The sequence below is a fragment of the Nicotiana attenuata genome, unplaced genomic scaffold, assembly GCF_001879085.1.
Source record: "Nicotiana attenuata strain UT unplaced genomic scaffold, NIATTr2, whole genome shotgun sequence".
Lineage (NCBI taxonomy): Eukaryota > Viridiplantae > Streptophyta > Magnoliopsida > Solanales > Solanaceae > Nicotiana > Nicotiana attenuata.
Window position 1 is genome coordinate 159,173 of NW_017671850.1, and position 66,022 is coordinate 225,194.

The 66,022-nt window shown below is 39.1% G+C and overlaps 1 protein-coding gene across 1 annotated transcript; it reads left to right on the forward strand.

Annotated features, from left to right (window-relative positions):
- Positions 1-36,857: 36,857 nt before the first annotated feature.
- On the forward strand, positions 36,858-38,132 carry LOC109210546 (zinc finger protein ZAT5-like). The gene has a single exon (XM_019373973.1). It carries the CDS (start codon positions 37,091-37,093, stop codon positions 37,979-37,981), a length of 891 nt encoding a protein of 296 aa, XP_019229518.1. The 5' UTR covers positions 36,858-37,090; the 3' UTR covers positions 37,982-38,132.
- Positions 38,133-66,022: the final 27,890 nt, after the last annotated feature.

Consider the following 66,022-nt stretch of genomic DNA (forward strand, 5'->3'; position numbering starts at 1 on the left):
ATTTTATCATGATGAAGACCCAAATCTTTTATCATATTTTTTGCCTTGTGAAAAGACTCAGGTAACTTAGCAAATGGAAATGCCTCTTTTATCAAGTCTAACAAGTCAGAAAATACCACATTACTCAACCCATGAATGCATTTAAACAAGAACAACCGAACGGTGAAACCAGTTTAGAGAAACTTTCACACCCTGGATACAACTCTTGTTTTCCTTCCTCCACTAATTTAAAAAATCTCTTTGCATATTCAGATGGTCCCTCTCTCACTCCTTCATGGCTCAAGTCGCCTTCTATATTTCTAAAAGTATCATGAAGCAGACCATCAATATCGTCATGCATATCGGAACCATCATCATCATTGGTTGGATGTGGACAAACCTCTCGAAGAAAACCCGTCTCCGTGAAAAACCCATTTGGTGTATCCATATGTAAACCCATAAGCAACTAAGTGATCCTCCACCACATTTCTATATGCTAATAACAATTAAAGCACTCTTTACAGGGGCATAATATTTCATTTCCATGGGAAGATCGTTTAAACGCTTTATCAAGAAAATCATTTACTCCACGAATATAATCATCGGTGGATCTTTGAAGACCCATCCAACTTTTATCTCCATTACTCATTGAATATCATATGAGACACATAATGTCACGACCCCAACCCCGGTCGTGATGACGCCCAACACACTGCTAGGCAAGCCCGACCAAGTTAATAACCTTAACCATTTTTACACAGTTCATGAATTAATCAACATGGATAAGTTACTAAGTCATAATAATGAAATTCTGAAATAGAGTTAAAACATGCGGAAATTCCAAATATCAATACTACTACACAGCCCGAAGAATTCAGTGTCACACGTCTGAGCCTCTAATACATGGGTATCAACCTACTACATATCATTCTCTAGAAAATACGGAAATAAAGCAATAAGATAGAAGGAAGATCAGGACTGCGGACGTCAAATGCAGCTACCTTGATACTCCCGGATATGCTACTCGTCAGAGAAGTCCTCACACAGCCTCAGATGTACCTGGATATGCACGCAAGGTGCAGGGAGTAATGTGAGTACTCCGACCAAGTGAGTAATAAACATAAATAAAGGCTGAGAATAAGAAATCCTGAATAGGCACAAAGTAATTCTACAAATACAGCAATTTAAACCAAGTAGTATAAAGTCAGTAAACCAATAAAACAATTATGGAAATACTACAACAGATAAGTAGTAAATGACAGTCAAATATGAAATGCAACACATAGTCCGGTACTCTCTAGTACCCGTTGCGGCGTGCAGCCCGCTCCAGTTATTTATCCTCAACGGCGTTCACTAGGGGTGTGCAGACTCCGGGAGGGGCCCCTTACGGCCCAATCGCAATAATAAGTCATCTCGTGGCATTAACTAGGCTCTCGGCCTCATATCAATATCAATATCATACCGCTGCGGCGTGCAGCCCGATCCTATGCTCAGTCTAAAATCACATATGCCCCTCGGGCACAATCATATAGAAATATTCAGCCCAAACTTCATTAAAAATATTAATTAAGTTTCAAGTTTAAGAAAAAGTGGCTGAGTTTGCAAAACAGTATTAAATACCACGACTGAGTTCAATCATATGTAAAAATGGTAAAAAACCAGTAATAACAATCCCTCAAGGATTCAATCAATTGGCACGAAGCCCAAATATAGCAATCAGCTCAATTAAAATGATAATAAGTGAATTTCAGTCAAATACGCAGTATATTCATCTACCGGGACGGACCAGGTCACAATCCCCAACGGTGCTCTACCCCACGCTCGCTACCCGGCGTGTAAGTCACCTCAATATAGCACTACGATGTGCAAATACGGGGTTTCAAACCCTCAGAACATCATTTACATCTATTACTCACCTCAAGCCAACCAAAATCCTAGCTCGCTATGCCCTTGCCTCTCAAATCGACCTCCTCGTGCGTCGAATCTGATCAAAACCACAACGAATACGTCACACTATGCCAATGGAACAATACCCAATCGAAAATAATCGAAAAATAGCAAAAATCTCAAAATTAGCAAAACCCGAGCCCCGGGCCCACTTCTCAAAAATCAGAAAATTTAACATCAACGGACTCCTTATCTCGCCACGAGTCTATACATATAAAGATTACCAAAATCGGAGTCCAAATGACCCTTCAAATCCCCATTTTAACTCTCTTAAGTTCCAAGCCCTAACCTCCATTCTAACTCCTTAATTCCTTAGTTTTTTTCAGTCTAAATTCATGTAATAACACCTTAGAATTGTGTTTTAGACTCAGAAATCCTAACCTCAAAGAAGTCCCTTGATTTCTCTCTTCCAACTCGCCCAAATTCTCCAAGTCCGAAGTGAAAATATGAAAACCGTTGAAATTTCGCGAAGATGAAATTTAATAACATTGCTCAGTCATTTCCGCATCTGCGGCTCCATGGTCGCATCTGCGGCTCCCGCTTTTGTGGTCAACAGGCCGCTTCTGTGGAAATAACCGCTTCTGCGGTCGAGCTCCTGCATATGCGGCTTCCTCTTCTGCGGACCAAGCTCCGCATTTGCGGATCCCATTAGATATCCAAATCCCGCATCTACGGTCATTTTGTTGGATCTGTGACTCCGCAGATGCGGTCACAAAATCCGCACCTGCAGTCCCTGCCGCTTCTGCGGCTCTCCCCCTCGCTTCTGCGGTCCCATTTCCGCAGAAGCGAAAATACCAGAAACAGCTGCAATTTTTATGTTTCACAAACCAAAACTTCCCGTTAACCATCCGAAATCACCCCGAGGCCCCCGAGAACTCAACCAAAAATACCAACACCTCTTATAACATCATTCAAACTTGTTCCAATCATTAAAACACCTCAAACAACACTAAAACCATCATTTCTCATCGAATGCAAGCCTAAGTTCTTTTAAAACTTCCGAAATACGCATTCGATCAAAAACCCAACCAAATCACCTCCGAATGACCTGAAATTTTGCACACACATCCCAAATCACATAACGAAGCTACAGCAACTCTAGGAATTCCATTCCGACCCTCGGATCAAAATCTCACCTATCAACCGGAATTCGCCAAAATACTAACTTCGCCAATTCAAGCCTAATTCTACACCGGACCTCCAAAATCACTTCCGGTCACACTCCTAAGTCACAAATCATCCCCCGAAGCTAATCAAAAGACCGGAATTCACATCCGAGCCCTCTAGCACATAAGTTAATGTCCGGTTGACTTTTCCAAAACAAACCTTCCTTAAAGAGTCTAAGTGTCATTTCCTTCTAAAACCAATCCAAATCTACTCGTTCACACAAGACTCTTATAATGAAGCATAAAGAAGCATAAAATGGGGAAAACGAGGCGGTAACTCACGTGACGACGGGTTGAGTCGTCACATCCTCCCCAACTTAAACAAACGCTCGTCCTCGAGCGGGTCAAGAAACATACCTGAAGCCTCAAATAGGTGAGGATATCTGCTCCGCATCTCCCGCTCGGTCTCCCAGGTAGCCTCCTCCACGGGCCGACCTCTCCATTGCACCTTCATCGAAGCAACATCCTTTGACCTCAACTTCCGACTCTGACGATCCAAAATGGCTGCTGGCTCTACATCATAAGTCAAATCACCCTCCAACTAAACTGTACTGAAATCCAAGACATGGGACGGGTATCCAATTTACTTCCGGAGCACAGAAACATGAAAAACTGGATGCACGCTCGACAAGCTAGGTGGCAAGGCAAGCTCATAAGCCACCTCCCCAATCCTCCTAAGTACCTCAAAAGGCCCAATGAATCGCGGACTCAATTTCCCTTTCTTTCCGAATCTCATAACACCCTTTGTGGGTGAAACCTTCAGCAAGACCTTCTCACCAATCATATACGATACATCTCGGACCTTCCTGTCCGCATAACTCTTCTGCCTCGACTGCGCTGTACAGAGTCTCTCCTGAATCACCTTCACTTTCTCCAATGCATCCTGAACCAAATCTGTCCCTAGCAATCTAGCCTCCCCGAGCTCGAACCAACCAACTGGAGATCTACACCGTCTCCCATACAAGGCCTCATACGGTGCCATCTGAATGCTGGACTGATAGCTGTTGTTGCAGGCAAACTCCGCAAGCGGTAGAAACCGATCCCATGACCCTCCAAAATCAATAACCCAGGCACGTAGCATATCCTCCAATATCTGAATGGTGCGCTCGGACTGCCCGTCCGTCTGAGGGTGAAAGGTTGTGCTCAACTGCACCTGAGTACCCAACTCTTGCGTCTGCCAAAACTGAGAGGTAAACTGAGTGCCCCGATCTGATATGATGGAAACTGGGACACCATGCAACCGAACAATCTCCCGAATATAAATCTCTGCCAGCCGCTCTGAAGAATAAGTAGTAAAAACCGGAATGAAGTGCGTGGACTTGGTCAGCCTGTCTACAATTACCCAAATAGCATCAAACTTCTTCAAAGTCCGTGGGAGTCCGGTAACAAAATCCATAGTGATCCTCTCCCACTTCCACTCAGGAATAACCATCTGCTGATGCAAGCCACCCCGTCTCTGATGCTCATATTTCACCTGCTGACAATTAAGACACCGGGCTACATACTCCACAATATCTATCTTCATCCTCCACCACCAATAGTGCTACCTAAGATCCTGATACATCTTCGCGGCACCCAGATGAATGGAATACCGCGAGCTATGGGCCTCCTCCAATATCAACTCCCGAAGCCCATCCACATTGGGCACGCAAATCCGGCCCTGTATCCTCAACACACCATCATCTCCAATGGTCACATCCCTAGCATCGTCATGCTAAACCCTGTCCTTAAGGACAAGCAAATGCGGATCATCATACCGACACTCTCTGATGCAGTCGTACAAGGAAGACCGAGAAACCACAGAAGCCATCACCCGACTAGGCTCTAAAATATTTAGTCTCACAAATCGATTGGCCAAGGCCTGAACATCAACTGCAAATGGCCTCTCCTCAACCGGAATGTATGCCAAGCTCCCCATACTTACCGCCTTTCGGCTCAAAGCATCGGCCACTACATTGGCCTTCCCCGGGTGATACAGAATGGTGATGTCATAATCCTTAAGTAACTCTAGCCATCTCCACTGCCTCAAATTAAGATCCTTTTGCTTCAACAAATGCTGAAGACTGCGATGATCAGTGAATACCTCACAAGATACGCCATACAAGTAATGGCTCCAAATCTTCAATGCATGAACTATAGCAGCTAACTCCAAATCATGAACGGGATAGTTCTGCTCATGGGGCTTCAACTGATGAGAAGCATAAGCAATAACTCTACCCTCCTGCATCAAAACACAACCGATCCCAACTCGCGAAGCATCGCAATATACCGTATAAGAACCTGAAGCTGATGGCAAAACCAATACTGGAGCTGTGGTCAAAGCTGTATTGAGCGTCTTAAAGCTCTCCTCACAGTCGTTTGACCATACAAATGAAACACCCTTCTGAGTCAACTTGGTCAAGGGCGATGCAATAGAGGAAAAACCCTGAACAAACCGGCGGTAATAACCTGCCAACCCAAGGAAACTACGAATCTCTGTGGCTGAGGAAGGTCTAGGTCAACTCTGCACTGCCTCTATCTTCTTCGGGTCAACCTGAATATCCTCGCTGGACACCACATGTCCCAAGAAAGCCATTGAACCGAGCAGAACTCACACTTGGAGAACTTTGCATAAAGCCTCTCCTCCCTCAATCTCTGCAATACGACTCGCAAATGCTACACGTGCTCCTCCTGACTACGCGAGTATACCAGAATATCATCAATGAACACTATGACAAATGAATCCAGATAAGGCCGAAATACACTGTTCATCAGATGCATGAACGCTGCTGGGGCATTGGTCAGCCCGAAAGACATGATAAGAAACTCATAGTGACCATATCTAGTCCTGAAAGCAGTCTTATGAACATCTGAATCCCTGATCTTCAACTGGTGATAACCCGAACGAAGATCAATCTTGGAAAACACCCTCGCTCCCTGAAGCTTGTCAAACAAATCATCTATGCGAGGCAGGGGATACTTGTTCTTCACTGTTACTTTGTTCAATTGCCTATAATCGATAAACATTCTCATTGTGCCATCCTTCTTTTTCACAAACACAACTGGCGCACCCCACGGTGACACACTAGGCCGAATGAACCCCTTGTCCAGGAGCTCCTGAAGCTGCTCCTTCAATTCTTTCAACTCCGCTGATGCCATACGATATGGCAGAATAGAAATGGGCTGAGTGCCCGGCACCAGGTCAATACCGAAATCAATATCCTTGTACGGTGGCATGCTCGACAGGTCTGCAGGAAAAACATCGGGAAAATCCCTCACAACTGGAACGGAATCAATGCTAGGAGTCTCAGCTCCAACATCCCTCAAAAACGCCAAATAGGAAAGACAACCCTTCTCAACCATACGCTGGGCCTTTAAGAAATAAATAACTCTACTAGGAACATAATCAGTCACACCACGCCACTCGATCCACGGTACACCCGGCATAGCCAAAGTGACTGTCTTAGCATGACAGTCTAGAATAGCATGACACGGAGATAACCAATCCATGCCTAAAATAACGTCAAAGTCCACCATGCTCAATAGCATTAGATCAACTCGGGTCTCCAGACCCCTAATAATCACCATACACGATCGGTATACACGGTCCACAACAATAGTATCGCCCACCGGGGTAGACACATGAATAGGTAAAGATAGAGATTCCCGGGACATACCCAAATAACGGGCAAAATATGAAGACACATATGAATAGGTGGAACCGGGATCAAATAATACTGAGGGGTCTCTATGGCAGACTGAAACAATACCTGTAATGACGGTGTCTAAAGCAATGGCATCTGTCCTGCCCGGCATAGCATAGAAACGAGCCTGGCCACCGCGTGATCGACCCTCACCTCTAGGACGACCCCTGGCTGCCTGATCTCCACTCCTAGCTGGCTGGGCGGGTGGTAAAGTAACTGGAGCAGAAGTCGAGGGCTGACCCCTCTGCTGATGTCGTCTGCCACGAAGTCAAGGGCATTGCCTCCTCAAGTGACCAAACTCTCCGCACTCATAACAGCTGCCCGGTGCTGGAGATGGGGTCTGAAGGGAACCCCTTGCACCAGAGTGACTAGAAGATGCACTCGGTGCAGAAGAACCCCGAGCTGATGGGGCATGAGATGAACTCTGAGCTGGGAGGGCGCTGAGTGAAGACTGACCCTGCTGGGGCCAATGATGACCACGGCCTGAAGATCCCCCATGATACTCTGGACAGGCCAACTGAGCAAGCTTGAAAGAACGACCTCTACACTGCTGGAACTGGCCCCTCGAAGGAGCACCACTGTAACTTCCCGATCCACGAGGCCTCTTGGCCTCCCTCTCCTCTCGCTCTCTTCGGCTAACTGACTCGATCTCACGAGCGATATCCACCACCTCCTCAAACGTAGCACCCAGTACTCTCTTTCTAGTTATCAGAATACAGAGATGGTAGTTAAGGCCATCCACAAATCTCCTTATCCTCTCACGATCTGACGGAACCATCCAAGTAGCACGATAGGCCAACTATGAAAATCTCATCTCGTACTGAGTCACTGTCATATCCCCCTGTGTCAACCACTCAAACTGCGTACGCAACTCCTCTCTGCGGGACTGAAGTACATATTTCTCCAGAAAAAGAGCGGAGAACTGCTGCCAAGTCAGAGGTGCTGCACCGACAGGCCTACGCCTCTCAAAGTCCTCCGACCAAGTAAGAGCAGCCCCCGTGAACTGAAAGGTATTAAATACCACACCACTCGACTCAAGGATCCCTGTCGTACGGAGCATACGCTGATATCTGTCAAGAAAACCCTGGGCATCCTCGCCCTCAGCACCACTGAATGTCGGAGGCTGGAGCCTACCAAACCTCTCGAGATGGCGCTGCTCATCGTCTGGCAGAGCTGGAACCATGAAGCCCTGAGCTGGTGCAACTCGCTGAGCTAGAGGTGCCTCTGGTCGTCTGTCTCCCCGTGTACNAACTTTGTATAAAAATATACATATATATAGGTGTAATAATAAATTTAAAATAGCTACTCCTATAGTCGGTTTGGTTCGATTTTTTTTCGGTTTTTTTCTGATTAAAACCAAAACCAAACCAAATTTGATCGGTTTTTAAAATTCAAAACCAAAACCAAACCAAACCAAAAAGTATCGATTTTTTTGGTCGGTTTGTTTGGTTTTCGGTTTGGTTCGATTTTTCGGGTTTTTATGAACACCCCTAATACTTCTGCATAATTTAGTAAGATGCACTATGAATACTAACACACACAAAAAAATAAAAAATTGAATATAGTAGTAAGCAAGTGTACTTTTTTTTTTTAATTAAAAAAACTTGATACATATGGTGCAACAATAAAGTTATGTGACTTATTGATCATGAGTTCGAGCTGTGGAAACAACTACTAATACTTGCATTCGGATAGGCTGTCTACATCACACCCCTTATGGTACGTCCCTTCTATGAATTTCATGTGTAAATTCATAATACATTGTATACAAGATTGCTTTTTTTTTAAACTGTATATATTGGAGCTATTGGAGTAGGGGTTACCTGAAGTTGGGCCAGTTGTGTATTTATTTGTAACCGGGACAGGCCCACTATTCTTTTGACTCATTAATATACTAGCTAGCAGCCCAAGTGGCCAATAGATAGATAAATATATTGAATATTGTACAGATCTAGAACATTCTGATTTTAATAGAAAGAAAATGAGATTTTCTGTGCTGAAGCTTTTTCTCCTAGCTCGTGTATAATCCTAGTCACATTTTGTCAATTCTTTGTGATTCTTCAATGTTATCATGGTATCAGAGCCCGAGTTCTGAGAGATCTCGGCATTCCCTTCCGATCGAGTGTACCCTCAAGCGGTTTTGATGAAGTTTTCTGTTCGCATGTATTTCTGATTTCGGAGTCATTTAAGTTTTTCGATGAATTTCAAGCTTCTTCTTTCTGGTTCTCATCTCATTCGTCGAGTTAAGAGGATACACTGCAGCGATTGCTCAATTTTGAGGTTGTGGATCATTCTCAGATCTAGGGTTTCTAAAAATACAATTTTTGCGGGGTTCGAGCTTCATCTTCGTATCCTGATTGCGTAACTTCTGATTTTCTTTCAAGGGCGTATCTTTCGGTAGCGAAGAGTTCCGCTAATATTGTTCCACCTTTTATTAGTTGCATGCCATTCTGATTGCCTAAGTTTGACTGATATAGTTGATGATTCGAGACATAGTACTTCATCACTCATTTGTTAGTCTATTGTGTTGTTGTTGTTCATAAAAATGGGTAGTACTAGTACTAGTGAGTCTTAATTCACTCCTCGTGCCTCTAGTCCTTTGTTCCTTCATCTTTCTGATGTTCCCAGGGCCTCTCTAGTTAGTGTTCCATTCTCTGGTAGTGGTTTTGGGGGTTGGAAAAGGAGTATGACTGTGTCTCTATCAGCGAGAAATAAAATAGCTTTTGACGATGGCACTTGTCCAAGACCTGCTGCAAATTCACCTGAATGTAAGCAATGGGATAGAGTTAATAATATGGTAATATCATGGTTAACAAGTTTTCTCTCACCTGAGATTGCTGAGAGTGTGCAGTACTCTGAGACTACTGAAAGCATTTGAACCAGCTAAATAACAGATATAGGACAGTAAATAGGACTAAAATCTTTGAAATTAAGAAAGAATTGGCTTCTATTTGTCAAGGCTCTCTTGACATAGCCTCGTATTTCAGCAAGTTAAAGAAACTCTGGGATGAGCTTGGAATAATGTCTTCCAATCATGCAAAGACATGTACTTGTGTTGTGCTGCAAAGGCTGGTCTGCAGGTAGAAGAGGAAGAAAATAGGGTCCACCAGTTTCTTATGGGGCTAAACGAAACATATGTCAATGTTAGGAGCAATATTTTACTCATGAATCCACAACCTTCTCTCAATAATGTCTACAATATTCTTCTGCAAGATGAACAACAAAGACAAGTCACTCCTACTACTCAGTTCTGTCCTGATATGGCCTCATTCAACGTAAACACTAACAACAAATTTCCTCATCATTCTAATTTCTAGAGGCAATACACCCAGAAGGTTAACTTTTACCAGTCCAACCAGAGAATGTCTTTTGAACAGAATAAAGGGTCTCCTTTTGTTAAGGTGTGTGAGGGAAAGTGGTAGGGTGTAAGATTCCATTGGCAGAGAAAAATTCACAAGCAAATGAGGAATAACCAAGCTCTAGAGCATTATCACTTCTATAGTCTGTACAGAAAGATTAAATTGTGTTTTGACCATTTCAATAAATGCCTTAAGTAAAGGAAAAACATTACTCTTAGCATGTATTAGATGAGTCCAAGTTGCTCTACTATAATCATCCACAATTGTTAAGAAGTATCTGGCACCAGTATAAATTTGTGTGTGATAGGGACCCGAAGTATCAACATGGACAAGTTGAAAAAAAAAGTTGAGTGAGAAGTACTATTAGGAAAGGGTAATCTAGTTTGCCTGGCTAGGGGACAAATAGGACAAACAAAGGATTGCTTAGAAGATAGCTGAGAAGAAATACTAGGTATAATTTTTATTTTTGCAAAGGGGATATGGCCCATCCTATGGTGCCAAAGTACATCAAGATTATTCACAGTATTCACAGAATTCATGGAAGAGACAGTAGAAGTAGCATTGCTAATAGTAGAAGGAATATTGCTATTTACCACTTGTGCATCATTATTCAAGGGGGAGATAGAATGTGGATTGCTAACAGTAAAAGAAACATTGCTATTTACAACTTGTGCATCATTATTCAAGGGAGAGACAGAATGTGGAACTGTGGTTTGCACAAGCTTATTCAAATATGAAACAGAAATGCAGTTTAATTTTGGCAAAACATTGTTGATTCTGGAACTAGAAGAATCAGGATTAGTAAGTGGAAGAAGCTTGTATGACTCATGGTGCACTCTACCAAGTTCCAGAAGCTTCTTCCTAGAAGGGTCCTGTATAAAGCAGGAATATGATGTGAACAAGACAAAGGTGTTAAATTGTTGAATCAATTGTATACAGAAATCATATTGCATTGAAAAGTGGGAATGAAAAGGACACCATGCAGTGTGAAAGAAGGAAACAAAGTGAGTGATCCAGTGCATATGACTTTCACCTTGTATCCATTAGGTAGGGAGACTAAGTAGGGTATGGGAAGTGGCTTAATGTCAAAAAGAAGATCTTTGCTAGATGTCAGTGGTCAGTTGCTCCCGAATCTACCATCCAAACACACCTAGCAAGTCTAGACAACATGCATGCAGTAAAACTCTCACAAGAAGAAACAAGTAGATTGGATACACTACCAGTAATATTAGGAGAGGCCTCAAGGTTGGGTGAAGAATTGGACTCTAATCCAGAACTCTGCAAAAGCATCATCAATTGAGTGCATTGTTCCTTAGTCAGCCCAAGTATAGGAGAATTTTGCCCACCAGAACAGATGATGAAGCATTGTCAGGATGCCCAGAAATGTGCCCAGAAAGAGGAGACTCAATATTGATAGCAACACCAAACTTTCAACCCTTTGTAAATTTGAAATTCTATGGGAATCTATCCAGCTTATAGCATTTGTCAATAGTATGACAACTTTTCTTATGGTGTAGTTGAGAGGAAGCACAAACATCTTCTGAAAACCTCTAGAGCTCTTCTATTCCAATCTAAACTTCCTACTAAATTTTTTTTTACGGGGGGGGGGGGGGCTGCTTTTGACTGCTACTTAACTTATAAATAGATTCCCATCACCTGTTCTATCAAACAAGACTCCATTTGAAATCTTATATGGTACATGTCCTTCTTACAAACATTTAAAACCAATTGGTTGTCTTCGCTATGCCACAGTCCCTAAATGCCGTAGGGATAAGTGATAAGTGGGGTTTTTGACTACTTATTTGCCCTCTTTTACTTGCGTTTTAGCTCAAAAATGCTTAAAGTTATTCCCAAGAACTAATGTAATGTGCTTTTGTATAGTAATACTGGAAAACGAGCCAAAGAAGTTAAAATCAACTCATAAAGGAGTCAAAAGTGAACAAGAACCAAAACAGCGCAAAAAGGCCTACACTGTGGACCGCACAATTCTTGTGCGGCCGCAGACAAGGAGATTCAGAGAGTTGGATTTTTTGAAGGCTGAAGGCATGCGGACCGCACCATAATTGTGCGGCCGTAGAAGAACCAGTGCAGCCCCACTCAAAATTATGCGGTCCACAGAAGACAAAGATCAGAGAGACGGGAATTCTAGAGTCAAGCTGGAATGCGGACCGCACTATAATTGTGCGGCCGCAGAAGCTCATTGTGCGGACCGCACACATAATTATGCGGCCGTACAACCTTCGCAGGGGCATTTTTATCAGATATTTTCAGCTTAGCATAAATAGAACATTTTGCCATTTTTAGGTTAAGATTTAGTTTTGGGAGAGAAACTGAGCCGTTTTTCTTTGTTGTTTTGAGTAATTTTGTACTAGATTAACTTCTAAACATTAGATTTTCTTTCCCCAATCAAATATTACGCATTCTATCTTCATTTCTTCTTGTATTTCTTTATTTTTCATGAGTAGCGAAATTTCTAGCTAGGGTTGTGGCCCAACCCTAGTGTGGGTACATAATAGGTGTTTGATTTAGGGCTTGTTTGTGATTGGGTTAGTGATATTTAGCCAAGTTCATGCTTGAATTCAAGAATTAATGGTTGCAAACATTGATTCATGCCTATTTGACTTAGTCTCTACTTGAGAAAGAGAGACTAAGTCTAGGAACACTTGGCTGACAAGAAATTGGGGTGAACTCAAGAAATTGATAGCCCCAATTAAAGGGTCAAATCTAGAGATGGTAAGACCCGAATTGAGCATATATTACTTGTTTTGTGCACTACTCATTTGGACTTGAGAAAGCCAAATTGGGCAAAATCACTCAAACTACCAAGAGGTATAGAGTGGGTAATTGCGTGTGATTATTATATTACAACCCCGACTAATCAAACTTGCCCTAGAATTTACAACGCGTTGGGTAAACACCTAGGTAGAAGTCACGACCCTAGATCTTTTACCATTTGAAAAAAAAAACCAAAAATATTGTCATCTAGTTTGATATTTGCAATTGATAGCTTAAAGTAGAAGTAAAAACAACAAACAAGAATGTGAAAGTGTAATTTGAGGCACATCATACAATTGCACTAGATATATACCTAATCCCAATTCTAACTCCTTGAGGATTCGACCCCGACTTGCGTTGGGTTTTATTATTGCTTCGACCGCCTCATGTCACGACCCAAAATCCACTAAGGGTCGTGATGGCGTCGGACAACGCTGTCAGGAAAGCCAACCATAAATACTTAATTAAATTCTCGTTTAAATAATTGTGAAAACTATGATTTTCCTTCAATTTGGCTAGTAAAAGATAATCTTTACAAAATAAATAAAAGAATGTTTAGAAGTTAATACAGAATACCCCATAATCATCCCAGAACCCGGTGTCACAAGTGCATGAGCAGTTTCTAGGGAATAATGTAATACAACAACTGTCCGGAATACAAATTGGAAAGAAAAGAAAATACAGTACAATACTCTGAAGGAGACTCTGCTGGCTGCGGGTCGTCTCGAGAGGTGCAGCTCACTTAAGTGTGTGTATCAACCATGCCGCTGCGCCCACCTAGGCCACTAAACATACATGTGTCTGTGCAACAAAAATGCACAGCAAGTATAGTATGAGTACAAAAACAACGTGTACCCAGTAGGTATCCCGTCTAACCTCGAAGAAGTAGAGACGAGAGGTCGACTTCGACACTTACTAGTGGTCCAATAATAGTATATTAATAATGCGAATAATCATGGATTTATTAAAAACGACAGTAAACTCAAGTAAGTCAAGAAACAAGTAAACATTCCTTTTTATATTTAGAAGTCTCCAAATTCATAATCCATTATTTATCAATTTATCTCAGACCAGGGAGGCAATATCAATTTGTAAATCTCAAGCAAGCATTACAAGCATGCGCAAATCATGCCGAGGTCGTACGACCCGATCCAATAAATATTTAAACTGTACACTGCCTGAGGGTCGAATGGCGCGAACCATAGATGCATCTATTACCCCGCTCGCGAATCATACATGCGACGCGGTCAAATATAAATAAACAATCACCCTGCTCTCGAATCATACATGCGACGCAGGTACACATAGAAACACCATTCAAACAGTCAGTCAAGACTTCATCAAGGAAACAATTATTCAAGGAGGTGTAAATTTCTCTTTTACAAGTCAAGAAGATGAAGTTTAATTCTTTTAGAAAGTCATTTGCCACTTTGGTATGATTTAAGCAATTTAAACTATCAATAAGGTTACTATTATCACAAGTAAAACATGATTTTGGGTCCTAGACTACCCGTACATAAGCATGATAGTAGCTACGCACGGACTCTCGTCACCTCGTGCGTACGTAGCCCCCACAAATAGGAGCACATAACCAATTAACTCACCTATGGGGACAATTCCCTCTTAGAAGGTTAGAAAGGAGACTCACCTCGCTCCGAAGTTCCATAACCGTTATTCCATGCCCTTCCGAAAACTCAAATCGATGCACATTGCTCCAAAACTAGCCAATAATTATGTAAACTCATTAATATATGATCAATTACTCGTCATAATCCAATTTATAACAATTCCTAACCCCGATCGAAAAGTTGACAAAATTAACGTCGGACCCACGTGCCTGGATTCCGAAATTTTTCGAAGATAAAGTCTACCCATAACCTCACGAACTCAAATATATAATTTACTCCCAATTTCGTGCCCAAATCGTGGTCAAATTCCAAGAATACCAAATTTCTAGGTTTTTCTTCAAAACCCCAATTTTCACTAATTTCCCATGATTTTCCATGTTAAAATCTAGATATAATCCAAGTAATTAACTTGCAATAGGTGGAAATCACTTACCTTGACATGGATGATGAAAATGGAGCTCCAAAATCGCTCCTAGGTCGGCTCCCATGGAGGAAATGAGATGAAATGAGCCAAACCCATTTCTTTACACATACACACTGCCCAGACGACTCCTCTTCGTGTTCGCGAGACATCCGTCGCGTTCGTGAAGAAGAAAATTCCCAAAAACCTTTTTTTCAAACTCTTCTCAGATAGCCTCTAGAATAATAGCTATAACGTTTTGTACGAAACTCCAAATGACAAATGGTTTAATGTTTTAAAAACTAGACACAAGGATCTTCAACTTTCATGTCTTGAAAATTTCCCAATTCCTTATAGATTTTGAGATATAAGTTGCCAAAGTCAGCCCTGTGCAACACAAGTTTCTTCTTCATCTTCCCGGACAGCCTGTAGTGTACCAGCCATAACTTTTCGTACACAAATCCAAATGATAAATGGTTTACCTTTCTGAAAACTAGACACAAAGGGCTACAACTTTCGTTTTTGAATCATCTCCAAATTCCTTGTAGATTGTGATATATGAGCCTCCGAAGTAAGACCTGTGTAACAGAGATTTCCTTCTTCTCGAACGCGAGGATCCCCTCGCGAACGCGAAGAACAGAGTCCCTGAAGCCAAATCCTTCTCCGCGAATGCTAGAGTATCCTCGCGAACGCGAAGAATAACACCAGACACCAGCAACACCTGTTGCAAAACAGCCCGAAATGATCCGAAACCACCTCGAAACACCCCCGAGGCCCCTGGGGCCCTGTCCAATCACACAAACCAGTCGCATAACATAACACTGACCTGTTCGAGGCCTCAAATCACATCAAACATCATCGAAATCATGAATCGCACCCCAATTCAAGTTTGATGAACTTTAGAACTTCAAACTTCTACATTCGATGTCGAAACCTATCAAATCGCGTCCGATTGATCTCAAATTTTGCACGCATGTCACATTCGACATTACGGACCTACTCCAACTATCGGAATTGGATTCCAACCCCGATATCAAAAAGTCCACTTCCGGTCAAACTCCTCAAAAACCTTCAAATTTCTATCTTTAGCCAAATGACTCCAAATGGCCTACGGACTTCCGAATTCACTTCCGATCGCGCTCCCAACACCAGAATCACCATACGGAGCTATTCCCAGACTCTGAATCCCAAACGAACATTGATAACACTGAAATGCACTTCAACCCAAACTTATGAAATTCTTCCAAAAATGCTAACTTCCACAATAGGTGCCGAAACGTTCCCGGGTTTTCCAAAACCCGATCCGGACATACGCCCAAGTCCGAAATCATCATACAAACCTGCTGGAACCTTCGAATCCCGATTCTGAGGTCGTTTACTCAAAAATCCAGTCTTAGTCAATTTTTTCAACTTAAAGCTTCCGAAATGAGAATTCTCTTTCTAAATCAACTCCGAACTTCCCGAAATTCAATTCCGACCGTGCGTACAAGTCACAATACCTGAAGTGAAGCTGCTCATGGCCTCAAACTGCTGAACGACGCGCTAGAGCTCAAAACGACCGGTCGGGTCGTTACACCTCACTACCTATATTTGTGGTGTGAGTTTGGGCGACGTCAATTTTTGGCGTTGTTGCCGGGAGTTAAACGGATTTAGCTATATATCTAGGTTTTTATGTGCTTTGTCTTCTTTTCTTTCCGAGTCACTAACTTTGTTTTTGAATTGCTTTTAGGGACGAAAATGGCTCTCAACAATGAGCCCATTGGGAATTTTCTAATGGGTAGGATGTGGATGATGACCAAGTTGAGGAGGTTCCTCTTGAACCTCAAGCAAATAGACGAGGCCGCCCGCCTCAAGATAATGTTCCCGTCCCTCCCCCACGTCCACCAAGAGCGCCAGCCCACCGATAGTTACCTAACGAGGCTTATGCAAGTGCTATAGTCCCTCCCCGCATTAGGGCGGGCAACTTCCAAATCACCAACATGATTCTTACACTACTAAAGCAACGGGGATTCTTCACCGGGACTCCAAGTCAAAATGCCTACAAGCATCTCAAGGGGTTTGTCGATACTTGTTGGGGGAGCAAGCAAACAAATGTCTCTGAGGACGCGGTAAGGTTGAGGCTATTTCCCTTTTCTCTACGGGAAAGTCATTGGACTGGTTAGAGAGATTGCCCAATCATTCCATCCACACTTGATGAGTTAGCGGAGAAATTCATTTCCAAATTCTTCTCTCCGGGGCATATGACGACACTACGGGGTGAGATTCTTGCATTCAAGAAATAGCCGAATGAGCCATTGCACGAGATTTGGGAAAGATATAGTACCATGGTTAAAGAGTGCCCGAATAATGATATGACTGAGGCCATGATCCAACAAACCTTTTACAGGGGGATCAACACAATAAATCAATGTATGGTAAATCAACTCGCCAGAGGGAACTTCATGAACACGCCTTATGCGGAAGCTTGTGAAATTCTTGATGAGATGGCAGATACCTTATCGGCATGGCAAAGTAGAGACAATGTTTTGCAAGGTGACCTTAATGTTATTCACCTACACAAGGAGCTACATGATCGTGGGCAAGCTATTGGCGAGTTGAAAACCACAATGAACCAATTGGCCAAAGCTCAGCTTCAACAAGTTCAAGGGCCGAAACAAGTGAATGCGATGGAAGGTGTGAATATGATGGTGAACAAGAGACGGCAACAAAGTCAACAAATGCAAAGCCGTCCGGAACAATTCATGCAAGATGACAGTGTTTATGATCAAGGTGATTCGTTCAATGAGCAAGATGAAGAAGTTCAATATGTCAACAATTATCAAGGCCAAAAAAACAAATCTCAAGGACAAAATCAACAACAATGGAGGTCGCAAGGAAATCAAGGCAATTGGAACAACCAAGGCCACCAAGGCAGTTGGAATGGTGACAACAATAATCAAAGCAATTGGAATAATCAAGGTAACCAAGTCAATTGGGGAGGTAATCATCAAGGAAATTGGGGTGGCAACAATCAAAGCAATTGGGGAGGTAATAACCAAGGAGGGTGGAACAACAACAACAACCGGGGATCTGGTTTTCAAAGGCCCCCGATGTTCCAACAACCGAGCAATCCACCTCCCTATCCTTCTCAAGGTCCAAGCTCTTCTAACAATGAGATGGGGAGAATTGAGAATATGTTTAAACAGATGATGGAGAAAAATGCCGACTCCGATGCTCAATTAGCCTCTCACAACACTTCTATTCGCAATTTGGAGGTTCAATTAGGCCAAATCTCACAAGCTTTGTACACTCGTCCTAGAGGGGCACTACCTAGTGATACGATGGTGAACCCAAAGGGTGGGAATAATATGGGACATGCTATGGCCGTGACTACTAGAAGTGGAAAAGGTGGAGATGCAACCACCTCAAATCAAAGAAGGATTGTGGATGAAGATGTTGTGGTTCAAGAAGATGAAATCCCAAGCAATATGGTTCAAGCTAATGAAGAAGTGAGAATCGATATTGATGAAAGTGTGGAGGAGACACAAGAAGAAGTGAACCCGTCTAGAGAACACGTGATTGACATGCCGGAACCGGTAGTGCCAAAGGCTAAGGCACCAATGCCAAGGCCTCCTCCTCCAAACCCTCAAAGGCTTGCAAAGCAAAATAGTGAGAACCAATTCAAAAAGATTATTGACATGATGAAAAGTTTGTCTATCAATGTACCATTGGTTGAGGCCTTAGAGCAAATGCCGGGATATGCAAAGTTCATGAAGGACTTGGTCACCAAGAAGAGATCGATGAATTTTGAAACGATCAAGATGACACATCAAGTGAGTGCTATTGTGCACTCAATGGCTCCGAAATTGGAAGATCCGGGCGCCTTTACAATCCCTTGCACTATTGGGAGCGCCGATTTTGCCTAAGCTTTATGTGATCTTAGGGCGAGTATCAACTTGATGCCCTACTCGGTGTTCGAAACTTTGGGGATTGGGCAACCAAGGCCCACTTCCATGAGGTTTCAAATGGCGAATTGTACTATGAAGAGGCCATTGGGTATTATTGATGATGTGTTGGTTCGTGTTGACAAGTTCATCCTCCCGTCGGACTTTGTGATTCTTGATTGTGAAGTGGACTATGAGGTGCCTATTATTTTGGGTAGACCTTTCCTTGCTACGGGGAAGGCTCTTGTTGATGTGGAAGCTGGTGAGCTCACTTTTCCGGTGGGTGATGAAAAGGTGGTCTTCATGTGTGCAAATCTATGAGGCAACCGAATAGCAATGAAGTTTGTTCGTTCGTGGATTTGGTGACGGATGTGATTGTTGATGATGCTAGTGCCAAAATGAATGTTGAGGATAATTTGGAAGCCGTTTTGCTCAATATTGACGATGATGAGGAGAAAGAAGGCTATGTGGAGTGTGTGAATGCATTGCAAGGAATGAGATCGTATACTTATGAACCCCGCAAGCTATCTTTGGATCTTGAAAATTGGAAGACTCCTCCAACAAAGCCCTCAATCGAGGAGCCTCCCACTTTGGAGTTAAAGCCATTGCCTCCGCATCTCAGGTATGAATTCCTTGGCCCTTATTCTACCTTACTGGTTATTCTTTCTTCTTGTTTAACTAACATGTAGGTAGAGTCCATATTGGAGGTACTACAAAGGAGAAAAAGAGCAATGGGATGGACTTTGGCAGATATCCGCGGCATAAGCCCCGCCTTTTGCATGCATAAGATTATTTTGGAGGAGGGTGCCAAACCCTCCGTTGAACATCAAAGGAGGATAAATGAAGCAATGCAAGAGGTGGTCAAGAAGGAGATCATAAAGTGGTTGAATGCTGGGGTTGTGTACTCCATTTTTGATAGTTCATGGACTTCTCCGGTGCAATGTATCCCAAATAAAGGGGGCATGACCGTGGTTACCAATGACAAGAACGAGTTGATTCCTACAAGGACGGTGACGGTTGGAGGGTGTGTATAGACTACCACAATCTCAACAAAGTTACAAGAAAAGATCATTTCCCACTTCCCTTCCTCGATCAAATGCTTGATAGGTTGGCCGGACGTGCTTTGTATTGTTTTCTCGATGGGTATTCCGGTTTACAGTCAAATTCTCATTGCTCCGGAGGATCAAGAAAAGATTACCTTCAGTTGTCCCTATGGTACTTTTGCATTCTCATGGATGCCATTTGGTTTATGTAATGCACCGACGACTTTTCAACGGTGTATGATGGTCATTTCAGTGACATGGTGGAGGATATTCTTGAGGTCTTCATGGATGATTTCTCCATGGTTGGAAACTCTTTTGATGATTGCTTGAACAATTTGGATAGGGTTTTTTCTAGATGTAAGGAGACTAATTTAGTGTTGAATTGGGAGAAATGACACTTCATGGTCGAGGAAGGCATTGTCCTCGGCCACAAAATTTCAAAGCATGGTATTAAGGTCGACAAGGCCAAAATTGAGGTGATCTCCAAACTCCCTCCCCTACACCCATAAAGGGAGTGAGGAGCTTCTTGGGTCATGCGGGTTTCTATCGCCGATTCATCAAGGAGTTTTCCAAGGTGGTAAGCCCTTTGTGTAAACTTTTGGAGAAGGATGCCGAGTTCCATTTCAATGAAGATTGTATGAAGGCATTCGAATTGCTTATGTTCAAGTTGGCTACTACTCCTATTATTACCGCACCGAATTGGAGCTTGCCTTTTGAGCTCATGTGTGATGCTAGTGATGTTGCGGTTGGAATGGTGTTGTGGCAAAGAATCAACAAAATCTTCCATCCGGTCTTATATGCTAGCAAGACCATGAATGATGCCCAAGTCAACTACACAGTGACCAAAAAGGAGCTACTTGCTATTGTTTTTCCTATGGAGAAGTTCCGACCGTATTTGATGGGTACTAAGGTGATTGTCACATCGACCATGCGACACTTCGGTATTTGATGAGCAAGAAAGATTCTAAGGCAAGGTTGATGCGGTGGGTGCTTCTATTGCAAGAGTTTGATCTAGAGATTCAAGACCGCAAGGGTAGTGAAAATCAAGTGGCGGACCACTTGTCCCGATTGGAGGAGGAGTGGAGGCCACATGACGGCCTTGAGATCAATGATTCATTTCTCGACGAGCAACTCCTAGCCGTTTCAATGATCGGGATGCCATGGTTTTCCGATTTAGACAACTATCTTGTGAGCGGCATTGTACCGAATGAGTTCTCTTCAACCCAAAGGAAGAAGCTCAAACGGGATTGCCTTGACTATAATTGGGATGAGCCATATCTCTTTCAGATATGTACCGATGGTGTGATCCGGCGATATGTGCCAGAGGAAGAACAAATGGGAATTCTTGAGGTTGCCACTCTTCACCGTATGGTGGTCACCAAGGTGGAGCAAGAACGACGACAAAAGTTTTGAGTTGTGGATTCTATTGGCCTACGCTCTACAAGGACGCTAGTGAGCTTTTCAAGCATTGTGATGAATGCCAAAGGGCCGGTGGGATCTCAAAGAAGAATGAAATGCCTCTCACCACCATTTTGGAGATAGACATCTTCAATATGTGGGGTATTAATTTCATGGGTCCGTTTGTTAGCTCTTGTGGGAACACCTACATTTTAGTCGCGGTTGATTATGTGTCCAGGTGGGTCGAGGCCGTTGCTTTTCCCAAAAATGAAGCGAGGAGTGTGGTAAAATTCTTGAAGAAAAGAATCTTTACAAGGTTTGGTACACCAAGGGGCATTATTAGTGATGGGGGTTCGCATTTTTGCAACAAGGCTTTTGATACCTTACTCACAAAGTATGGTGTCACTCACAAATTATCGACCCCCTACATCCTCAAGCAAGCGGGCAAGTTGAAGTCTTCAACCGGGAGATCAAGAGTATTTTGTCAAAGGCAGTCAATGCCAACCGGACGGATTGGTCAAGAAAACTTGATGATGCTCTTTGGGCTTATAGAACGGCCTACAAAACACCGATCGGGATGTCTCCATACCGGTTAGTGTTCGAGAAGGCGTGCCATCTTCCGGTAGAACTTGAGCATAAGGCCATGTGGGCTTTGAAAAAGTTGAACTTTGAGTGGGATGTCACCGCAAACCTAAGGGTTTCACAATTGAATGAGCTTGATGAATTCTGGTATCATGCCTACACAAGTTCGTCCCTCTACAAGGAGAAGATGAAGTACCTCCACGATAAGTACATCCACAACAAGAGTTTAAAGAAGGTGCTCTTGTGCTATTGTTCAATTCCCGGTTATGGATGTTTCCGAGCAAGTTGAAATCGAAATGAAGTGGGCCATTTAAAGTGGTGAATGTAACCCCCTTTGGTGCTATAGATTAGAAAAATAAGAATGAATGGGCACCGAGTTAAACACTATCTTGGCAAGTTTGATGATTGACACATCGTGGCGGTTCTTCATTTCAAGTGATTGGTAATCGGCGTCGTGCCGTGATGTTAAATCAGGCGCTTATTGGGAGGCAAACCATGTGTCTTTTTCTTTTTCTTGTTTTTCTTCTTTAGATTAGATAGGATTTGTTTTGTGCTAACTAGTTTTGAAGTGTATGCAGTAATGGGTGTGCATTGCAGGGACTGTACAAGAAAAATTGGTTAAGTGTTGCAAAAGTGCGGACCGCACCAGAATTATGCGGAGTGCACAATCACTCTGCGGCCGCACAATTATGTGTGCGATCGCACAACTGGGAGATGAAAAATGCATGATCTCTGAAGTTTAACCTGTCAAATTTCCTTAATGATTTGCGGCCGCACACAAAGTTGTGCGGTTCGCACAAATTCTACGGCCGCACTCATTTTTGTGCGGTCCGCAGCAATTCTCCAGGGAACAGTTAAGGAGTGCGGACCGCACTCAAAATTGTGCGGCCGCACTCAGGAAGGTCTAGGTCCGACGGGTCAACCTATAAATAGGGTTTTTCTCAACTTTTTACACTTTACATCCTCTGAACCTTCTAGCCCTAAGCAAACATAGTGCATCCCCCACTAATTCTCAAACATCAAGAATTCCATCTCTGTAGATTCTCACCTACATCCTTCATTACTGGTATGTTCATTACATCGTTAGATTCTTCATCTTTTCTTTGTTTTATTCTTTTGCCTAGGGTTAATTTCATGCCTAAAAATGTCGATAGTTAGTCATTTTTTCTTAGAATTATGTGGGTAGCATCTTAAATGTTAAGTGGGGCCCGACAAATTAGATAATCATGCTTAATTGCTAGAACCATGCCTAATTTTTGAAAAATATGTTTGAATCGTAAGGCAGTGCCCGTAAAATTGAAATTGTGCGGTCGCACTCATTTTTGTGCGGTCTGCACTTTGAGCTTTGCGGTCACACACACTTTTCTGCGGTCCGCAGCTCTCTGAGTTAGGGCATGTGTGTGAATGAATTGTGCGTCTGCACTCAAAATTGTGTGGTCCGCACTGGACTTGTGCGGCCGCACTCACTTTTGTGCGGTCCGCACTTGGCAGTTTGCGGCCGCACTCATTTTTGAGCGGTCCGCACTGCCTCTTCTGAGACTGTTTTTCTGCAACTTTCAATCATGCTTATATATACATTATGAGCTTCAATTCTAACTAATTTCTATTACTTATGTGTTGCAAACAATGGTTCGCTCACGTGGTAAAGGAGATACATCAAAAAGGAGGGCAGAATCCTCCCGAGGCCGAGGCCGAGGCAAGAGTAACCTACCACTTGCCATTCAGAGAACCATAGGCAAGAAACCAACCACAAGCAGAGTTTCTGAACCCTCTGAGACCAGTGAGTATGTCCCATCTGGGGAAGCTTCTGAGGGTAACTCTGTGCAAGCACAGCCGGAAGCCCAATCACAACAAGTCCCGGGTAGATTCCACCTAGTAGATGAGTCATCTTCTGAAGGCTCGGAAGAGGGTAGCCAAGACTCTGATCCCTCTTCCTCACATGCTCCAACTGCTCCAATTAATTTGGATGATGATGATGATGTCCCAGAAGATGGGAGAGGGGGTGATACTACAATGGGAGGTTTAGAGAGGTCAAGGAGGCCAGAGCTATGGGAAGACAGATTTGTCAGTGCCAATGCCTTTGCAAAATTTAGAGAATGGTGGCCGCTAAGGTCGCTCACTCTTGAGCGACAATTCTTGATGAAGGATTTGAACAAGCACAACCCCAATGTCCTTAGACAATTCCAGGGCGAAAAGGATTAAAATGGTTCACCCACAGCGTCCTAGATGCAAATGAGCACCTGGTCAAGGAATTCTATGCAAATGTAGCTCATATCAAAAAGGGTACCAAGGTGACAAAAGTGCAAAATCTGAAAATCCGCTTTGACTCCTGTGCACTGAACTAATTTGTGGGGTTTGAAGAATTAGAAGCAGTGCAAAACTTGGAAAAGCTAGCTATGGGTGATGCAGCTCGTCCGTGGCTAGCTGAGATTCTGTGAATCTGAGGGTCAACACCTCTGTAGCTCACAGCAGTGGTTCCAATAGTCCGAGCCGAGGCATTATGATACCGAAGTAAAGGCAAAGAAGCCTTTCTCATGGTACCACCTTCAGGGAGCTGACAAACAGAAATTCAAGGGTAAGGCTACTACCTCCGCTGGCTAGTCTGAGGAGCCAGTGGTAGTGGTTATTGAATCGGATGCTGAGCCTTCAACATCTGCATTACCTCCCACACCAGCCGGCCCTTCCACCAGGATAGTGGACATGCCACCATCTTCCTCTGCCAGACTATCAGTGCCATTATTAGTGAGAGCCTCATCTACAGATCCTCAGACTGTGTTGCGAGTCTCCCATACATTAGCGAGTCTCAACAATTGGATGCAGGCAGCTACTACAAAACTGACTGACATATCTAGTGCTGTTGCAGCACAGTGCTCCGCCCCAGCATCCCCAGCAAAGCCACAGGTATCTCCGTCAGTGGAGGAAACATTGAAGAAGATTCTGGACAACCAGAAGACTATTATGGAGACACTAGTGAAGAATGGGAAGGTCATTAAGGATTTGGGCAAACAGGTCAAGAAGATGCGGAGGTCTCAAGCATCAAAGATGTCGGTGGAGAAGCTGAGCAAAGAGATTGAAAAGATTGCATCTGCTGGAGATCTACCATTGGATTTACTTATGGAGGGAGACCCAGCAGCATAGACAGCACAAACAGCAGTACCCGAGGCACCAGAGGCAGCAGCCGGCCAGTCTGAGGAGCCGGTTGCGACTGCCCACACTACTGAGGAGATGATCCAGATGCTCAGCAACCCAGTTGTCCCTCAGCCAGGAGATGATGAGATTCAGCTAGAGGAGACCGAGGGTGATGTGGATGCCATGGAGACTGAGACCACATAGGGAGTTTTCTTCACTCTCTACCCTTCCCTGTTCTTATTTTAGCATTGGGGACAATGCTTATTTTCATTTGGGGGGTGGTCTATTTTGATTGATTGACATTGACATTTGGCATGTAATAACTATTATACTATTTTTCCTTTATCTTTATTTTCTCTTTGGTACGTATATATTCTCCCCATTTGATGTATATATTCATTTCCCTTATGTATATATTCACTTTACTTCGTTATGTATATATTCATTTTACTTCGGTTTGTATATTCATGGCTTCTTTACTTTGTCTTTCTTAGTAGTCTATCTTCTTATTTGCTTTAGTAGCTTCTTTTTGATTTGTTAGCTTCTTTTTTCGTTTAAGTGAACAATAAGCTTTTGGTTTTCTTAATGCCACAGTTCTTTCCAAAGGTGGATTTTGTGTGAACGGTGGCTCTTCCCAACGATGGATGATGTGACAACCTTCTTAAGGGACTGAGTCCTCTTTTATGTTTAGGAAAATATAGTAGTATGAATAAAAGGGTCTCAAGCATGCTTCACTTGGTACCAACACATTTACCTCCGACCTTATGGTTAAAAACAAAGTTGTTGGCACAAAATAGCTCTAGTTGTGACCTTTTGACTCTTGTGTTGACTTAAACAGTCATCGAGTGGTTCAGTCGAGCCATGTGTGATTCTCAATCTTAATAAGGGTTGTTTTGGGCCCTCGACTCCGTTCTCTTTAGCAATCCAGCAGCATGAGAGGTGAGGTATTGAATTGCAAGTCCACGTGCTAATAGTCTAGAACTTGCCCCGAATATTTTTCTAGGCGAAATTCTAAGTGTAGCTTGGCTTGAGAAATGAATGTAGCCTCTCCTTGACCCGATTTGAAGTTTGAAGTCATCCATAGCCTACCAATGTGATATCCCTAGTCAACCCATTTGAGCCTAAGCCCTTTTCCATTCAATAACCACGTTACAAGCCTTTATCCGTTTTTTAATGACCTTCTCTTGGCAGCCAATCTTTCCTTAGCATTCTTGAGAAACAATTGACAAAAAATATAAGTTTGGGGGAGAGACGAGGAGTTTGAAAGTGATAAAAGGTACAAAGAAGAGAAAGAAATAAAGGAAAGGGAAGGCAAAGAAAAGAAAGAAAGAACAAAAAATGCCAAAAAGAAAGTGAATTAGATAAAAAAGTTGAAGGGATTCAAAAAAAACAATGATGAAAGACATGGAGTAAAGAGAAAAGGAGAAAAATGAATGTCATGACCAATAAAGAGTGACGTTACGTCTCTCTAGTTCCCCCGAGGAAAAAGAAATTGACTCAAAGAGTGGTCAAAATATGAGCCAAAATGAGAAATGGAGTTCTTAAGAAAAGATGAACCCATTCTATTTCATCAAGACCTACCTTGATCCAAAAAGCCTTCATTACATCCCGCAAAAGTCCTATATGATTTCAGGTTGAGTGAGCTTGCATTAGTGATGATTTACATAAGGGGCAAACTTATGGTACTTAGAGCTGGACTTGTGACATTCTTTTGAGAGAGATGAGCGAACTTTTCACAATCTTTGATTCGAGTGTTACATTCTAAAGTGAGATTTGATAATGGAGAGTACAGGAGGAGGATTTGGGATCCACAATGACCTACGTGAAAGAGCGAGCTTCCTTGATGAATAGAGTCAACTGTTGATGCTCTAATGTCACATTAGAACTATTGTAATCAAAAAGTCAAATCATTGCATTGTTGATAATTCATATGTGTTATGGATAATTGTTGGTCCCAATTGATGTGTTATTGATTCACTTTAGGCTAGCTGAAATATCCCTTTTTCTGGTAGAGGTGGGAACTGCCTTAATTGCTTGAGGACAAGCAAAAGCTTAAGTTTGGAGGAGTTGATAAGTGAGGTTTTTGACTGCTTATTTGCCCTCTTTTACTTGCGTTTTAGCTCAAAAATGCTTCAAGTTATTCCCAAGAACTAATGAAATGTGCTTTTGTATAGTAATATTGGAAAACGAGCCAAAGAAGTCAAAATCAACTCATAAAGGAGTCAAAAGTGAACAAGAACCAAAACAGCGCAAAAAGGCCTACAATGTGGACCGCACAATTCTTGTGCGGCCGCAGACAAGGAGATTCAGAGAGTTGGATTTTTTGAAGACTGAAAGCATGCGGACCGCACCATACTTGTGCGGCCGCAGAAGAACAAGTGTAGCTGCACTCAAAATTATGCTGTCCGCGGAAGACAAAGATCAGAGAGATGGGAATTCTAAAGTCAAGCTGGAATACGGTTCGCACTATAATTGTGCGGACCGCAGAAGCTCATTGTGCGGACCGCACACACAATTATGCGGCCGCACAACCTTCGCAGGGGCATTTTTGTCAGATATTTTTAGCTTAGTATAAATAGAACTTTTTGTCATTTTTAGATTGTTTTAGTTTTGGGAGAGCACCTGAGCCGTTTTTCTTTGCTGTTTTGAGTAATTTTGTACTAGATTAACTTCTAAACATTAGATTTTCTTTCTACAATCAATTATTATGCATTCTATCTTAATTTCTTCTTGTATTTCTTCATTTTTCATGAGTAGCTAAATTTCTAGCTAGGGTTGTGGCCCAACCCTAGTGTGGGTACTTAATGGGTGTTTGATTTAGGGCTTGTTTGTGATTGGGTTAGTGATATTTAGCCAGTTCATGCTTGAATTCAAGAATTAATGGTTGCAAGCATTGATTCATGCCTATTTGACTTAGTCTCTACTTGAGAAAGAGAGACTATGTCTAGGAACACTTGGCTAACAAGAAATTGGGGTAAACTCAAGAAATTGATAGCCCCAATTAAAGGGTCAAATCTAGAGATAGTAAGACCTGACTTGAGCATATATCACTTATTTTGTGCAATACCCATTTGGACTTGAGAAAGCCAGATTGGGCAAAATCACTCAAACTACCAAGGGTATAGAGTGGGTAATTGCGTGTGATTGTTATATTACAACCCCGGCTAATCAAACTTGCCCTAGAGTTTACAACCCGTTAGGTAACCACCTAGGTGGAAGTCACGACCCTAGATCTTTTACCATTTGAAAAACAATCAAAACCAAAAATATTTTCATCTAGTTTCATATTCGCAATTGATATCTTAAAGTAGAATTAAAAACAACAAACAAGAATGTGGAAGTGTAATTTGAGGCACATCATACAATTACACTAATTATATACCTAATCCCAATTCTAAATCCCTGAGGATTCGACCCCGACTTGCGTTGGATTTTATTATTGCTTCGACCGCCTCACTACCTATATTTGTGGTGTGAGTTTGGGCGACATCAATAAACTCCAGCCACGAGCTATGCCATGTCTTTTTGTTGGATATCCTTTTGGGAAAAAGGTTATAAACTATATAGTTTCCAAACCAAGTCTGTGCTTGTTTCTAGAGATGTTATTTTCCATGAGTGTGTCTTCCCTTTTCATCTTTCTTCTTCTCCTTATTCTCTTTCATCTCCCATTTCCACTGCTCCTCCTCTTTTTGATTCTCTATCTGATCCTGTTGCTCCTGACTGCTCTACTCCTTCTTCAGCAGGTTCTCCTTCTTCTTTTCCTTCCACTTCTACTTCCCAGTCCTCTCATACTCTACCATCTATTCATTTTCCCTCACCTTCTCCTACATCTCCTGCCCTTGTTCCTTCTGTTGCTACTCCCCTTCCTCCTCTCAGAAAGTCCACTAGACCTCATAACCTTCCCTCTTACCTTCAAGACTTTGTGGTTAAACTTACCTCTTATTTCTGCTCCTCTACTTCCTCCACTTCTACTCCTGCAGTTGAACCTCACTCCTATATTCAGGCAGCTGCTAGCCCAGCTTGGCAAGAGGCCATGAGGAAGGAGTTTGAGGCTTTGGAGGCGAATCACACCTGGGACATTGTTGAGTTACCTAAGGGTAAGAAACCAATTAGGTGGAAGTGGGTTTACAAGATCAAATACAAGGCTGATGGGTCTGTGGGAAGGTACAAGGAACGGTTAGTAGTAAGGGGTGACACTTAGGTGGAAGGTATTGATTTCCATGAAACCTTCTCACATGTGGTGAAGATGTGTACTGTTAGATGTTTAATTGCATTTGTTGTCAAGTGTAATTGGTCTTTATTTCAATTAGATGTTAACAACGCATTTTTGCATGCGGACTTGGACGAAGAGGTCTTCATGAAGCTTCCCCCAGATCTTGCTATTTCTTCACCATCTTCTGATTCTTCTCCCAATTTGGTCTGCCAACTTAAGAAGTCTTTATATGGTTTGAGATAGGCTTCACGACAGTGGTATGCCAAGCTGTCTCAGGCCCTTTGCTCTAGAGGTTACACACATTCTCTAAATGACTATTCTCTCTTTATTACAAAAATTACACTTTCTACTGTCTTTCTTGCTGTATATGTGGATGATATCATTCTCACTGGGGATGATTTGGATGAAATAACTGCCTTGAAATGTTTTTTGGATGTTGAATTCAAAATCAAGGACTTGGGCCTCCTGAATTATTTCCTTGGTATTGAGGTTTTTTTATCATCCTTCAGGGGTTGTGTTACATCAAAGAAAGTTCATTTCTGACTTGTTAAGTGAGTTTAATTGTTCTGATGTTTTTCCAGTTCTTTGCCCTCTTGATTTGTCTACTAAATTGTAGTCTGATGTTGGGGATCTTCTCCCTAGGCCTGATTCTTACAGAAGTCTTATTGGAAAACTTAACTTCCTTACCCATACTAGGCCGGACTTGTGTTTTGCGGTCCAACACCTTAGTTAGTTTCCTAAAACTCCTAGAGTTCCTCATATGGCTGATGCGTTGCTTGCCTTACGGTACCTGAAGGGTACTGCACATGCTGGGGTGTTTCTGAATAATACTCCTGACCTCTCTTTGGTTGGCTATTGTGATAGCGATTGGGCTGCCTGCCCCGACTCTCGTCGTTCAATCACTGGTTTTTGCATTACTCTGTGTGGTAGCCTTGTGAGCTGAAAATAAAAATAAAACAGCATGTCGTTTCATTGTCCTCGGCTGAGGTTGAGTATAAGGCCATGAGCAAAGTCGTGGCAGAATTATCTTGGTTGACCAGGTTATTTTCTGATTTGGGTTTGCCACTGAAGGAGCCTATTCCAGTCTTTTGCGACAGCCAGGCAGCTATTCATACAGCTCGCAATCCTGTCTTTCACGAACGTACAAAGCATATTGAAGTTGATTGCCATTTTATTCGCACCAAGTTAGCTGATGGGCTCATTTCATTAAGTCATGTCTCCACTACTTCTCAGCTTGCTGATGTGTTTACTAAGTGTCTTCCAGGTGCTCAACATCACTCTTTGATCGGCAAGTTGGGTGTGTGCCCACCCTCCTACTTGGGGGGGGGGGGGGGTATTGGAGCTATTGGAGTTGGGGTTACCAGGAGAAATTCAAAAATAGCCAGATTTACAAGTGGTCATTCAAAAATAGCCACAGTTTCAAAAGTAATCAAAATTTAGCCACTTTTCATGTAAAGATAAATCTGAACGAAAACACTTTTCAAAATCCGGAAAAATACTCCAGTATAATATATTGGAATTCTAGTATAATATACTGGAGTTCCACTATAATATACCGGTCCAGCATAATATACTGGATATTGGAGCACCGGTGCTCCAATCTCCAGTATATTATGCTGGAACTTTCCGCGTGTTGGAGTTCCAGCATAATATGCTGGAAGTTCATACACAGGTGCTCCGATCTCCAGTATATTATGCTGGAACTTTTTGTGTTGCAGCAAAATAGTGGCTATTTTTCAATAACTTTGCAAACGCTAGCAATTTTTGAATGACCAGTCCGAAAACTGGCTAACCCGTGTTATTTTTACGGGGTTACCTAAAGTTAGGCCAGTTGTATATTTATTTGTAACTGGGCCAGGCCCATTATTCTTTTGACTCTTTAATATACTAGCTAACGGCCCAAATGGCCAATAAATAGATAGATATATTGAATATTGTACAGATCTAGAACATTCTGATTTTAATAGAAAGAAAATGAGCTTTTCTCTGCTGAAGCTCTCTCTCTTAGCTCGTGTGTAATCGTAGTCACATTTTGTCAATTTTTTGTGATTTTTCAAAGTTATCAGTATACATATGGTTTGAGCTGAAGACGTTATATTGCGTTCGTTGTCAATATAGTAAATCAACTTTCAAAATACTATCCAAAATTGAAGAAACAATAATGTAGTGAAGCTGTAGATGAACGTGAACCCTGGATCTCCTCATCAGGAAATGATAGGATCCTTGTTTCAAGGCATTCATTGTGCCAAATTCTAAGAAAAAATGGGTCCTCCAAATTAAATGAGGTGAGAAAAAGACAGAAAACAAAACATTCCTCGTTGAAATTTGGGCACCTAAAACCTTTCTCTTAACTGTACAAATTAAGAATATGTACACCAACAAATATGGTGGCGGAGCGATAAGTACTCTTTCATCTTTAATCAAAGGTCTCATATTTGAGCTCTGTGTATGGAGTCGACATTGTTAGGGGATCGCTTTACTCACAATGTAAAACTTCCCAGAACGAATTCGGATTTTAGTGGATCCCCAGTGCAAATACCGAACACCGGGTGAGGAAAAAGAGAAAGAATATGTGCAAGGATATCCACATGCAAGTTGACAAATGTTTTGCGGGCAAAAGTAAATAAGATAAGGAAAAGATTATTAGCTAATTAAAGCGGAGCTTCCACTGGCATAAATTGGTTGTTATTGACGCAATTAACTCACATACTTAACCCTTAATCACATGCACATTATCCAATTCCAAAGCAAAATATAGATTATATTACTCCCTCCGGTCCAAAATAAGTGATTTTTTAGCTGTTTTTACACAGATTAAGAAATTCCCCTTTTAACATTAATTAACAATAAAATTGACCAAATTAACCTTACTATCTCTTCACATAAATACTCCTAACACATACTCCAACACTATTTACTCCAAGGGCAATGTAGGAAAAAAATAATTAATACATTCGTGAAATCTGAAAAAATCACTTATTTTGGACTACAAAAAAAAAGCTAAAAAATCACTTATTTTGGACCGGAGAGAGTAATCTCTTATAGTGCGAACAATATTGTTTGCACTAATCACTTTGCTTAACTTCATTAAATGAACTTATTTCTGTCGCAATTTTTTATGCGGTTACAACCGTCCAAGTATAATGATTTAAGATATATAAACTGAAATTGTAAATATTTTTACACAATCGACACAATTTCGAAGCATATTAATTATAATCTTTACTAGGTTATATATTACTCCCTCCGGTCCAAAATAAGTGATTTTTTGGATGTTTTCACACAGATTAAGAAATCCACCTTTTAGCATTAATTAGAAATAGAATTGACCATATTAACCTTTACTATCTCAGATAAACACTCCTAACACATATTCCAACACTATTTACTCCAAGGACAATGTAGGAAAAAAATAATTAATTCAGTCTTGAAATCTGGAAAAATCACTTATTTTGGACCACAAGAAAAAGGCCAAAAAATCACTTATTTTGGACCGGAGGGAGTAATATTTAGCATAGAGATTTATCTATAATTGTCTAACTATATAAATATTTTTTTTATCCTACTCAATGGCTCAAAGAGTAAGTAGAAGCTAGAATTATAGGGTGAATACGTATATTGACACTCAATTACTATTTGCAATAGAGTTTAAAGTTATAAATGCCGAAAGTGTAAAACCTATTCACTATCAATATAATTTTAGTAAGTTATTACTCTATTCATGTTACTTATTGTTTGTAGGTCAACTTAACTTAAAAATACAAAAATAATCTCTTTGCAATATGACTGGGGATTGATTAGAGAACATAAAATAGTCTTTCTATTTTGGTTTTTTTTTTTGGGTGGGTGGCTGGGGGGTGGGGGGGTGGGGGGAGAGAGGCAGATGTCAGTTTTTAAACCAAATCTATATCTATATATTATTAAAAGGAGAGGAAAAAGCCCTCTCCTTAAGCCAAGTGACAGCCTAAAAAAAATGTCACATGCATAATTGGTTACTAATTAGTATTTAGTTTATTAAATTAGTTATTGGTTACTTTTTTTTGAATTTAAATACATATTAAAAACGAAAATCAATAAATACAATAATAAACTACCATATATATATATAATATATTAATTGGTTACTTTATTTGATTAATAAATATAGATATCTTATAATTAAATATAATTAAAAAAATGAAAATTAATAATATAAAAATAACTAACTCATTCAAATTGGGTGGGAGTAGTTTCAAGTTTGAGTTTTTAAATTATTTTAAAATAAAATGAAATTAAAAAAAAAATAATGAATTACCAATTCAAATTGGGGAGTAGTTTCAAATTGGAGTTTTAAAATTATTTTCAAATAAAAAACGAAAAATCTATATATAATATATATATATATATTATATATATATATATACATACATATAAAAAACGAAAATAATAAAATAAAATAAAAAACTACCATATATAATATATATATATATATACTTTATTTGGATCAATAAATATAGATTATGATTAATAAAATAAAATAAAAAACTACCATATAATATATATATATATATATATATATATATATTAATATATATATATATATATATATATATATATGGTAATTGATTACTTTATTTGGATTAATAAATATAGATATCGTATAATTAAATATGATAAAAAAACAATGAAAAATGTATATAAAAAATAACTACCCATTCAAATTGGGTGGGAGTAGTTTCAAGTTTGAGTTTTTAAATTATTTTAAAATAAAAAGCAAAAAAAAAAATTACCAATAAAAAAAACGAAAAAAAGAGAAGAAAAACTACCCATTCAAATCGGGAAGTAGTTTCAAGTTGGAGTTTTAAAATAAAAAAAATTTAAAAAAAACGAAAAAAGAGAAGAAAAACTACCCATTCAAACTGGGAAGTAGTTTCAAGTTGGAGTTTTAAAAATAAAAAACGAAATTAAAAAAAATAATGAATTACCAATTCAAATTGGGGAGTAGTTTCAAAATTGGAGTATTAAAATTATTTTGAAATGAGAAAACGAAAAATCTATTATATATAAATATACATATGAAAAACGAAAAAATAAAATAAAATAAAAAACTACCATATAATATATATATATATATATATATATATATATATATATATATATATATATATATATATATATATATATATATATATATATATATACATATATAGTAATTGATTACTTCATTTGGATTAATAAATATAGATATCGTATAATTAAATATGATTAAAAAACAATGAAAAATAAATATATAAAAAATAACTACCCATTCAAATTGGGTGGGAGTAGTTTCAAGTTTGAGTTTTTAAATTATTTTAAAATAAAAAGCAAAAAAAAAATTACCAATAAAAAAACGAAAAAAAGAGAAGAAAAACTACCCATTCAAATCGGGAAGTAGTTTCAAGTTGGAGTTTTAAAATAATTTTAAAATAAAAAACAAAATTAAATAAAATAATGAATTACTAATTCATATTGGGGAGTAGTTTCAAATTGGAGTTTTAAAATTATTCTAAAATAAAAAAATGAAAAATCTGTTTATATAAATAATATATAATATAATATAATATAATATATGTATAATATATAACATATAATATATATAATAGGAGAGTCAAAGAAATCTATATCTATATAGTATATATATATATATATATATATATATATATATATATATATATATATATATATATATATATATATATATATATATATATATAATAGGAGAGGCAAAGAAATGTTATAATGACAAGTGTCATAATTTCTATTAACAATATAATTATACTAAATATTGGATAATATAATAAATAAAAATACATACCGAAAAAATTATTTGATGACTATATAAGTCCCTTTAATTTAATGGAGATTTTATTTATTAAAATTTAGACAATATCTATTCTATTTATTTAGAATAGGATAATCAAATAATTGTGATAATTTCAAATGTAACATCGAAAAATTAATAAAGTGAAAAATATTTTTTTAAAATTGACGCGCATCGCGCGGGTACGAATACTAGTCTAATGAAAAGATTTAGTTCATATTACTTAGTAATGATTAACGTACTATTTGATCTCAAAATTATTTTTATTAGGATAAAGAAAATGAAATAATGTGAATCCGAAATGAATACGACGTACACGTTGTAAAGGGAACATGTCATTATTCCATACTTTACCAAACCTAATCATTGGATAAAACATAAGATTGTAATGGCAAATAAAATTAATTAGGAGAATTTCAGAAAGCCGGCGTGATTTTTGGGTCATAATCCAATTATTAAATTAAAGTGATGAACCTAGTTTTAGTAGTAGCACAAAAGTGGGGTGGGTCAGTCAACTGCACATGGATTTTGCTTCATTCATTAACATCACTACGTACGTACCCCAATCCAACCAAGTCCACTCTCCACTAGTTATTTGCTCAACAAATTTCCTCACTCCATTATTAATTCCAACTAATTTACTTCATCCATAATGGCAAAACTATTTTTATTTTAATGCATTACTTGTCACGTTTCACTTTTCAAAAATCAATTTGCACTAGAATTCCTTAACATTTTAAAATTAAAATTAAAATATTTGAAAATTATACGAAGATTACTATGATTTGTAATTTTTCTCATATTAATATGGTGAAAAAATACATGTTAAAACATTGGTTAAAATTTATGTAATTTGACTCTCGAAAAGCGAAACGTGACAAGCAAAAGTGAACGAAGGAATATCATTTTAGAGTTATATCTTCAATTTTTGTAGTACATTAGGAGGTGGGAGAGGGGGGAAAGGGATGCTATGCCACTAATAGGGTTGAACCAGGGGCGGAGCTAGAAGCCTGGCTACGGCTTCAGCCAAACTTAGTAGCTTGTGCTCAAACAATGTATTGATTTAAAAGTAATTCATTAAATACATACAAATATTAAATTTAGAACCCAATTATTAGCCCTTGAGATACCATTTTAAAATTCAGAACCATAAAGTTAAAGTCTTGGCTCCATCCTGATTCGAACCATCCACCAAGCGAGCCAACACTCAGCCTAATATCTTTAATATATTTTTACATGACAAACTTGTCATCTCGAACAATTTATGGTTCAATTCTCATCAAACTCTTTCATATTCTTTTCTCTTACGTACTTCGACCTTTAGACACTCAAAATAGATAAAAAAGAATCAAAAATAGTGAAAAATAATGTGTACCATAAGTATGCCCAATCATACTAGTACTTAAGAAATTGGCAAATGACTTTAAGCAAGTTCTTAATGACAAATGAAAGGTTGCAAATTATTACTTAGTAATGATTATACATAAAAAATGCTTCATATGATGAAGCTAACCAAAAGGGAATGAAAAGAGGAATTTCTTTTTTCTATTTTATTGTATGTTTTATTTTAATTTATTGTAGGGGGGAAAATATGTGGTGCCAGGCTTGCACTCCAATCCTCCACAAGGTATATCGTTGGCATAAAGTAATGGGTTTGCTTCAAAGCCAACCGAATCTTACTCCTTTCCTTATTACATTCCATCTTCTCCATCTCTACATACATATACATACAATCACTTTATATATATAATAATATAAATAAATATATATCAATTTCCTCTATATATATATATATATAAATTGCAAAGTTTGTAAGTGCAAGAAAACAGTGAACATTTTCAAGATTACTATTCACGGGGGCGGCTTCTTTTTTTTCACTACCACTTCTCAAAAAAACATATATAAACACTCACTGTATTACATCGTTTTCTCCATCTTTGAAAAAAACTTCCATTTGCCCTTTTTCAAAACCTTTTGTTCCTTTTTGTCTATCTCTTTCAAAAAGTTTAGTGTTATACCTTGAATGATACTAGAAAACAAAGAGTATACTATGGAATTTGTTCAAATGCAAGAAAATGTTGATCATGATCATATGAATATGGTGATCAAAAGAAGGCGGACTAAGCGACCTAGGCCGCCTTCTCCTCTTGCTTTAACAATTGCTACTAGTTCGTGTAGCACCGTGGAAGGCGCTAGCGGTGATGGTGGTAGTGGTGGTGAATTGGACGGTCATGTGGCGAACTCGTCGTCACTTTCCAATATTGGGATTGATCAATTTGCCAAAAATTCGGACGAAGAAGAAGATATGGCCAATTGTTTGATTCTTTTAGCACAAGGTCATAACCAAAGGTCACAATCCTCTTCATTGGATGTTTTCCAATGCAAAACATGCAACCGTTGCTTCTCTTCATTTCAAGCACTTGGTGGACATAGAGCAAGTCATAAAAAACCAAAATCAACAACCCTAGAAGAGATCAAGAATTCAAAGCCAATTGAACAAGTTGCCACTTGTTTGAAATTGAATGATCATCATGTCACAACTTTATCTCTTCAAATCCCGAATAACAACAACAACAACAACAACAACAATAACAACAACAACAACAGTAACTGCAAGAACAAGACTAGGGTACACGAATGTTCGATATGTGGAGCAGAATTCACTTCAGGACAAGCATTAGGTGGTCATATGAGAAGACATAGGCCATTGCCAAATAGTATTACAATTGCAGCAAGTAGTACAAGCAATGAAGAATCTCATGATCAAACGAAAAGCACAAGGAATTTCTTGTCTTTGGATCTTAACCTACCGGCGCCGGAAGACGATCACCGGGAAATTACTAAATTCTCCTTTGCTTCAAAAGAACAAGTCATCGTCTTCTCAGCTTCTCCTTTAGTTGACTGCCATTACTAAATCATCAACATTCAACACCCCTTTATTTTATTTTATTTGCGTTTTTTTTCTTTCTTGAATTATTCAGCAATGACATTAATTGTGAATTGTTAACACTTATTGTATTATTATACATTCAACAATTTAATTTATTGACATAATTCTTTGATTACATTGTTTAATTAAATTTCTTGTTTATTTTACTCCCATGTTTTGGCCTCTGATCCAAGAAAAGTAAATTTTCGATCCCTATATATGATCTGGCTTTCCCCATATTCTTTACTTTTCTCATGTGTATTCTAGTAAAAGTAGAACACTGGAATAAGTGCAGAAAAAGAAATGGTGTAAATATTCTTTTACACTGTCAACGTATTATAGTTAAACCTTTCTGAAAATAGGAACAATATATATCTATGCAATCTTTTAGCTATATACATTAACTAGTCGCCTTGTCTTCGATATATTTCTTCGAGACTATGCAAAGGTAGAACACCATGGAAACTTCGCTGACTTTATCATCAACCTTGATTTCGGAGGGGGGGAGGAGGAGGATTATGAGTAAAGGAACAATGAGCTGCTCACAACCAAAAGTGGTGGATTAGGTTTCCTTGTTTCATTTACAAGAAAAGCTATAGCTAAAGCTTACTCATCTCAAGTCATTCCGTCTGTTTCATCAACAAACTTAAGGGTCTATTACTTACTATAGCTGGATCTTTCATTAATTTCCTTTATGGATATCACCTATATATCTTGTACGTATCACTTAGCTTTAACATGCATTAATGCGCAATTTCTTGATTAAAGAAAAAAGGACAATTACAAATAGAAAAAAAAAAAGGAAGGTCTAGACACGAGATCATATATATCGTTACGCCTCCTTGGAAAGGCCAAGTAAGGCTAAGAAATCGATGTTCGTGCAGTTACTATCCGCCAATTGAGGTCCCCTCCGTACGGTAGACAAAACTGTCAGTGATGTACGGAAAAATCAATGTCAAGAGCAATTGAGATAACAGAAAAGAGAATTAAGAATGAAAGAAAGCTTGATTGCATTAATAATAGCTATTACAGAAAGGCAACACAGTGTCGAGAGGGAGAGATACCAGTATAGAGAATTGTTGGTTGCTTGATCCCCCTAATAATGCTTAAAATAAAATAAACCAAAGTTAAAAGACTTGACCTAACCAAGCTAGAGAGACATAATGAAAATACATGAAGTAAAACTACTTTATATTTACAATGAAAGTGACTTAAATTCCTACAAGGTAGAAGCAGGTTCATTGGCAGCTACCTTATCTTTAGCATCAAAGTCTGCGCCCGCAGCACTGTCTGCGCGCGCGGTGCTATTGGCATCTGCGCACATGCGTGCTTGTCACTTGGCGCGGTCAAGACCCGTCCGTGGCGCTAGGCGTTGAGAGGCTTGCAGGATGCCATGGGGCGCGTCCAAGGGGTCATGGGGCATGTCTAGAAAGCCGCCCATGATATTCTCCCCCACCTGAGTTGACGACGTCCTAACGCCTTACTTGCAAGATAATCATCGATCAAGATCTTGTAGGCTTTGAGGTTTGTTCCCCCCTCCCAAGTATTCTCCTTTGTATCATAACACTGCCATTTCACCAAGAACTCTTGGTGATCTTTCCTTGAAGCATGAACAATTCGATCTTCGATAGCTTTTACACGCCTTTTCCCAGTTGAATTAGGGCCTCAAATACTGGGTATTGTGAGTTGGCTCCGTGAAGGATCCTACATGTCTTCCCGAAAAGGTTTCAGAAGGCTGACATGGAAGACTAGACGAGTTTTCCACCAGGCTGGGGTATCCACCCGGTATGCAACTTTCCCAATGCGCTTCTCAACGGATAAGAGTTCAATGTACTTTTGCAATAGGCGAGGGTCATGGGCCCCTGCAAACAAGTATCGTTTTGCGATTTTCACCATCACTTTGTCTCCTACTTGGTATTCAACAAAGAGACGATTTTGATCCGCATACTTTTTCATCCGCTTTTGTGCTTGATAGATCGCACTATCTCCAAATTCCACTTCCATTCCATCGAAAAGCTAGCAGCTCGAGGAGATTTCGACATGTTTGAGGCATTCACAGTGTATGGGAGTAGCAGTTTCTGTCCGATAACAATTTCAAAAGTGCTTTTGTTTGTACTAGAGCTCTTTTGCGGATTGAAACACAGTTGAGCAGCATCCAGAAGCTTCACCGAATTCTTATGCGATCTAGTAACAAAATGGCAGAGGAACTCCTCCAGCATGCCATTGAATCACTCTGTCTGGCCATCGGATTGCGGAAGGAAACTTGAAATGTGGCTCAACCCGAGGCACTTAAAGAGATGAGTCCAAAAGTTGCTAGTGAAGTGAGAATCGCGATCACTAACGATGTCTTTAGGAATACCCCCAATATTTGACAACATGTGAGAAGAAAAGTTGAGTTGTATCTTCTGCTGATATATATTTTGGGGCTGCTATAAATGTAGCATACTTGGAGAACCGATCTACCACAACTAAGATAGTTGTAAGATCTCCGACCTTGGGCAATCCGGTGATGAAATCAAGTGAAACACTTTCCCAAGGTCTCTTTTGGACAAGCAATGGCTCCAAAAGTCCCGCTTGTGACAACCTGAATCTTCTGTTGGTTCATCTTGATCTGCCTCTTTCTCAATGACATGTCCGAGGAAGTCAATCTGTTTTTGGGCGAAGGAGCACTTGGATAGCTTCACATATAATTCATTCTCCCGCAGTCGGGCTAGGACCTTCCGTAGGTGCTCCAGGTGTTCCTCCAATATTTTGCTATATACCACAATGTTGTCCAAGTAGACCACTGCGAATTCATCGATGTATTCTCGGAAGACTTGGTTCATCATGGTGCAAAATATGGTTGGAGGATTAGTCAAGCCGAATGGCATGACCAGGAAGTCGTACGACCCATATCTTGTCACACAAGTCGTCTTATGTTCATCTCCCTCAACAATCCGGATTTGCTAGTAACCTATATTCAATCGAACATGTCTGCTTAGTGGGATAAGGTAGTTGTTCTTCAAGGTGATTTTGTTTAAGGCCCGATAATCCACACAGAGTCATAGGGTGCTATCATGTTTCTTTTGGAACAACACAGGGGACCCATAAGGGGCTCTTCGAGGGCACAATGATCCCCGTGTCTAGAATTTCCGTCACCTCGAAGCAGGCCTTGTAAGGCAACATTGACAATATTGAGCTGGTCCGTCAAGTTATTTATGGTTTGCTGGATGGCAGTCACTTTGTCTGCCTCCTGTGCCCTATAGGCTAAGTCCCCGGTCTTCACATGCCAGAGTCCCTCAAATTTCCCAAAAATTTCTGCTGCCTTTGTGGCTGCCGTTTTCTGGTCTCCTTCAGAGTCACGACTGATGTTCGCAATGCCACATTTGGTCTGCCGCATTCTTGAGATTCTTTGGAAAGGCCACGTAAGGCTAAGCAACCAATGTCCGTGCAGTTACTATCCGCTAATTGGGGTTCCCTCCGTACGCTAGACGAGATTGTCAGTGACGTACTGAAAAACCAATATCAAGAGCAATAGAGAGAACATAAAAGAGAATTGAGAATGAAAGAAAGTTTGATTGAATTAATGAAAGCTATTACAGAAAGGCAACACGGTGTCGGGGGGAGAGACACCAGTACAAAGAATTGTTTGCTTGCTTGAAAGTTTGATTGCTTGATCCCCCTAATAATGCTTAAAAAAAAAATAAACCAATGTTACAAGGCTTGACCTAACTATGCTAGAGTGACATAATGGAAATGTAGGAAGTTAAACTACTCTATATTTACAATGAAAATGACTTAGGTTCCTACAAGGTAGAAGCAGGTCCGTTGGCAGCAACCTTGTCTTTAGCAGCAGAGTCTGCGCGCGCAGCGCTGTTGGCATCTGCGTGCGGCTGGGCGCTGGCGAGGGCTATCGGTGGGGCAACATAGGCTCAGGCGCGCTTGTCACTTTACGCGGACAAGACCACGGGGCCGTCCATGGCACTAGGCGTTGGGAGGCTTGCCAGGACGCCATGGGACGCGTCCAAGGGGTCATGGGGTATGGCTGGAACGCCACCCATGACAATACTCATGGACTGTCCAAAAATGTTATTTCACTCGTGTCAAATCCTCTAGAAATACACTTTTTTTTTGGAGAATTCGACACTCACTTGGCGATTTTTTTGCAGAGCAACATAGCTGATGAAGGTAAGCACGTCATTCTACCTTCTGAACCTAATACTACTAAGGTCCCTAAAGTTAATCACTTAGCTTATGCAGATGATATTGTTATTTTCTGTAGTGGTAATTCTAACTCTATTAAGCTTGTTATGAAGCAAATTGGTAACTATAAGAAAAGCTATGGTCAATTGGTTAACAGAGACAAGAGCTTTATCTTCACTGCTCCAAAGACAGCAGCAGACGGGATTAATAGAATTAGGAAGTGCTCTGGCTTTATAGATAAGAACTTTTCTCTTAATTACCTTGGTTGCCCTCTTTATGTGGGTAGAAAAAAGACTGAATATTTTGACACCTTGCTTAGTAAAATAGTGAAAAGGCTCAATGGTTGGTAGGAAAAACTCTTGTCATACGGTGGTAAGATTGTGTTGATTAAAAGTGTCCTTCAATCTTTGCCTATTTACACATTATCTGCTATGTCCGCCCCCGCCCCCCCTCCAAAACTACTTTTAAATTAATTGAAAAATATTTTGCTAACTTTTTTTGGGGGAAATTCAAGTGAGCACAAAAGGCATCATTGGAGCTCCTGGAATAACCTCACTGTGCCTACAGATGAGGGTGGCATTGGTGTGCGAAAGATGGAGGAAATCAGTGATATATTGGTTATGAAGAGATGGTGGAAGATTAGGTCCACATCAACTCTATGGGCAACATATGTTAGGCACAAATACTGTATTAGATCTCACTTGGTCTCGAAACAATAGGCTGCTGGTAACTCTCATGCCTGGAAACATGTTCTTAAAATTAGAAGTATGGCAGAGAATCACATGGTTTGGCAAATTAACTCAGGATCAAGTAGTTTCTGGTAGGATAATTGGATCTTAAAAGGTCATCTTGCAGGTTTAGCTAATACCACTAGAAAGAGCCATAAAACATTGGTAAGTGAATTCGTCACTGGAGGCATGAGGGATGTTAATAAGCTGAAGAATGTTCTTCCAGAACATCTGATCAACTATATCCTTAGCATTGACATTGGATCCAAGACAAAGAAGATACGGTCTATTGGGATCTTACGGAGAATGACAAATACTCCAACAAGATAGCTTTGCATATGGTAAGAAACTCTAGACTTAAACAGCACCATATGGGTAAGATTTGGAATCCCAGTGTTCCTTTAAATATGTCATTTCTGGTTTGGAGGCTTTGGAAAGGAAAACTCCCCTTTGATGAAGTTATTTCTAGGTTTGGGAGACAAATTATTTCTAGGTGTAACTACAGTGATAACCCTGCCTATGAAAATATGCACCATGTTTTTGTAGAAGGACAGGCAGCCAGTTATGTTTGGAAACTGTTGGGCTCTCAACTTGGGATTAGCTATCACCCCCACCCAATTAGAGATATGTTAAATACATGGTGGCATACTAAGTCTGTTAATGATGTACATAAACTAGTGCTAAGTTTTACTCTTATTATCATATGTTAGGTACTGTGGAAAGAAACTTGTGCTTGCAGGTATGGAGATCAGAAGAAATTCAACTTCTATAAACTGCAGCAACAAATCAGTTGGAACGTGGAAGCTGCTCTCAACAAGGCCTATCCTAACTGTGAACTCAAGCTGCCTTGGAACAGGCTATGCGACACTCTAATTAAGTTACATCCCAAACAAAGCTTCATGGTAGTTCAATGGCAAAAACGAGAATTGGGATATCTCAAACTAAACACGGATAGAAGTTTTAACAAGAGCGATGGGAGTGCTGGATTTGGAGGTGCACTGAGAAGAGACAACGGTGAAATTATCATGGCATTTTCTTCCCCTTATAGCTGCAACAACCATAATCTCGCGGAAACCTATGCAGCAATTTTTGAAATTACCTGGTGCATACAAAATGGGTATACAGAGTTCACTTTAGAGATGGATTCTCTCTTGATCGTTGATATGTTGGGGGGGGGGGGGGGGGGGAGAAAGAGACCAATTACAGGATGGCTAAGATCACTGAGAAGATAACACAATTGAGGCGCACGGCTAATATAACATCAATCATTGAGAAGCAAACCAACTAACGGACTGCTTAGCAAAATTGGCTACCAAAGCTCAAAATGGAGCTTTCTTCTTTTTTGGTCAGCACATTTCACCTGGACAAAGCCAAATTCCAAGTATTAGAATCAAGTATGACAAGGCTAATTTTTTTGTAAGCTAGGATATTTTGATAGTGGCAGCTGAAAATCTGTATTATATTAGCACCTAGCCACATCTTTTGAAGGGTATTCTTTACCCTCGTGTTGTACAATTGAAAACTATCTTTTAGTTAATACACCACTCCCAGACAATGGGGAAATTTATTTTTTTAAAAAAACCTAATGCTACTAGTCAAGAATATTACAAGTAATATACTGTAATGAGTTTAGTTTTTATTCATAGGTACCTGCAAAAAATAAACTTATTTGATGTGGTAATTTAAATTCAAGATCATAATATCAGATTTTTCTATAACAATTATCCTCTATAACATCATCTCACTATAACGGTTATGTTTTTTATCAAACTAATTTTTTGTTTTATATTATAATATATGTTCTCTATAACAACAATTCACTATTATAGCAACAAAAAATATCAAAATAAACGAGGCTGATATAAAAAAAATTTAATAGCAGTTTATAACAAAATGGGGATACAACTTAGGAAACTTATCTTGTTTGCAGTATGAGTAAGGCATCTTTGGGTAGGGCGGTGGGTAGAAGAAGCGGTAATAGCAAGCAATTGAAAAGAATTTGGAAAGATTCATTTGTTGTATGCCTTTTTGGTTGCGGCTCGTGATATATACACTATCTATAGCTAGGCTATAGAAGACTTATGACTAACTTGTCTGGCATTAATCTTTATGCATATAAAGCAGAACTGGAACTTAGCTGTTGAAAACTAATTTCATCACATTGCTTGAGACAGAAATTACACATATAGGGGAGGAAAACATGGGCACGATTTCACATATGCCACATGTTTTCTACTAATTTTCCATAGTTTCATGGTACATCGGTGCTCTGGTTTTTAGTATATATATAATTGATATATTCTCCGCCGAGGGTTTATCGGAAACAATCACTATACTTCACATAAGCAGAGGCGGATGACCAGAGGCGGATCCGGGATTTTAATAGGATGGGTGCACTATTATGAAGAGGTGTATCTAGAATTTATATTTGACTGGTTTAACTTTATTCTCTTACCATGACGCATTATACTTTAAAATTATATATAGGTTCAAATTCTTTTTGAAATTTTAGTAATTTTCACACATGTATCTATACTCCGTCATCGAAAACAACACTGTTTAGAGTTGGATTTGAACTGTTAATTTCACTTGTAGAGGTGCACCCAATAATAATTGTACCATAATAGTTTTTGAGCAAGGGTTCATGCACATATAGTTAAGTAATTTTGAAGAAATATAACATTGTTATATATGGTTTAGGGAGAGGAGTATGACTTCACGTGAACCCATATCCCTCAACTCGGATACGCCTCTGCAACGAAGGTAGGGGTAAGTTCTACATGCAACATATTTCACAATCCCTACTTATTATAAGACCATATTGGATATATTATTGTTATTATTTTTTATTTTTATTTTTTGTAATTGATACACTGTTCATTGAATATTGAATGTTGTCTCTGCTTGTTATTTGTATCTGTTTTGCACACACTCTTTCATTAAATGCATGTCTCTCTTTTTTTTTTTCGCCTATGCAAAGAGGCCAACTTCATACATTGTTAAGTGGCAAAGGCGGAGCCATGATTTAATTTTTATTGATTCTGAATTTATAACTCATACTAATTTGTTTTAATTATTGGGTTCGCAATGAAACAGTTATAATATTTAATAATTTTTTTAATATAAATATTGAATCTAAACAAAAGCTACTAGATTTGTCCGATCTTGTACCTAATACTCTATCTCCGCCCCTGGCCAGTGGCTGTGTGCACATGCTTCTTGCAGTTGTATGAAATCTTTGTTTAATTTACAGATGGTAGGTGCATAAATTTTGCAGTGAAACTAGACAGCCAGACGAATGTCAGAAATAACACTCAGTTTCATGTGAAAAGTGACACCTTTTATTTTACAGTATATAAATGCCACAAACTGAAAAACCTTTTATTGGCAATGCACTTTTTATTTCACCTTTTGCCCACTGGGAAATTTTTTCTGAAAAAAAAAAAAAAAAAGAACGAAAGGAAAAGGCAAAATATTATGTCCTTAAGTTGCTCTGACGTGCAGCATGTGAAAGGGATAAATCAAGTCAAGCGAGCGAATTAAAACAAGTTGAGTAATTAATATATTTTAATCACGCTGCTTGTACAGTTTGTTAAATTAATTAAGTATGAGCGAATTAGACGAAATGCACTATTAGTGTATGTTAAAATTGATATATAGCTAAGTAAAGAGTAGGTCTGGCAGAACTCCTTTTACATTTAGGTGTCATGATCGGGAGCGGAGCTAGAGTGCCAGAAACGAGTTCGGTCGAATTTAATAGTTTTAGTTTAAACATTGTGTTTATCTTAAAATATTCATTGAAAATATATAAGTTATTAACTTAAAACTGAATCACTTCAAAGAATTAGAACCTCAAATCCATACTTTCGCCTATGGTCATGATGTCTCACTAATTGGCACTAGTAAAGGTGTGAAATTACATGTCCTATCACTATTTCCATCATTTCATCTTTGTTCTATGTCTCATATATGTGGTCTTTTAATTTTACTCTTTTTCATACTAATATTTATCAATTATCATAGCACCTCATTTAGAAACTTTAGAGCATAAACACTAAGAATAGGAGTGCAATTGAACAATATTGAAAATATACTTACAATAACAACATACCAAATATAATTTCACATATAAGGTTTAGAAAAAAATAGTATATACATAGACCTTACTTATATCTTACGTAGATAGAGAGGTTATTTAAGAGACCCTCGGCTCTATTGAAAATATAATTAAAAAAATAGAAGTCATGTGCTCTCTTTCGCTATTAAAGTTTTTAGATGAAATTATCATAAATACAAAGACTTTGGTTTGTATTTTAAGATTGTCACTTTGTCTTTTCCGTATAAATTTGCTGTATTAATAAGGCGACAAGTGGCAAATGCTATGAAAGATTGACTGGCTAAAAGTATAGCACAAAAAAGTGTGGTACCCAACAGCAAATTAAATGAATTACAATATAAAAAGCTGATGATAACTATATATCCAAAATGCATCACTGACTCGAAATGACAATAACATAAGAACAAAAAGCACAAAAATTGCTTTCTTTCAGTATATTATAAGTTGCAAAGTTAGTGGCTATGGTATATTTACATGTCTCTATGTTACTACTGTATTTTATGGTGCATGTTGCTTTGAAAATAGGCATCCATTTTCAGTTGGAAATAAGTATAAGCTACAATCAGACATTCCTTTTTCTCAAGAAAGTGACATTAGCTTTAATTTTCAATTGCTCAGTACTCTAAGGGTTCGTTTGGCATGATGGATGATCACGCCCAATTATGCTTTATAAAAAAGACTAAGCGATCGTTGCAAATATAATCCGGTTTTAGAATCTGGAGTCGAATCCAATAGAGAACTAAGGTTTTGCTACAACTGTTTACTATCACTAAGAGAGAAAAACTCGTGTGATCCGTGCTCCAGAGTGTTCTATAGCCTTTTTGCGTCTCCAATTATGTCTCTCCTTCTAAAAATTAATTTTAAGAGGTATTTATAAAGTAGGGTTAACGTGTCCACGTCCAAAACTAAGGAGGAAATAAAAGTGGTTGGGATAAGCATCATTGGCGCGGGGCATCGTCAGAGGCGCCAAACTACATTGCAAGGCGCCAACATACACTGCAAGGCGCCAACGTTGATGCCCTGGACAATGCCTTCCACTGTCTAAAGCTGTGACTTTTCATGGCCTTGCAACGTCTAAGGTTGTGACTTTTCATGGCCTTGCAATGTCTTCTTTTATTGCTCTATTTTGTAGCTTCAAGGTACCATTTCGTGCAATTTTTCTCCACTTCATATCCAAGTTGTTCCTACACATAAAATAAGCTCAATTAAGCTCAATTGTCACACGAATTAGCATCCAAACAAAAAACACGTAAGGTGAATAATGTTAAAATATATAGAATTATAGCGCGACATCAATGGATAAGCAAAACTAATCTTGAGATAAAAATTTAGTATCGCTTCTTGTTTGGTTACTAATCCTGGGATAAGTTATGTAACGACCCGGCCGGTTGTTTCGAGAGTTATAGCCCCGTTCCCCCACTTCCTGCTTCTTTTGTGTTCTTCAGCTGTATTTTGACTTACCGGGTCAGTTGGTTCGGGTCCGGAGTGGCTTTGGAGTAAATTGAGATACTTAGTCTCTTTTGTGAAGGCTTAAGTTGGGAAAGTTGACCGGATATTGACTTATGTGTAAACGACCTCGGATTTGAATTTTGATGGTTCTGTTAGCTCCGTTAGGTGATTTTGGACTTAGGAGCGCGTCCGGAATGTGATTTGGAGGTCCGTGGTAGAATTAGGCATGAATTGCGAAAGTTGGAATTTTGGCGATTTTGGCCGGCGGCGAAAATTTTGATATAGCGGTCAGAATGGAATTCTGGAAGTTGGAGTAGGTTCGTGGTGTCATTTCTGACTTGTATGCAAAATTTGGGATCATTCGGACGTGATTTGATAGGTTTCGGCGTCGTTTGTGAAATTTCAAAGTTTAGATGTTCTTAGGCTTGAATCCAAGGTAATTTGGTGTTCTGATGTTGTTTTGAGCGATTCGAAGGCTCGACTAAGTTTGAATGATGTTATGGGATGTGTTGATATGTTTGGTTGAGGTCCCAAAGGCCTCGGGTGAGTTTCGGGTGGTTAACGGACTTGGTTTTTGGTTGGCATCCTTGTTGAATTGATGATATCTGGTATCAGCTATTTCTGGTTTCCTTGTACGCGATCGCAGGAGTCCATTCGCGATCGCGTAGGCTTATTTGGGGGCAGAGGTAAGTTTGTTCTACGCGATTGCAAAGATAGGATCGCGATCGCGTAGGTGTGTGAAGCTGTGCATCGCGAATGCGTGGCTGAGGTAGCGTTCGCATAGAAGGATTTGGAGCGGTAGTGAGGTGAAGGAATTTGCTCTACGCAATCGCGTAGAGATGGGCGCATTCGCGTAGTTTTGAGAGGTTGTGATCCGTGATCAGGTGTATATTTCTGCGACCGCGTAAGGTTAAAATGTGGGGTAGCCTGTTTGTGTTTCGCGATCGCGATGAAGGACATCTGGGCAGTATATAAAAGGTTCAAAAACGAGGGTTCCGTAATTTTCACAATTCTAACATTCTTGAGCTCGGTTTTGGAGATTTTTTAGAGGATTTTGAAGGTGAATCTTGAGGTAAGTTCCTAGTGATCATTTCTATTCAATAATTATGCTTCCCCACTGATTTTTCCACCTAGTTGGTGTGTTTTTGAGGTGTAATTTGGGAGTTTGAGGCTTGGGAATTGGAGAGATAATTTTGGGGATTTGAATGGTCATTTGATGTCGGATTTTGATGAATTTGGTATGAGTAGCCTCGTGAGTGAATGAGCTTTCTAGTTTTGTGACTTTTATCGGATTCCGAGACGTGGGCTCGGGGGCCGGGTTTGAGTGAATTTCGGGATTTGTGTCCAATTAAGTAATTTTTCTTGTGGAATTGGTTCCTTGGTCAATATTGATTGCATTGATTGCTTCTAGCTAGATTCAGGATGTTTGGAGGCCGATTCGAGAGGCAACGGCGTCGCGGAGTAGGATTTTGGCTTGGTTTGAGGTAAGTAACGCTTCCAAACTTGGTTCTGAGGGTTCGAAACCCCGAACTATGTGTTATGTGATTAGTATTGAGGTGACGCACATGCCAAGTGACGGGCATGCGGGCGTGCACCGTGAGAATCGGGACTTGGTTCATTCCATGGCACCGTTTAGTGACTCTTTCTTGCTGATATCTGTGTTTCCATCATGTGACTAAGTAAATGAGCTGTAAATCATGCTAGATATCATGTTAGGGCTTTAGGCCGATACTGTTAGGACCCCTAGTGGTCGTTTCTTGCTGTCATCTCACTAGTTTCATTGATATTCTGTACTCAGTCTTATTCATGCATTTCATATCATGTCTCAATCTCAGTTGTTATTTATTGGCACATCATATCATTGTTTGGGGCTAGTTTTTATGGCATTGTGAGCCCGTGTGTGAGACTGGAAAGTGATGACTGAGTGAGGCCGAGAGCCTGATTATGAGTGACAATTATGGGATCGGGCTGCACGCCGCAACAGTTATATTGATGATTATGATAGCGCTTGGGCTGTAGGAGCCCCTCTGGAGTCTGTAACTCACCTAGTGAGCGCAGATGATATTATTGAGGGATGGATTTCCCTGGTCATGGATTTGTTCGAAGTATTGATATTTGGAGATGGATTTCTCCACAGGGTTGGATTACCCTTTTCCACGGTACCGAGTGACTTATAATCAGTATTGAGTTTGTTCTAGGATGGATTTCCCTGGGCCGGATGGCCATATGCGATACCGAGTGGTTGAGTATATATATATATATATATATATACCTGGAGATGGATTTCTCCTCGGAGTTGGATTACCCTTTTTCCTCGATATTGGTTGACTGCAGTCAATGTTGTATATGTTCCGGGATGGATTTCCCTGGGCCGAACGACCATATGCAGTACCGAGTGGTTGAGCACTTGAGAGTGGGAGCACATGGTGCATTTCATACATTCTATGCATTGGCATGTAGAATTTAGTTGAGCTTTATATCTCACATTATGCAGATTTGTATTTATTTTACTATTTGAGCTGTATACTTGAATTGATAGCATGCCTACTTTTCCTGCACATTTTATTTCTGTTACCTATTGAGGTTAAGTTTGTCACTACCTATCAGTCCATAGTTTGGACTTGTTACTTACTGTGTTGGTGTACTCGCGTTACCCCCTACACCTTGTGTGCAGATCCAGGTATCTCTGGCCACGGTAACGATCGTTGATTTACTCAGTAGCGGATCGTCGGAGATAGCAAGGTAGCTGCCTAGCGATCGCAGTCCTGCTTTTCTCCTTCTTTATCTTCCCTTTAGTGTATTTTGGTTATTCTCAGACTATGTTAGTCTTGCTATTTTCAGTAGGTTGGTTTGAGCCGGGCGAGGCTAGGTTTTTAGGTACAGACTTACTACAGGATGCATTGGACAAGGTCAAAGTGATTCAGGAGCGGCTTCGTACAGCACGGTCAAGACTAAAGAATTATGCTGACAGAAAGGTTCGTGACGTGTCTTATATGAATGGGGAGAAGGTTCTACAGAAGGTTTCACCCATGAAGGGTGTTATGAGATTTGGGAAGAAGGGCAAGCTGAGCCCTCGGTTCATTGGGCCTTTTGAGGTGCTTCAGAGAATTGGGGAGGTGGCTTATGAGCTTGCTTTGCCACCTAGCTTGTCGGGTGTGCATCTAGTATTTCATGTTTCTATGCTCCGAAAGTATATCGGCAATCCGTCTCATGTCTTGGATTTCAGCACGGTTCAGTTAGATGGTGATTTGACTTATGATGTGGAGCCAGTGGCTATTTTGGAGCGGCAGGTCCGAAAGTTGAGATCAAAGGATATAGCTTCAGTGAAAGTGCAGTGGAGAGGTCACCCCGTGGAGGAGGCTACTTGGGAGACCGAGCGGGAGATGCGGAGTAGATATCCACACCTATTTGAGACTTCAGGTATGTTTCTAGACCCGTTCGAGGACGAACGTTTGTTTAAAAGGGGAAGGATGTAGGTCGTTTCGAGAGTTATAGCCCCATTCCCTCATTCCCTGCTTCTTTTGTGTTCTTCAGCTGTATTTTGACTTACCGGGTCAGTTGGTTCGGGTCCGGAGTGGCTTTGGAGTAAATTGAGATACTTAGTCTCTTTTGTGAAGGCTTAAGTTGGGAAAGTTGACCGGATTTGACTTATGTATAAACGACCTCGGTTTTTAATTTTGATGGTCCCGTTAGCTCCGTTTGGTGATTTTGGACTTATGAGCGCGTCCAGAATGTGATTTGGAGGTCCGTGGTAGAATTAGGCATGAATTGGCGAAAGTTGGAATTTTGGCGATTTTGGCCGGCAGTGGATATTTTGATATCGGGGTCGGAATGGAATTCCGAAAGTTGGAGTAGGTTCATGGGGTCATCTCTGACTTGTGTGCAGAATTTGGGGTCATTCGGACGTGATTTGATAAGTTTCGGCGTCGTTTGTGAAATTTGAAAGTTTAGAAGTTCTTAGGCTTGAATCTGAGGGTAATTTGGTGTTTTAATGTTGTTTTGAGTGATTCGAAGGCTCGACTAAGTTTCAATGATGTTATGGGATGTGTTGGTATGTTTGGTTTAGGTCCCGAGGGCCTCGGGTGAGTTTCGGGTGGTTAACGGACTTGGTTTTAGGTTAGCATCATGGCTGAATTGCTGATATTTTGGTATCAGCTGTTTATGGTTTCCATGTATGCGATCGCATGAGTCCAGTCGCGATCGCGTAGGCTTATTCGGTGGCAGAGGTAAGTTTGTTATACGCGATCGCAGAGATAGGATCGCGATCACGTAGGTGTGCGAAGCTGTGCATCACAAACACGTGGCTGAGGTCGCGTTCGCGTAGAAGGATTTGGAGCGATAGTGAGGTGAAGGAATTTGCTCTACGCGATCGCGTAGAGCTGGGCGCGTTCGCGTAGTTTTGAGAGGTTGTGATCCGCGATCGCTGTATATTTTCGCGATCGCGTAAGGTTAAAATGTGGGGCATTATATGTTAGTCTTGCTATTTTTAGAACAGTTTGTAGTAGTTGCTCATTAGTAGTGACACCTCGATGTCGGGCTTTCTTTTCCGCACTTTTGTCTTGATTTGAACTCCTTCATGAAGGTTTTATATTAAATAGTTTTGGAATTATATTTGAAATGAGAATATCGATTTGTTTTGATAATGTGTCAGCTTGCCTAGTACCACGATAGGCACCATCACGACAGGGTTGGTTACTTGGGTCGTAATAAATTATCCCGGGACTAAAAATAGTAAATGGATAGTTTATACCTGCCAGATAGTGGAATAGTAATACCGGGATAAGTTATACCAGAATAACGCAGTAAAATTGACAATCCCAGAATTAATACAGCATACCAAACAGTCAATAAAAATTAATATGAGGATAATTAATCCCAACATAACTAATTTTAATATAACTAATCACAACACAATTAATCTCAACATAACTTGTCTTCAAACAAAACGAACCTACAACAACTACTACTTGCCTACTGGGAATATGGATCAAATCCTATTCTTCATCTCTAATTTCTTCTTTTGAAGTTGGCTAACTAATGGATAATGATATATAGTACGTTTGCATGTCTATTTGTTTGGTTAGAATTTTCTTGGCTCTAGACATCAGCAAAACAATTAGTGGTTCCAATTTTTATTTTATTTTTTAAGAAAAAGGTGAAAAATGATTAGAAGGGTCCCTTAATTAGTACTAACATGTACTGGTTTATCTGATCTTCTCTTGTAGTCCCTAGAGCAAAGGATTTCTTTTTTAAAAGAATGACATCGTATCCCCATTTGGCCACGGATTTTAGCTTTATTTTTCAAAAACTGTTTGAAACATTATTTGTTTATGAAATATGATCATATTTTGAAGACAAAAAAAAGATTTAAAAAATTTTCAAGTTCCAAAAAAATGATTTATAGTAGTTTTAGCCTTTAGGTTGAAAATTTTCTTCCACTCACAAAATTTCAACTTTTCTTCAAATAAAATGCATGTCCAAACACAACTTCAACTTTCAAAAATTATTTTTCAACACAACTTCAAAAACTCTTTTTTTTCAAGTTTCAATCAAATCTATGTCCAAACGCTAGTTGTATCTTTTCTGGTTCAGGATAATTCGGACCCGTTTGGACATAAATACCCAAATATTTTTAAAAAAAAAAGTTTATTAGGGTGAAGTTTGATTTAAAATTGAAAATGGTTTTGGACATGTTAAAAATATCTTTTGTTTCTTTTTCTTTTCCAGTTAAAAAGTCCCAAATGGTCATGATTTGGCCCAAAAAGAGTTCCTAAGCTATGTTTGAAATTTGAAGTTTTGATTTTCAAAATCTAAACAAACACATATTTAAAAAAATTATGAAAAAAGCTTCCAAAACTTATGGCCAAACACTTAAATAAAATATCACTTTTTAAAATCTGAAATACGGATGTGGGGTTAGTGATATGGTAATGAATGAAGCAAATTCTATGTGGAGTTGACCCACTCACTTTTGTGCTACTATTGAAACCAGGTTTATCACTATAATCAATTAATAATTGGATTATGACCCAAAAATCACGCCGGCTTTCTGAAATTCTCCTAATTAATTTTCTTTGCCATTACATTCTTATGTTTCATCCAATCATTAGGTTTTGTAAAGTATGGAATAATGACATAACGTGTAAATATAGAATTCATTTGCTTTTCTTTATCCTAATAATAATCTCGGGACAGCTAGTTGATGTTGATCATTACTAAGTTAATCTTTTGTTTACTAGTACAAAAGGCCATAAGCAATACATTTTAGGTTTAAGGAATTAACATTCTTTGCTCCATCCCCAAAGACTAGAAGATTTCCTATCACTCTCAAGTCATATTTCAAATAGTACAACAATAATGATGTTTTATACATCAATACCACACAAGAAGGGGTGATTTGTGAGGTGTCCAACTTTTTACGTGTACAAATTATAGAAGGATCTGGTTCTTCTACGTGTTCCTTACGCTGCAGTTGCGGAATAATAATTGCAGAAAGTAAAAAACACAAGTATTTTTACGTGAAAAACACGTGGCTCAAAAGATGAAAAAGCCACGACCTACTACCAGTAGGATTTTTTTCAAATACTTCACTACAACTCTGAGCCAGCAACAAAGTTTACAAACTGTTGCAAACCTAAGGATTAACTCTAACCCTTATAGCAACATGCCACAAGTTGTTGCGACTACTTCAAATTAACTCTAACTTGAAAGATACAACTCGAGTTTACAATCTCTTGCAAACCTAAGGATTAACTCTAACCCTTGTAGCAACACACCACAGGCTGTTGCGACTACTTCAAGTTAACTCTAACTTGAATGATACAACTCAGGTACCAGAACAATTTGCTTCTAAGAAAACTGAAAGGTACAACTCAAACGCCTACTACACTTTGAACTAGAAATAAAAAGAAGGACACATAAAAATCTTTACGGAATTGGTTCTTCAATATGGTTCGTGTAGCTTCAGGATCACACTCTTAAAACTCATAGGAATTGCTCATAAAATGCCTTGCTATTTTGCGCTCAATTCGTGCTTTCACTTCTGTATTTGTGTGTCACCCGTAAAAGAGAACAAAACTGATATTTATAGAGTTAGTAGAATAAGGATTAACTAGAGTTCTAATGCTTTACTTTTCCTTGGTGGAAGAGTTCTAGTTATCTTCAACTTCTAACTCATTCTTATCTTGGATAGAGTTTTTTCAAGTAAGGAGTCCTGCTCCTTATCAAATATGCAACATTTTCGTTCAGAGACAATCAGAAATAACTACTAATACTCATTCCTTGCACGTGCATGCCTTTTTCTTGATTTTGTCTGTCACTTTTGTACACTATCCATGGACCTGGTTCATGCAAGTGTTCCTTTGTCAATCATCAAAACTAAAACCACTTAGGTCAACAAATTTCCCCTTTTTAATGATGACAAACTCCGTGCTTTTCAAAAGTATGGAACTTGTTTTAGCTCAGCTCAACATCAAACACAATGTCAGAAGTACGGAACCTGTTTTAGCTCAGCTCAAAATCAAACACAATGTGAGAACACTTTCCATTTAAAGTCTTAAATCATCAAGGACCAGGTTCATTAGGCTATAAACATCACAGTCCAAAGCAAAAGCACATCTTATTTTCCCCTTTTTGGCATCATCGAAAAGTATCATAATTTAGTTAGATAACCAGATTTTAGTATATATCACTCATGGCCACTGGGGCTACTTCAAATGCAATCATGTATTCAATATTCTCTTATCAATCTAAGGATATTAGCCATCTAAGAAATATCAACAAACAATTAGAGCAAACGAAGTGAATATTATTGATAAGATTCTTCCACAAAGCACAAAAAGAAATAAAAACATAGAACCATGAGCAAAAAATAGAAAAAATTTCACTTGGGTCACTGGTTACAACTGGGCTAGGAAGGATTTAGGACTGGGAAAGATTAGGTTCTTGGTTCTTGGCTTGAAGCAGCTTTAGTGTATCTTGAAGAATACCATCATTATTCTTTTTTTACTTTACAAGCTCACAATTAAGAAAGTGTCTCTCAGCCTCTACGTCAAATCGTTTCTTCAGCCTTTCAATCTCAGCATCCTTAGCCATTTTCTTTCACTATTTGAGCCTTCTTGCTCCTTTTGGCAGACCTAGTTCCTTTAGACACAATTGATCCCTCTGCCTCGGCCGCTATTTCTCGAGAATTCTTTTGAGAAGTATTTCTCTTTTTGGCACTAGGTGTGAGCACTTCGACATCTTCATATTCATCTTCAAGAACCATGTTCATCTCCTCAATCTATTCTACTCCACTTGGCTTAACAACCTTTTTTCTTTCCTTTCCAAGTGACTTTCTTGGCACTTTCAGCTAAGGCCCTTTTTACATTGGCCTCACTCTGCTTCTTCTAGCTCCTTGTAGTTCTTCCTCTTATGAGAGGAGTTGCTACAGGGATAGAATGAACACTCTTTATCTTAGTTCCACTCATGCCCTTTCCTGCAGTCTTTTCAACTTTGCTCTTTTTCTTTTGATTGTAACTATCTGACACCTTTTGCAGCAGATCAAGACTCTTGTTTATTTTAGCAAGAGAAGGAACTGGTTTATGAAACTATTTTCTTAACCTACCAAGCCTATCTGCTGCACTTCTGTTACAAGAACCATAACCTATCTCCTATGATTCTATCCCCATACTTTCATTCATACTCTCCTCATTATCACTAATCTCTTTACTCCAGACCACCATTGTAATTGTCTCCTCGTGTAATTCATAATCAATGGGTGAATCAAATCTAGTCACTTGTTCTTCCACCCTCCCCCTCGCATCAGCCTTAATGTCCTCTCTCTCTTTTTCTTTTTCTTTTTTTATTTTTACCACCAATGCCTTCAGTAACAATATTTCCCTTTACCAGCCATAGACCCAACCAAAATAAATCGATTCTCAAGATTTTCTGCAATTTCAGAACCAAAGTCAGAGGTGGGAAACTTAGAGGTTACCTGTTCAGTTTCAGAAGAAACTGGTTCTTCCCCCTCAATTGCAGACCGGATCATCAGAATTTTGTGGTTCTTCTTCTTGACTTTCTTGTAGCTTCTCATTCAATTTCTTGGCCTGTTCTTTTCTTGCTACTATTTTTCACGCAATCATTTTGATATATTTTGTTGGGGGTTTGGATGGTTGAAGTGTGGATGAAGGTTCTTTGGATGGTGAGGAGGAGTTTTTAGAGTTTTTGGGATTCTCATGGGTGTTTGCCATTTGATTAGTTCAGAAACTTGAGAGAAATGGAGAGAGTTTTGAGGTTTTGTAGATTTTGATCTTTCGAAAGAAAATTGAGATAAGAGGGTAAGGTTAGATAAATTTAAAGAGGGAAAGGTTGAGTGTATATGTCACCTTTTTGAAGTCTAGAAGTCTAATCACATTAGAAGTTTCAGTTTGAAAAGACGTTGGACTCTTCCCCAAATATTTCAACAATTGTGGCGCGTGGGATTCTTGGTAAAACTGGTTCGTTTGTAACTAATTGGTTCAAAAGTAGTATAAAGTGAGACTATTTTGAGTTCATGATCCATATGCAGTTATTTTAAATTATGCGGAGTGTAGAGTACATACCTTATACGCTCGATGAACCGGGTTCTTCACTAAAAGTTCTCTTGAGTAAGATTGATTTTTTTCAAGAAAATAAGGATAATATCATTAGACATCAGTGAGACATTTTAGCACATGCCACAAGAGCATACTAATAAAAGCATGAGACTGAGCAATATCTAATCTAATTATTCATAAAATTCACAAATTATCTAACCAATCATGGAGTTAGAACCAGTTTCTTTTAGGTGATCTTAATCATCCCTAATTCTAACATGTTTCTTTCAAAGTGATCTCTACTCAACACTTTTGTGACGATGTCAGCTATTTGCTTATCACTAGTATAAAATTCCACAGTGATCAAACCCTTCTCAAAGTTGTCCCTCAAAAAGTGATGCCTAACATCTATGTGCTTAGTTCTTTTGTGATGAACCAGGTTCTTGATTATACTAATTGCACTAGTGTTGTCACAAAAGATGGGGATACAACCTACATTAATTTTAGAGTCCATTAATTGCTGCTTAATCCACAACAATTGAGCACAACATGAGGCAGCAGCCACATACTCAGCTTCAGCAGTAGACAGAGCCATATAGTTTTGCTTTTTGGTGGCCCAAGATACAATGCCTGAGCCAAGAAAGTATGTCATACCTGAAGTGCTCTTTCTATCCACAAGAAAACCTGCATTATCAGCATCAACATATCTCACTAAATCAAAATTACTACCTTTAGGATACCATAGGCAAAGATTAGTAGTTCCATTTAGGTATCTCAAGATCCTCTTGAAAGCCTTCAAGTGAGAGTTCTTTGGATTTGCCTGAAATCTAGAACAAGGGTCTACACTAAAAATAATGTCAGGTCTACTAGTAGTGAGATATAACGAAGAGTCAATCATTACCCTATACATCTTCTGATCAACAAATGAACCATAGGAGCGTCAATTTCTGTGAGATATAACAAAGAGTCAATCATTCCCCTATACATCTTCATCCATATCCAATTTCGTGGCAGTTGCTATAGGAGTGTCAATTTCTTTGGAATCTTCCATTATAAACCTTTTAAGCAACTCTTTCACATACTTTTGCTGATAGATCATAGTTCTATTTGAATTTTATTTTTTGTAAGCCTAAAAAGAAATTAATCTCACCCATCATAGTCATTTCAAATCCACTCCCCATTAGCTTAGCAAATTCTTCACTTAACCTATCTGTAGTTGCTCCAAAGATTATGTCATAAACATATATCTGAACTATTAAGAGATCTTTACCTTTTTCTTTCAAGAACAAAGTATTGTCAAATTTACCTCTCTTGTAGCCATTCTCAAGTAAGAATTTAGACAGTCTTTCATATCATACTCTTGGAGCCTGCTTGAGCTCATAAAGTGCCTAAGCTTGTACATATGATCAGGACATTCCTTTCTCTTAAGGCCAAGAGGTTGCTTGACGAATAGTTCTTCTTTTAGATAGCCATTGAGGAAGGCACTCTTGACATCCATCTGAAGGAGAGTGAATTCCATGTAAGTAGTAAAGGCTATAAAGAGTCTAATTGCTTCCAAACTTGCAGCTGTAGCAAAAGTCTCATCATAGTCTATGTCCTCTTCTTGACTGTATCCTTGAACCACCAATCTTACCTTATTCCTTATAATTGTTCTATCTTCATCAAGTTTGTTTTTGAAGACCCATTTAGCGCCTATCACTGATCTGTCCTTGGGTCTTGGTACCAGATGCCAAACTTGACTTCTCTCGAATTGGTTGAGTTAATCTTGCATTGCATTCACCCAGTTTGTATCCTGCAAAGCCTCAAAAATAATTTTAGGTTCAATAAGAGATAGAAAAGCATCTAAAGCACAGAGTTTCTTCAAAGAAGATCTGGTTTTAATTCCAAAGGTTGTATCAGTGATTATGTTCCCAATGGGGTGAGAACTTTGATACTTGTAAGGTTTCACAACTAGCTGATTTTCCATAGGTGTTCCTTCAATGTTTTGTTGCTGAGGAACAGGTTCATGGACAGGTTCCCTCGAGGTTTGAGGATCAGTTACTCTCTATTCAGTTCCTCCTATAAGGTTACCTTGGGTGGTGGGACCTGTCCCATCACCTATTCCTTTTTGTAGTTCAGCTTCATCCTGAGCTGTGGTTTTATTTGAGTTTCTTACTTGCCGAATTGCTTCATCATCTAGTTCCTTCCTCTCAGAAAGAATGTTAGTTTCATCAAAACCAACACGTACACTTTTTTCTATATACATAGTTCTTTTGTTATAAATCTTATAAGCTTTACAATGTGAAGAATACCCCAAGAATAATCCCTCATCACTTCTGGGATCAAACTTACCTAGGGAGTCTTTTCATTATTATGCACATTAATAATGAGGTTTTGTAGATTTTGATCTTTCGAAAAAAAATTGACATTAGAGGGTAAGGTTAGATAAATTAATGTATACGTCACCTTTTTGAAGTCTAGAAGTCTAATACATTTGAAGTTTCAGTTTGAAAAGACGTTGGATTCTTCCCCAAATATTTCAACAATTGTGGCGCGTGGGATTCTTGGTAAAACTGGTTCGTTTGTAACGAATTAGTTCAAAAGTAGTATAAAGTGAGACTATTTTCAGTTCATGATCCATATGCAGTTATTTCAAATTATGCGGAGTGTAGAGTACATACCTTATAAGCTCGATGAACCAGGTTCTTCACTAAGAGTTCTCTTGTGTAAGATTGATTTTTTCCAAGAAAATAAGGATAATATCAGTAGACATCAGTGAGACATTTTNTATATATATATATATATATATTGAAAGAATTAAGAGTGGAACTAAAGCAGAGGGAGAGAATAGAGTTAGTAGATTGAAGAGGCTGAAGAATGAATCCAAAGTAGGGAGAGAGAAACTAGGCTTAACTAGAAGCAGATCCAAAATTTAAATTTTATGGGTTCAACCTTTAAGGTTTTTAATATTGAACTGACTGTATCCTTAAAGTTATGGGTCTATATCCACAATTCATTACGTTTTTAATGAATTTTTGTAGATAAATTTGTGCTCCGCATCGAAAGTTATGGGTTCAATTGAATCCGTTACTATAGGCTACATTTGCCTCTGGGCTTAACATGCTAATTAAGTAGTTGACCTAGTGATGTTTTATACTTCATTACCACACAAGAGGGGGGGTGATTTGTATGGTATTTAATTTTCCGCGTGCACAGATTATAGAAGGACCTGGTTCTTCAACGTGTTCCTTACACTACAGTTGCGAAATAATAAACTCAGAAAGTAAAGAACACAACTATTTTTAAGTGGAAAACACTCGTCTCAAAAGGTGAAAAACCCACGACCTACTACCCAGTAGGATTTCTCCAAACACTTCACTACAACTCTGAGCCAACAACAAAGTTTACAAACTCTTGCAAACCTAAGGATTAACTCTAACCCTTATAGCAACCAGCCACAGGCTGTTGCGACTGCTTCAAGTTAACTCTAACTTGAACAATACAACTCGAGTTTACAACCTCTTGCAAACCTAAGGACTAACTCTAACCCTTATAGCAACACGCCACAAGCTGTTGCGACTACTTCAAGTTAATTCTAACTTGAAAGATACAACTCAGGTACCTAGTACAATTTTCTTTTAAGAAAGCTGAAAGCTATAACTCAAAACGCCTACTACACTTTGAACTAGAAATGAAGAAAGACACATAAAACTCTTTATGGAGCTGGTTCTTCAATCTGGTTCTTGTAGCTTCAGGATCGCACTCTTAAATCTCACAGGAATTACTAACAAAATGCCTTGCTATTTTGCTCTCAATTCGTGCGTAACTTCAGTATGTGTGCATCACCTGTAAAAGAGAACATAACTAATATATATAGAGTTAGTAAATAAAGATTAACTAGAGTTCTAATGCTTTACTCTTCTTCGGTGGAAGAGTTCTAGTCAACTTCAACTTCAAGTAAGGAGTCCTGCTCCTTATCAAATATGCAATCTTTTCGTTAAGCGATTATCATAAATAACCACTTATACTTATCCCTTTCACGTGCATGTCTTTTGCTTGATTTTGTCTGTCACCTGTGTACACTGTCCATGGACCTGGTTCATGCATGTGTTCCTTTGTCAATAATCAAATCCAAAACTGCTCAAGTCAACAAATTTCCCCTTTTTTATGATGACAAACTCTGTGCTTTTCAAAGGCATGAAACCTGTTTTAGCTTAGCTCAACATCAATCGCAATGTTTGAACGCTTTCCATTTAAAGTGACAAATCATCAAGGATCAGGTTCATTAGGTTATAAATATCACAGTCCAAAGCAAAAGCACACCTTATCTTCCCACTTTTGGCATCATCGAAAAGTTGCATGATTAAGTTAAGTAAACAGATTTTAGTAGATATCACTCATGGCCACTGGGGCTACTTCAAATGCAATCATGGATTGAATTTCCCTTTATCAATCTAAGGATATTATCCATCTAAGAAATATCAACAAACAATTCGAGCAAAAGCAATAAATTTCATTGATTGATAAGATCCTACCACAAAGCATAAGAAGAAATAAAAACATAGAACCATAAACAAAAAACAGAGGAATCTCACTTGGGTCAGTGGTTACAACTGGGCTAGGAAGAATTTAAGACTGGGAATGACCAGGTTCTTGGTTCTTGGCTTGAAGCAGTTTCAGCATATCTTGAAGAATACCATCATTCTTCTCCTTTTACTTTGCAAGCTCACACTTGAGATAGTTTCTCTCAACCTCTACTTTAGCCAACCTAGTATTCAATCGTTCAATCTCAACATCCTTAACCATTTTGTTCCACTATTTGAGCTTTCTTGCTCCTTTTGATAGACGCGTTTGTTTTAGTCACAACTGAACCCTCTGCCAAAACCTTTATTTCTTGAGAATTCTTTTAAGAAGTCTTTCTCTTTTTGGCACTAGGTGTGGGTACTTCTACATCTTTATCTTCTTCCTCATGAACCAGGTTCATCTCCTCAATCTGGACTACTCCACTTGGCTTACCAACTTTTTTCTTTCGAATCGACTTTCTCGGCACTCTCAGCTAAGGCCCTTTTTACACTGGCCTTACTCTGCTTCTTCTGGCTCCTTGTAGTTTTTCTTCTTGTGGGAGTTGTTACAGGGATAGAAGGAGCACTTTTTCTCTTAGTGTCACCCATGCCCTTTCCTGTAGTTTTTCTAACTTTGCTCTTCTTCTTTTGATTGTAACTATCTGACACCTTTTACAACAGATTGGGACTCTTGTCAATTTTAGCAAGAGAAGGAATTGGTTCATGAAACTGTTTCCTTAACCTAACCAGCTCATCTGCTGCACTTCTATCACCAGAACCATCACATATCTCCTGTGATTCTATTCCTATACTTTCATTCATTGTCTCCTCATTATCACTAATGTCTTCACTCCAGACCACCATTGCACCTGTTTCTTCATTCTAACAAACAAGAGTGGGCGAACTAGATCCAACCACTCTTTCTTCTTCCCTTCCTCTAACATATGCATCAACACCTTCACTCTCTTTTTCTTTTTCCTTATTATTTTTACCACTAATTATTCAGTCCCAACAATCGAACCAACAAACACAAACCTATTTTCGAGACTCTCAGCAATTTCAGAAGCAACATCAGAAGCTTTTAACCCAGAAGTTACTTGTTCAGGTTCAGATGGAACTGGCTCTTCACCCTCAGTCGCAGACGAGATCATCAAAATTTTGTTGTTCTTCTTCTTGACTGGCTTATAGCTTTTCATTCAATTTCCTCGCTTGTTCTTTGCTTGCTACTGTTTTTCATGCAATCATTTTGATATGTTTTTTACTCGGGGGTTTGGGTGGTTGAAAGTGTGGGTGAAGGTTTTTTGGGTGGTGAGGAAGAGTTTTCTAAGTTTTTGGGATTCTCATGGGTATTGCCGTTTGATTAGTTCAGAAACTTGAGATAAATGGAGAGAGTTTTGAGGTTTTGGATATTTTGATCTTTCAAAAAAAATTGAGATATGTGGGTAAGGTCAGATCAATTTAAAGAGGGAATGGTTGAGTGTATAACGACACCTTTTTGAAGTTTAGAAGTCTAATCAGATTGGAAGTTTTAGTTTGAAAAGACATTCGACTCTTCCCCAAATATTTCAGCAATTATGGTGCGTGGCACTTCTAATGAAACTAGTTTGTTTGTAACTAATTTGTTCAACAGTAGTTTAGGATAAAGTGGGACTCTTTTCAGTTCATGATCCATATACAGTTATTTCAAATTATGTAGAGTGTAGAATACATACCTTATAAGCTCGATGAACCAGGTTCTTCACTAAGAGTTCTCTTGTGTAAGATTGATTTTTTCCAAGAAAATAAGGATAATATCAGTAGACATCAGTGAGACATTTTAGCACATGCCACAAGAGTATACTAATAAAAGCATGAGGCTGAGAAATATCTAATCTAATTATTCATAAAATTCACAAATTATCTAACCAATCATGGAGTTAGAACCAGTTTCTTTTAGGTGATCTTAATCATCCCTAATTCTAACATGTTTATTTCAAAGTGATCTCTACTCAACGCTTTTGTGACGATGTCAGCTATTTGCTTATCACTAGTATAAAATTCCACGGTGATCAAACCCTTCTCAAAGTTGTCCCTTAAAAATTGATGGCTAACATCTATGTGCTTAGTTCTTTTGTGATGAACCGGGTTCTTGATTATACTAATTGCACTAGTGTTGTCACAAAAGATGGGGATACAACCTACATTAATTTTAGAGTCCATTAATTGCTACTTGATCCTCAACAACTGAGCACAACATGAGGCAGCAACCACATACTCAGCTTCAGCAGTAGACAGAGCCACATAGTTTTGCTTTTTGGTGGCCCAAGATACAATGCATGAGCCAAGAAAGTATTTCATACCTGAAGTGCTCTTTCTATCCACAAGAAAACCTGCATTATCAGTATCAACATATCTCACTAAATCAAAATTACTACCTTTAGGATACCATACGCAAAGATTAGTAATTCCATTCAGGTATCTCAAGATCCTCTTGACAGCCTTCAAGTGAGACTTCTTTGGATTTGCTTGAAATCTAGAACAAGGGTCTACATTAAAAATAATATCAGGTCTACTAGTAGTGACATATAACAAAGAGTCAATCATTCCCCTATACATCTTCTGATCAACAAATGAACCAGGTTCATCCATATCCAATTTCATGGCAGTTGCTATAGGAGTGTCAATTTCTTTGGAATCTTCCATTATAAACCTTTTAAGCAACTCTTTCACGTATTTTTGCTGATAGATCATAGTTCTATTTGAATTTTATTTTTTGTAAGCTTAAAAAGAAATTAAGCTCACCCATCATAGTCATTTCAAATCCACTCCCCATTAGCTTAGCAAATTCTTTACTTAACCTATCTGTAGTTGCTCCAAAGATTATGTCATCAACATATATCTGAACTACTAAGAGATCTTTAGCTTTTTCTTTCAAGAACAAAGTATTGTCAAATTTACCTCTCTTGTAACCATTCTCAAGTAAGAATTTAAACAGTCTTTCATATCATACTCTTGGAGCCTGCTTGAGCCCATGAAGTGCCTAAGCTTGTACATATGATCAGGACATTCCTTTCTCTTAAGGCAAGAGGTTGCTTGACGAATAGTTCTTCTTTTAGATAGCCATTGAGGAAGGCACTCTTGACATCCATCTGAAGGAGAGTGAATTCCATGTAAGTAGTAAAGGCTATAAAGAGTCTAATTGCTTCCAACCTTGCAGCTGTAGCAAAAGTCTCATCATAGTCTATGTCCTCCTCTTGACTATATCCTTGAACCACCAATCTTACCTTATTCCTTATAACTGTTCTATCTTCATCAAGTTTGTTTCTGAAGACCCGTTTAGTGCCTATCACTGATCTGTCCTTGGGTCTTGGTACCAGATGCCAAACTTGACTTCTCTCGAATTGGTTGAGTTAATCTTGCATTGCATTCACCCAGTCTGTATCCTGCAAAGCTTCAAAAACAATTTGGTCATAAGA

What these genes read in the sequence shown, in the direction of transcription:
- LOC109210546 (XM_019373973.1), top strand. Translation starts at nt 37,091, where the DNA reads ATGATACTAGAAAACAAAGAGTATACTATGGAATTTGTTCAAATGCAA.